Consider the following 70,649-nt stretch of genomic DNA (forward strand, 5'->3'; position numbering starts at 1 on the left):
TATCTATCATCCTCTCAAAGGTGCAGGAGCATTATAAAGCGAAAGGCATCACAGTGAATTCATATAGGCCGTCAGTGGTTACAAAAGACTGTTTTGGGGCGATCGGCCTCTTCCATGGGTATCTGCCAGTACCCGGAACGTAAATCTAAAGAAGAAAATATTTGAGCACCTTGCAAGCAGTCTAGCGCGTCATCGATGCGTGGCAGGGGGTAGACGCCCTTGCGCGTGATCTGGTTAAGGCGGTGGTAGTCTACACAGAAACGGATGGAGCCATCTTTCTTTTTGACGAGCACAACTGGCGAAGCCCAGGGACTGTTTGAGGGTTGAATGACGCCGCTCTTGAGCATTTGGTCGACTTGATCTTCAATAACTTGGCGCTCGGTTGCCGACACACGTAGGGGCGCTGCCGTAGAGGAGCGTGGGCACCTGTGTCGATGCGATGTGTGACAGTTGACGTTTGGCCAAGTGAGTTGTGATGACAGTCGAAGGAGGCGCAGAACTGGTGGAGCAAGTGGAGAAGCTGCGTGCGCAGCGGCGGAGGAAGATCTGAGTCGATGGAGTGGAGAAAGAGTTCAGTAGAGGAAGGAGTTTGTGTAGAAGATGGTGCACTGGGTGCAGTGAGATTGATGTGCGATGCATCGGCAGTCTCCTCACGGGTTAGAATAGATGCGATGGGTTGGACACTGCCGACACATTCGCCACGGCGCAAAGCACTATAGGGCAGCTAAACGGGTTACAGACCCAGAGTGCGGAGAGGCCAGCAGAAATAGTCAATACGGCGTAAGGCAGGGGAAGACACTTGCGGTGGAGGAAAGTATGGGCTGGCGTGAAAAGGACAGTCTCATCCCGAAAAGGGTCACAAGAGAGGCGCACAAGGACGGAAGAGCATGGAAGCAAGTCGATATTGCCAGCCAGGTGGCGCACACGAAGGCGACGACGACGAAGTAGGGCTCGCGCCGTGAGGAATCTGTCGCCTTTGCTGCTCTAGCTTGCCTGGCCTTCTCTGTCTTCGTGTCTGCTATTAAAGCCCCCTTCGTCAGCAAGTATTCTACAGTCTGGCGGAGGTGCTGGCTACCGTGAGCCCATGCAAGAGACCCCTCCAGGCAGCCGTCGCGCCAGCCCTGTACCGCTTGACACCCCGGTACATCGCTTCAGTCGGAGGATCAGGGACTGCCTTTAGAGGTTGGACCATTAGAGAGCGGCGCCATGGCGACAGCCGCTCCTCCTCCTCTGCAAACCACCGCTGCCGCGCCATCCCACTACACCTTGCAGACTCCGCGGATTCGCAAGACGTTCCGTGGGGAACTTTTTGAGGATGTGGAGGACTGGCTCCTTCACTTTGAACGCGTAGCTGCATTTAACCTATGGGACGACGCAGCCAAACTCCGGAACGTTTACTTCAGCCTCGAGGATGGTGCTCGCACCTTGTTTGAAAACCTAGAGGGCGTTTTAATCTCGTGGCATGAGTTTCGTCGTCGGGTGCTGGAGGCCTACACAAGCGTGGATCGTCGCAAACGAGCTGAGTGTGCGCTACAATCCCGCATCCAGCTGCCGAAAGAAAGCGTTCAGATGTACGTCGAGGACATGACGCGTCTCTTTAGAAGAGCTGATCCGGCCATGCCCGAAGAAAATAAACTCCGGCATTTGATGCGTGGCGTCAAAGAACAGCTCTTCGCAGACCTCGTGCGCAGCCCACCATCGACCGTCGCTGCATTCCTTGCCGAGGCCGCGACGATGGAAAGGTTCTTCAACAACGTTCTGTGACTTACGACCGGCCCGTGCATGCTGCTGCAGTCACCGAACCGTTTGCCACCGCCGGGAGCCACCCTGACGATTTGCGCGAACTGATTCGCACCATCGTGAGTGAAGAGGTCCTCAAATTTTGCAGCCCTTCGCAGTCTGCGCTTGGCTCGATTTCCGCTCTTGTTCGCGAGGAGGTGCAACAGGCGTTCAAGGGTTCTACCGTCGAAACACCACCTCTGCTGGGAGACTACAGCCGCCTCACCTATGCCGAAGTTGCGAGGCGCCCGGCTGCCGATTCGCCACTGCCGATTCCAGTAACGCCTCCTGTACCGCTGTCCCCAGTTCCACCAGTCCCGTATGTCGACGATCGCCGAGCGCACTTGCGGAAGGCCGATGTCTGGCGCACACCTGACAACCGGCCACTCTGCTTTCACTGCGGAGAACCAGGCCATATCTACCGCAATTGCTCTTATCGGCGCCTCGGTCTGCAGGGCTTTCGAGCCGATTCGCCCAGACCCGGGTTTGGCCACCGGCCCCCTACCATTGAAGACTTCCTCGCAGAACAGCGAATTTCAGCCCGTGCGCCGCATCAGCCGCGCTCATTTTCCGAGGCGCTCTTCCCCGAACCCGCACAGCTCCTCGTGAGCTGCACAGGGTCGCTCGCCCAGCCCTCGCCGGGAAAACTGAGACCAGCGACCTTCGGGGGCGAGGTCGCTGGGAGTCGCTGCGCTGAAGACGTCCCGCCGCCGCCGACACGTTCCGACCATGAACAGATAGCACCGTCATCCGACCTAGACCTAGACAGCTCCGTTTCTTTCGACATACATGTTCTTCTCGACGGTCACAGAGTCAGTGCATTAGTGGACACCGGGGCCGACTGTTCAATTATGAGTGATAAATTGGCGACTCTTCTAAAAAAAAGTGCTTACGCCTTGTTCTGTAGTGCATCTCCGTACGCCGGTGGTCATCTCGTTACTCCAAAGGGTATTTGGACGGCTCGCGTTCAGATTCACGGATCTACGTTCGTAGTCAGTTGTGTAGTTCTGTGCAATTTCTCCCGCGATCTCATTATCGGCATTGACTTTCTGCGGGAGTATGATGCTGTCATCGACCTCCGCCAACGAATCATCACCTTTTCGACCAGTAAAGCGATCCACCTCGCCGAATCTTGCCACCGCAGTGCCATCTTCGGCGACGAGCGCTTTAACACATGGCGGTGAAGGAGCAGCGTCCGGCAGGGGACGCTGGGCAGAGGCAGCGCTGAGAACCCGACTTCAGCGCGAGCGCAATCGATGACAGCAGCATGACGAGACAGGAAATCCCAGCCTGCAAACCTGCCTGCAGCCTGCAGCCTCCTGCAAACCCGAAGCCGCGGTACCCCTGAGCTGTTTGAAATCCGCGCGCGCCTAGAGCGACTAGCGCAGCACGGCTGCGCCATACGTGCACAGTGGGTGCCCGGCCACTGCGAAATTGCGGGCAATGAGCAAGCCGACGAACACGCGACTACCGCACATCATTTACCTCCTAGCGATCTCCCTCTGGAGGACGTGAGAGCGGTCGTCTACGACCACCTCCGACAGCAGCACCCCGACCAGCGCATCGCACGAGGGCAGCGCTTCAGTGGCCGCTCCCTGACTAGAGATGTGAAGGCCTGAAAAAAACACTGCAATTTTGGAAAAAAAACCGGTTCTTTCCGTTTTTTTCAGACGAGGAAAAATGGAAAAAAACATTGAAAATTTCACAATGCAATTTCAAGGTTTTACGATTGCTTGCTTTTAGTTTAGGTTTTTGTTTTTGCTTTGAAAACAATTACAGCGTGCATCTTTGAACGACTGGAGGGCAGTCGTCATCGCCGGTGCAGGTAGTGCCTTTTAAAAACGTTCGTGCTACGAGTACGTGGGTTGAATGCCAGGTCACATATAAGATCCAGGCTTGACTTAAAAACACACTAATACTTGAACTCACGGCTGAAGTAGAACAAAACGGCTGCAAATTCTATAGCACTACACACACGGCATAAATAACATAGTTCAACAGAATGGAAAGCTGGGCTAGTTGTAGGTTGTTCATGATGAAAATTTCTGGGCGCGAACAAACAAAGGACAGCGAAGAAACCACAGGACAAGCGCCTTTTTCACAACTAGTTTAATGGGAAAGCAACAAACACTTAAATACGAAAAGATATCAAAGATAGGTACAGAAGAAAACAGTTAAGATTCTATGTCATGACTGAACAAACTCAAAATTTTCGCAGATAACCTATTTCCTTTTTTGTGAGCGATACTGACGGCTTACTCACGCAGTTACCGTGCGAGGCAATGTGGAAAGCTTCCATCACCTCCCTGATTCTTTGTTCAGGGTGACGGAATAGGACCTCTGTTTCCACGAAAATAGGCCGGCAATTATTGCATTCTTGGAGGTGTTCCCTCACCCCTGAGGCACTGCCATTGTTGTGCTCTTTAAGGCGAATGTTTAAGCAACGCCCAGTCTGCCCTATATACACCAGACCACAGAGAAAAGGGATTTTGTACACGACCCCTGTTTCACAGCGCACATGCGGAGCCCGGTGTTTGACTGTGCATGCACGGGAAATACGGTAAACCTTTTCCGCCTTTTTTTGTACAAGGGGGCATAGTCTGCCTAATTTCAAAGGGGCGGATAAGGCTACTTTGACATCATATCTTTTTGCCACGTGTCTTAGGCCATGTGATAAGCGGTGGATGTAGGGAATGACTGCATACTTCTTCACGTTCCCTTCAGCGGGGGGGTGAACTGCCTTTGACCTGTTTTATTAACTTTATGCATGACTGGACAATAACATTATCAGGGTAGCCGGCGCTTATTAATCTGGAAACTTGGGCTTTGAAACTATCCTTGAGAACATGTAGACAAGATTTCGCCAGGCTGGATCTGAGACATGAAATAGCTATTCCATTCTTCACCAGTTTAGAATGTTCAGAGCTGTAACTGAGTAGGGGTTTTTTGGACCTAGGGCAATATTGCCAGCAGATATGTTCGGGGTTGAATTGCAAACTGAGGTCCAGGAACTGCAATGAATTATCTTTGGGAACCTCTAGAGTGAACTTAAGGCCTGATCCACACTCTTCGAAAGTTTTCAAAATGTTTACCATACGATTATTAAAATCCCCCTTGTCAACTATGACCAAAAAATCGTCTACATACCTGAAGATCCCTTTGTGCAAACCTTCTAATCTCTGGCTAAGAACGCGATCCACTTCACTCAAAAAAATGCTACTCAAAACGGGCGCTACAGGTGATCCGATGCAAATGCCCGACTTTTGTAGGTATATCTTATCACCCCATCCTACAATAGTGGACCGCAGGTGCACCGTCAAAAGTTCCAAAAACCCTTCTAAGGACACACCCGATTAATTCACAAACATCATTTCATCGTTGTCTTCAGAGATACACGACTTCAGAGCAGACAAAAGCCGGTCATGTGGTAAAGAGTAATACATATCTTCAATGTCTATGCTGAAGGCGTACGCCGTGCCGGGGTTGGGGTTACTGAGAAAGGTGACCACCGCATCGGAGTTAGGAACACCAAAAGAATCTTTGTAGACCAACGTGGAAAGATGCCTGATACACTGATACATTCTTCTGCCAAGTACCTCGTTCAGACACAATTGCTCGGAACGGAATGTCAGGCTTATGCGTCTTGGCAGAGAAGAAGACTTGAAGTCTGTCGAGTTTTGCCGTGTTTACCGCCCTGTGCAACTGCTCCAGGTTCAGGTCCAGAAGGGTTTCTAGGGCTCGTTCTTTAACTTGCGCGGGCTCAACACATACTTCCTTGAAGTTTTTCTGAATAGCGGCGAGTGCCTTCAGGTTATACGTGTGATTTGGCACTATGGTGAAAACCCCTTCTTTATCTGACACGAGAATCCTTTGTTCATTTTGCACTAACCATTTTGCCACGGGTTCCACTTGGTCCCTCCTTTTCTTGTTTCCTGAGGTGCGCTCCAACACATCCATGCACTCGAAAACGCAGCGAGCTCTGTAGTCCGGGGCGGTAAGCCGCGCGATGGACCTGGCCATCACGACTTTCTCAACAGGCTCGGGTGACGGCTGGAAACTGAACTTCGGGCCTAAGCGCAGAATTCTCTGATGTTCTTCCGGGATGTCTTCTTTTCCGACATTGACGAAGGTTCCTGTCGGAGCAGGTCTCTTCTTCCTAGTCGGGAGAGTTGGTCGTACTGTATTCCACACGAATTCATTCAGCCTGACATTCAGCCTGACATTCCGTTCCGAGCAATTGTGTCTGAACGAGGTACTTAGCAGAAGAATGTATCAGTGTTTTTACAGAGGCATCTTTCCACGTTGGTCTACAAAGATCCTTTTGGTGTTCCTAACTCCGATGCGGTGGTCACCTTTCTCAGTAACCACAACCCCGGCACGGCGTACGCCTTCAGCATAGACATTGAAGATATGTATTACTCTTTACCACATGACCGGCTTTTGTCTGCTCTGAAGTCGTGTATCTCTGAAGACAACGATGAAATGATGTTTGTGAATTAATCGGGTGTGTCCTTAGAAGGGTTTTTGGAACTTTTGACGGTGCACCTGCGGTCCACTATTGTAGGATGGGGTGATAAGATATACCTACAAAAGTCGGGCATTTGCATCGGATCACCTGTAGCGCCCGTTTTGAGTAGCATTTTTTTGAGTGAAGTGGATCGCGTTCTTAGCCAGAGATTAGAAGGTTTGCACAAAGGGATCTTCAGGTATGTAGACGATTTTTTGGTCATAGTTGACAAGGGGGATTTTAATAATCGTATGGTAAACATTTTGAAAACTTTCGAAGAGTGTGGATCAGGCCTTAAGTTCACTCTAGAGGTTCCCAAAGATAATTCATTGCAGTTCCTGGACCTCAGTTTGCAATTCAACCCCGAACATATCTGCTGGCAATATTGCCCTAGGTCCAAAAAACCCCTACTCAGTTACAGCTCTGAACATTCTAAACTGGTGAAGAATGGAATAGCTATTTCATGTCTCAGATCCAGCCTGGCGAAATCTTGTCTACATGTTCTCAAGGATAGTTTCAAAGCCCAAGTTTCCAGATTAATAAGCGCCGGCTACCCTGATAATGTTATTGTCCAGTCATGCATAAAGTTAATAAAACAGGTCAAAGGCAGTTTACCCCCCGCTGAAGGGAACGTGAAGAAGTATGCAGTCATTCCCTACATCCACCGCTTATCACATGGCCTAAGACACGTGGCAAAAAGATATGATGTCAAAGTAGCCTTATCCGCCCCTTTGAAATTAGGCAGACTATGCCCCCTTGTACAAAAAAAGGCGGAAAAGGTTTACCGTATTTCCCGTGCATGCACAGTCAAACACCGGGCTCCGTATGTGCGCTGTGAAACAGGGGTCGTGTACAAAATCCCTTTTCTCTGTGGTCTGGTGTATATAGGGCAGACTGGGCGTTGCTTAAACATTCGCCTTAAAGAGCACAACAATGGCAGTGCCTCAGGGGTGAGGGAACACCTCCAAGAATGCAATAATTGCCGGCCTATTTTCGTGGAAACAGAGGTCCTATTCCGTCACCCTGAACAAAGAATCAGGGAGGTGATGGAAGCTTTCCACATTGCCTCGCACGGTAACTGCGTGAGTAAGCCGTCAGTATCGCTCACAAAAAAGGAAATAGGTTATCTGCTAAAATTTTGAGTTTGTTCAGTCATGACATAGAATCTTAACTGTTTTCTTCTGTACCTATCTTTGATATCTTTTCGTATTTAAGTGTTTGTTGCTTTCCCATTAAACTAGTGGTGAAAAAGGCGCTCGTCCTGTGGTTTCTTCGCTGTCCTTTGTTTGTTCGCGCCCAGAAATTTTCATCATAAATAACATAGGCTGCTGTGCATGTAAGCGGTTTTAGCCACATACAAGCCTAGCTTCTTGATTTCCAACATAGCAGAGTACAGAACATTCGCAGGAATTTGGTACAGGACAGGGGTCTTCAGCGAAGCACGTGAGCCCATCTACCTGGTGGCAAGGCCTTTACCCCAACCAGTCGCTAACTTGTCTGGCTTGCCGACTGCTGCAGATACCACCATCATCCGCCAGCTGCGAACAAACTGGTCACGTTTCGGGAATGTCCATACAAGGATTCGCAACAGGCTTTCAGGGGAACGCGTTCGAAAGCTTGTGTATGTGCAGTCGAACCCAGCTGTGGACACGGCTTCAATCCATGCTGCTGCGCGTAGTGCCGCATCCAGCGACAGTGATTCTGAGTCCCATATGGAGTGACTTATAGATCAGTTTTCATGTTCCCTTTCTCGGTGCAATAGAACAAGAAGTTCGTTCCACAAATATGATATTTATACCTCCATATTCGCATGAAGTGCAAATCATTATTTATCTTCTCGGTGCAATAGAACCAGAAGTTCGTTTCACAATATGACATCTATAACTGCATATTCGACTGAACTTCGGAGCATTATTATTGATTGCAAATAAATCTGTTTTGTGATGTTTTGCAAAATTTCCAATTTTTCATGAAAAAAACCCGGAAAAGAACGGTTTTTTTCACGCCATTCAAATTTTCCTGAAATTTTACATCTCTATCCCTGACACGGCAGCAGCGCGTGTAGGATACGTGTGGCCCGGGAACAGACGGGTGCGCCACGGACTAGCTAAAAGCGACGTGTGTGGCGATTGTGGTGCAGTTGAAGCACTAGAGCACTTGCTCCTCAGCTGTACCGCGTCGCGACAGGCTTGCGGTTTGCAGGGCGCAGGGACTCATCCCGGACAGTGTATCGGCGCTCCTGTGACCGCAGGGCAGTGCGCGCACCCGTCAGCGAACTCTGGTGAGCCTCTGTGTATATACTTCGAACAGACGGGCTGGACGTCCCGTCTGTTCCGCTCCAGGTAGTTATCCGCAGTGACAAAACGCTCCGCTTGTGCGATCTTCGGAAGCCTTACAGCTGGGCGTCCCCCTCACCACCTTATTTTTACAGTGAGCCGCGAGCGTATGTTTCTGTCCTGTTTCTTTCCCTGAGCGGCCGGCCTGCGACGACCGAGTGAGTGTGCGCGTGCTCTGATGCTCCCCCACGAACAATGGCCCCGCGCGATGCTCTCACCGGCGCAAGGCATCCCATTTGTGCCGGCGTGAAAGTCATCGCGTGGGCTGCGATCGGCCGCTCCCCCTCCACCACGCATTTTGCACGCCCGCGCACCGCGTACTCTCGGCAACTTTGCGCGGCGCAGCACTGCACATTTCTTTCTATTTTAGTATCGGGTATTTGTACATAGTGTATACTGCCGCCCTACCCCTATCCTTTCTTCTATCGCTCCCACCTTTCTTTCCTTCTCCCTGTCCTTTTATTCCCGCTAGCCGCAGCTCAGGCCCTTCTAGTTTCGATGGCAGATGCCGCGGCTAGCGACACCTGTTCCGTAAATTTTTATTTTTATTACCAATAAATAGCCACTAACATCATAACAACATATTGGGGGCGTGCCTACTACCTGTCAGGAATCCACCCTTCGATTTCCGTCGATTTTGACCAAGGTCACTTCAAGGTCAAGTTTCGAAAAGTCCATGCAATATTTGAACATGTACCATGTCCGGGAATGCCATAATCACATCCCTAACCTTCAGGGCCATTGCCAAATCTGTTAACAGCTGTTTTTACAGTCGCTGCAAATTGAGTCACTTGACTCGCCAGAAGGCTTCGCTCATCCCACGGATTTCCCCGAGAATGCAGCTAGAAGTGCTCTCGCACTAAAAAAAATGGTTTCTTACCTGACCGTCAAACAAACTATGGCACATTTATCGGAATTATTCATTCTTTCAACACAAACATTGACCGTAAGCTCAGTGAAGCGCTTCCTGTGCTGAGACCCTATTCCCACGCAACGACACTCCATACGCTACTGTAGTGGATGAAAGGCTCGGAGTATGCAGCGCTGGCGGGTGACAGAGAAGGAAAGGCTACCCAAAGTACATGTACGCACACTACTGTCGTAACTTGGAGCCGCCAATGCACTTGTTTCAACCAGCCCGCATTTGTGTTCACTTCGGCACAGCGAATAGACCATACGAAGGGAGGTGCCCGTCTAGGCACGCGCAGGCAGAGGAGAGCACGTCCAGAGGCCACGTCGCACGAACGGAGGAGCGCACTGGTGGCGAAAAGTACTTTTGGGGACCTCCGCAGAAGCGGTGGCGTGAAGAGGAATATCAAGATGGCGACTGGTCAGCGCGGAAGCCGGCAGGGTCATGATCAAATGCACTGTCGAACCGAGGCTTGCGGCCGACGACGCTGGGGCATGTATCTGCAGAGAAGCGATCAACACCAGGTTGAAGGCAGTCCGCGCATTGATATTCCAGGGCACAGCACTTTATGAGAACTTTAAGGTATCTAAGTGCAAAAAGCTTAGTGCGAACGTAGGCCGGACCGTCGCCGCCAGCTGAGGCGAAGAGAGCAGCGACCCCGTTTCGGTGACAACTTTCAGCCATTGGCCGCCAGTTATCACGCGCCTTCTGGTCGCGTGCCCAACGCTGGAAGAAAAAATGGCTCGGGTTCAGCGTGGTTTGAAGCTAGTTATACGAGCGAAAGCTCTGTTAAGCATGGTATCCACTGTATCAAATCAAATGCCAAGGTCAAAGGTCAATGTCATCTACCCAAATGTCACACTCATATGAACACATGGTCATACTACCGTGGCTTGGGCCATACCACCACGCAGTTAAAGGTGCACTGAAGAGGATTCTGAACATGTCTTTTTGCCGCGGGAACTTGATGTACACGTTCCCAGCATTCTTAGGAGCTGCGACTTATTGCCCTGTGTGGCCGATTTCCTCAATTAAATCTAATTAACGTCCGGCTCCCGCCTTTTTTTTTTTTAATTCTGCCTCACACGATGGGCGGAGTCTACCAACGCGTCGAGTGCCTTTCAGTCAGCTCTGTGGAGGCTTTGCTTTGGCTTTATTTTGTTTTTTAAGTTTCCGTGAATAAGTAGTTGCATTCGTAGATAATATAGCCGCAAAATAAGCCAACAGAAATAAAATTACGCGCGGAATATTTGCTTTCGCCAATGACTTGACTGAAGTGAAATGAAAACCGCGAAAATAATCGAACTAATTTCTATTACTCTTTCTGGACACGCAGGATACAATATTTTAATAAATCCGCGACATAGTTGTGGTTCATAGAGCGTATCACTAAAAAAAAACAAGCCCGAAGCAGCCGGACTATGTTTTCTCCTCGTCTGCTGCCGTAGGAGTGATGCGCCCTACCGCGGTGGCTTCGGCCTGCTCCGAGGAAGCGCTCGCCTCGCTTCTTTTACTTGTCGGTTGTTGGTGCACGCGGTTCTTATTCCCAGAAGGTCCTGTGTGCCCCACTTCCTACTTTTGCTATCCTGCGACATCCTTGGATCTACACTTTTTCGTGTGATCTGTGGGACGCCATCGCGTTTTGTTGCGAGTGTTGTTCGGTTCGCGAGTGATATTTTCGCGATGCCGGACGTTTGTGCGGTGAGGTTGTGCCCTCATCGGACTAAAAAAAATTGGCACAAGGGCCTACGTTTGTTCGCCTTGCCGAAGGACGAACCGCGCCGTAGTGCATGGCTACGTTGCGCGGGGCTCGATAACACCGAGACGCTACCAAAGTGTGTCCGCTTCTGCTCTGAACACTTCGAGATAAGCGCTTTCCATCGGCCCGACGTGAGTCACTCTCGCCTGCGTTGGAACGCTATGCCCACGCTTCGACTTCCCGTCGTCGATGGAATTTTCTTAGCATGGCTCGACAGTGTCGTTCTGTAGGATCGCTGGCTCGTACATGCGTCAGGCTGAAGATATAGTTTGTTCTAAAAGTTACGTGGCTGTATCATGACGCGAATGGTCAACATTTGCAGAAGCGAAAGAAGTAACAGTGTTCCGTGCTTCGTGTTCGTAAGTGTGGGAACATTTGCAGAAGCGAAAGAAGTAACAGTGTTCCGTGCTTCGTGTTCGTAAGTGTGGGGTCGGCTAGATAAGCTTAGAAACTTTGATATACAGCTTGTTCGGCAATTTTACGCGCGCCGTACAATGCTTCCGCCGGCTAAAACGGTGCATTGTTCGCGCTCAACTTTCGCGCAGACATGGCATTTGGTTGTAAATGCTGTTTGTTTGGGGTGCTTGTCAGAATCGATCGCAAGGTGAGAGGTATTCGCATCGTGTGCCGTGACGGCTAAGCAAAGCAGGCCGCTCTCCCAGCGATGGCGCCATTCCATTTAGTCTGTAAGAACTCTGCCGTGGAGATTGGGTTTTTTTGTTTCTAGCCAAATAATAAGGGAAGGAGAAGTTGTTGCTAGCCGCGACATATGCCATCTAAACCTGAGCTGCGGCTAGTAGGAACAAAAGGAAAGGCAGAGGGTAGCGAGGGGAGGCGGCCTACGCGATGTTTTTGTCGCCGGCCCCGACTTATTACCTTGCGCGTGGGGGCACAGACGTACACCTCGCCTTCGCGCACCGCACGGTCCAGCTAAATGTTTATATTCCGTGCGCGTGCCGTGTTCTGTCACGGAAGGAAAACTAAACGCGCGTGGCTCTGTACACAACAAAGTTACCACACGCGGAGCGTTCTTTCACTGCGCGCAACTACCTGGTGCGGAACAGACGGGACGTCAAGTATTCACAAGTTCGTAGTATTCACAGAGGCTCACCAGAGACTGCTCAGGGGTGTGCGCGCTGCCCTGCCTGATCCAGTGTTTCAGCTGCGCCACACTCGCCACAAACGTCGCTTGTAGCTAGTCTGTGGTGCACCCGTATGTCCCCGAGCCACACACATCTTGCAGCCGCACGGATGATCATCGCGCACTACAGCTGTGTCAGGGAGCGGCCACTGACGCTGTTGATGCGCTCACCTCGTGCGATTCACAGGTCGGAGTGCTTGTGTCGGAGGTAATCGTAGATAACTGCTCACACGTCCTCCAGTGTGAGAGGCAGATCACTGGGAAGCAGCTGGTGTGCGGCGGTCATGAGTTAGCCAGCTTGCGCACAATTACGCAGTGGCCGGGCGCTCACTGTGCACGAGGAGCGGAGCCGCGCCGGGCTAGGCGCGCACAGATTTCGCACAGTGATTCACGATGCCGTGCACCCGATAGAAACTAATCAAGTTCCCAAATCGGTGTATTTATAGTGAAGGCATGGAATGTAGAGCAATCCTGAAATGCTATGTTGCACCACCTCCAGCTTTTTAAACCGAAGTGACTGATCTGCCTTTGTACAACCATCTTTCAGAGCTAGGATCTTCAACCAGATCCTTCTGAGGCAAGGCTTTCAACAGCTGCAGCCAGCAGTTGTCCGTACCAGGACAATGGTTCAGTCGAACACAGCACTAGATCTGAAGCTGTCTGTAAGTCCTTATTGCATTTCGTCCATTCTGTGTGGATAAATATTTGTTTCCCTACAGTGACGCCAGCTGCGACTTCTCCTGGCCGTGTCACAGAGGAGCCCTTGCTGCTTCCACCCTTCGTCCCGGCCACATGCAGCAGTGATCCACTTGACTGCACATCTCCACAGGGTGACAGGCTAGACTCTGACTCCAGCTACTCTCCAACCTACCATGACGATACCGAAAGGTGGGCTCTTCACAGCTGCATGGGTTTTGGGCCTAACAGTTGGCACTATTCTGACTCAAGTGAGTCATCCGCAGAGAGTACACCAGCCCCCCCCCCCCCCCCAGAAGAAGAACGGCAGTTCTTGGTCTTTGAGAGCTGTCTGAGGGAGCTGTTCCAGACATGCCCAGAGTGCTCGAGGCCTTGTGAAACCACCATTACCACCAAAGGCAGCTTCATCAATGTCATCAGCATCTGTCCTCTGGAGCATGTCCGGACGTGGAACAGCCAGCCTGTCATCAATGGAAGGGCAGCAGGAAACCTTCTGCTGTCCAGCCACCTCCTCTTTTCAGGAGCAAATGTAGCTTCCACACTGAGGATGCTGCGCCACATGAATGCGCAGGTCCCAAGTGACCGGACCTTCTACAACTATCAGGATGCCCTCCTTTTTCCTGCGATAGAAAAGGTGACCAACAAACCATACTGATATATTTACCCCAGCTTGACCAGATGTTTTCAAAAAAGTTCAATTCTCGCTAGCCAGAAGGCAGAAATGAAGTTCAGATTAAACGAACACACTTCTCCTGACATCACTTTTTTGTTGTTTTGTAGTAACTACCGCTGCAGTAGTGCACAATCAAACTAAGTTGTAATTTTACACTGGGCTAGTCAAGAAATGGAATAACATTTGAACAGATCTGGCTACAAGAACAAGCTGAACTCATGGACCAGTTGAACAACCAAGAGGTTGATGTCACCGGTGATGGACGATTTGACTCCCCTGGGTTTTCTGCCAAGTTCCTGACATACACCACGCATGTTGAGCAGATCAACAGAATTCTTCACTCGGTCCAGGTCCAGCTGGGGGAGGTCAGTAGACACGTCTGTGCAAAGTTGTTGCAGTAATTCAGTGATAAATATTTATGTAAGCCGTTGGTAAGTAGAGTGGAAATACAGGAATGTAATGTTTGAAACCCGTCTTCATGCAGTCGGGGCAGGCAATGGCCAGCGTGAACATGGAGAAGGAAGGCCTAATCAAGCAGCTGGAATTCTTCAAGGAGAAATGTATGGCATGCCACAAAGGTTTATATGGTAGACAATTTATCGTTATCCCACCGACAATGCATAACACAGGTATCAAGATCCGGTCTCTCACAACTGACCGTCACCCTGCCATACGAAAGCACATGTAGACCCGTGAACCCAAGATCAAGCACTACTTTGACATTTGGCACATCTCAAAAGGTAAGAAAGTTGAGAGCATGATTGAAAAGATGCTTGCTTGCACAGAATGTGCTGCAGGCTTCCCTGATATGCCTTTTTAAAATTAAGGTGTCAAGAAAAAGCTAGCTGCGGCAAGCAAGCGGGCTGGATGCCAGGAGCTGGACATCTGGATTCAGTCAACTACCAACCACATGTACTGGGCAGCCCACGCTGGAGGGGGTAATGCAGAGCTGGTCGTCGACATCTGGCGGAGTATGCAAAATCACGTCATCAACCAGCACTCTGGACATGGCGGACTGTACCCAAGGTGTCTCCACAGCGACATGCCAGAGGAGACAAGAGTTTGGATGGACCCCAGTGAGTTGTTTTTGCCCTTGTCTAAAGAACTTGTTTTAAAGCATACCTTTTCCTCAAGAGTCCCAGGCATACGAGCAATTCAAGCACATCACTGAGGACAAGCGTCTCCTCAAGGATATCACACAGATGTCCCCCCATGGCCAAACGTTTGCTCTGGAGGCATTCCACAGCGTCTTGATTGACTTCGCGCCAAAGTCTATGGCATTTTCTCCAGCAGGGATGCTCGCAAGGTAATATTATATTGTAGTTCTGTCCTGTATCTAGAGGCAGTTGGTTTATTCCAAGAGCCAGCACGTAACCACATCCACGTACTCCAGATCATTAGGCAGCATTGCCATCCGATGCGATATCCTCAACTTACAGGACGCAGCTTGCCATCCTCCACTTCAATGAAAATGCAGACCGGTCCCAGGCGAAGACAAAGGAAGGCAATTCACGCTGGATGATGAAGACTACCAAGGCGCGAAAGGGCCATCACACAGTGTGCCCCATCAAAACAGCTACCACTTACAGTAAGTATTATGCTTCATCCCAAACGAATGACTTGAGGGGAGCCTTTTGGAATGAAGTAATGTGAAGATTTCATTTCCAGAGTATGTCGGAAAGCTTGTAAAAGAAGTTATCAGCAGCAGCGAGCTCTGGCAATCTCTCTCTGATGCATCAGAGGCCAACACAAGCACTTTCCCAGCACCAATGACCTCGGCCTTCACAAGGCCTTCTCTTCAGGAGCTTGTGGAAGCAAGGAGGTCCCGCTTCAGCCAGGGTCCCCAGTGAGGCTAGACCAAACAAGGTGAGGGCGACAACATCCAGCGTGTTTGAAAGTCTGAACTGTCTGACGAGCAGCAAGATGTGTGTTCCCCCTTCTGCTGCACCAGAGGCCGACTAAGCATCTTCGTGGCAGGGCTCGGAATCCTACTTTGCAACTGTAATGAGGACCAATGGCTGCCAATGACATCACTCACACTGTGTCCCATGCAAACACTTCCAACTTTCAGTGAGTAACATGTGTAACTTCTGCATGAATGACATTCGGGGCGTATTTTCGAACAATATCATGCGCCGATTTCCTTTCCAGAGCGCACCTGAAAGTTTGAGAAGGAAGTTATGAGCAGCGCCAAGAGTCAGCGATCCTTCTCTGATGCAACAGAAGCCAGCATAAGTGCTTTCCCAGCACCAACGATCGGCTTTCGCCAAGGTGAGGGCGACAACATCCAGCGTGTTTGAAAGTCTGAACTGTCTGACGAGCAGCAAGATGTGTGTTCCCCCTTCTGCTGCACCAGAGGCCGACTAAGCATCTTCGTGGCAGGGCTCGGAATCCTACTTTGCAACTGTAATGAGGACCAATGGCTGCCAATGACATCACTCACACTGTGTCCCATGCAAACACTTCCAACTTTCAGTGAGTAACATGTGTAACTTCTGCATGAATGACATTCGGGGCGTATTTTCGAACAATATCATTCGCCGATTTCCTTTCCAGAGCGCACCTGAAAGTTTGAGAAGGAAGTTATGAGCAGCGCCAAGAGTCAACGATCCTTCTCTGATGCATCAGAAGCCAGCATAAGTGCTTTCCCAGCACCAACGATCGGCTTTCGCCAAGGTGAGGGCGACAACATCCAGCGTGTTTGAAAGTCTGAACAACACCGTGGTCTGAACTGTCTGACGAGCAGCAAGATGTGTGTTCCCCCTTCTGCTGCACCAGAGGCCGACTAAGCATCTTCGTGGCAGGGCTCGGAATCCTACTTTGCAACTGTAATGAGGACCAATGACATCACTCACACTGTGTCCCATGCAAACACTTCCAACTTTCAGTGAGTAACATGTGTAACTTCTGCATGAATGACATTCGGGGCGTATTTTCGAACAATATCATGCGCCGATTTCCTTTCCAGAGCGCACCTGAAAGTTTGAGAAGGAAGTTATGAGCAGCGCCAAGAGTCAACGATCCTTCTCTGATGCATCAGAAGCCAGCATAAGTGCTTTCCCAGCACCAACGATCGGCTTTCGCCAAGGTGAGGGCGACAACATCCAGCGTGTTTGAAAGTCTGAACAACACCGTGGTCTGAACTGTCTGACGAGCAGCAAGATGTGTGTTCCCCCTTCTGCTGCACCAGAGGCCGACTAAGCATCTTCGTGGCAGGGCTCGGAATCCTACTTTGCAACTGTAATGAGGACCAATGACATCACTCACACTGTGTCCCATGCAAACACTTCCAACTTTCAGTGAGTAACATGTGTAACTTCTGCATGAATGACATTCGGGGCGTATTTTCGAACAATATCATGCGCCGATTTCCTTTCCAGAGCGCACCTGAAAGTTTGAGAAGGAAGTTATGAGCAGCGCCAAGAGTCAGTGATCCTTCTCTGATGCATCAGAAGCCAGCATAAGTGTTTTCCCAGCACCAACGATCGGCTTTCGCCAAGGTGAGGGGGACAACATCCAGCGTGTTTGAAAATCTGAACTGTCTGACGAGCAGCAAGATGTGCGTTTCCCCTTTACTGTAACGGAGGTCGACATGAACGTCTTGTCAGCACATACTTTTACAAGTTTCTTGCATGCAGGTCCAACCAGCTACAGATTCCCAGGTTCCTGTCTACCCGGCCGCAGATTGTATGGACATGCCAAGACACGTATCCTTTGTTGAATGGTCACCTTGGCAACCAACATCTTGTGCAGAAAAATGACTGGTTCAGCCAGATCACACAGATTTTTCTCTCGGCAGAACCTGCCTTCTAGAGAGCGCGTATCCCAGTTGGCGGATAGGGATGCTCTTATCACAGTCTGGCCATTCTCCTCTGCAATTTGTGCAGTCACTTGCAAGACACTGTTAGCAGGAATAAACTTTGATTCAGTGCACCTGCAGTTACATTCCCCTTGACTGGCAGAGGAGCAATTGAGGCAAGTGTGATAAGAGTGGTGCTTGCACCCGCGGACCAACAGGCATTCAGATTTGAGCAGGATCCCGACCACCTACCAAGTGCCGGAAGGATTCTGCAGATACATCTAAGCAAGTCAATAAACTATTTTACAACTGCTATTCTGAGTGGCTTTGTGCATCTTTTCGTACTTTACCGCATGGCTGAAATACAGAGCTATACATTATGCTGCAAAAGAGCAATGGAGCCACCTAACTTACTGATTTTGAAACGCTGCTAGGCAAATACATTTCCTGCGATTCAGTTGTGTATGGCAGTTTGATGAGCTGCAGAACAAAATTTTGTGAAGATGTGGAAGGTTCACACCTTGTTGGTTCATGTATCAGCAGGTTAGTTGAATTCTGAAAGTTTTGGTCCACCACCACAGTTCTGTAAGCCTTTTAAACCAACTCTTATAGAGCAGTTGAATTACAAATAAGTCTTTGCTACACAGAGACTGAATAAGCTTAGTACATTCCAAAAAAAAGTGGTCTGGATGAATTACAATGTGCAAAAGCTCTGATGCACTGCAAGCAAAAATGTGGTATGAGGTGATCCAGTTCTTTATCCTGCCAGTGAAAAGCTGAAATCCCATGTTCGGGTGCGTAGGATGCCTACCTTTGGACGATTTACAAGGACCGTGGGTCGGCACACTCACTCGTGAGTGCACTCTTATCACCTCACTCGCGTCTGTGAGCGTGAGTGGTCATGATTGGAGGCAAATGCCGCGTGACAGTGAAGTTTGTTGCATGTGCTTATTTTTTTTTCTGTTGATAGCTGAGGGAATTACATATTCACTGCCGAAGGCGCTCGAGGTAGCATAAGGCACCATACCGGTGTCTATTTACAAATCACGCAGAGGATTACGCTGGCGCGAGAATGGAAATATTTCGTTGTTGTTCACCTTACTAGTTCACCGTTGGCATGGGCGCAGGTTCGCGGGTGCAGTGAACCGATACGAGTTGTGTCCGATCCTTTTATCGAATTTCGCATTACCACAGCTAGAAAGGCAGATGTCTGTTGACATGCCTCCTACACGGCTCGAGCTCTGTACACAGAGTTCCAATGCTTGCTGCTGAAACCACGACTGTCAACTTCTCGGCGATAACTAGCATAAGGTGGGATCTCGAGTACTGCAGTGGACGCTTCGTTTTTTTTTTCTATGGCCGGCCGTGTGCACTGTAGAGCTCTGCTCGGGCCATAATTTTTTTTATTGGGCCAGACCCATGCAATGAGCCTGATCTACTTGGCCTAGCTCTTCAACCACACAAGCGAAGCTTGTGCGGTTGAGTGAGTGGTCATGAGTTTGGGTGACGGGTTGTGAATGTGAGTGAACATTAGTGCGAGTGTGTGAGAGGACGTGAATGAGTGCTTGTGAATGCGAGTGGACATGAGTGTAAGTGAGTGCAAGTGGCCGTGAGTGTGAGTGTAGTTGAGCAACTTCTCATGGTGCTGAGGTATGACAAGGACGAGCTTGTCCTTGCCTGTCAGGCAGAGACTTTGTCTATACTACTACACAGACACTGAATAAGCTAAGCACATTCCCAAAAATGGTCTGCATGCAATCTGTAAATGCTGTGACGCATTGGAAGCAAAAATGAGGTGCGAAATGGTTCACTATTTTTCAATATATTTCAATGGTTCAATATATTTACAAATACTTACAAATAGGAAAGAACAGCTGCGAGCGGCACCGAGAACACAGTCCGAACTTCGTTGTCGTCTTCTACTCTTCCCACGCTCTTGGTCGTCGTCTACCCACTTCAGGACCCCCGGCTGCTGAAACGCCGTCTCGGCGTTAGGGCGGCGACGTATGAGCGTCGTGATAAGGTTTAAGGCGACAGACGTGGACGATGTCGGTGGTGGCGCCAGAGGACGATGGCGAGGTTTCAAGGGGAGCAATTTCATAGTTGTAACACGGCGCACGACACGGTAGGGCCACGGTAGTGCGAAAGGAGCTTCTCGGAGAGACCGACGCTGCGAGAGGGCGTCCAGAGAAGGACGAGTGATCCTGGGGTAAATTCGACGGCCAGGTGACGGCGGTCGTAGGCTGACTTCTGGGAAACTTGAGAGGCTTGGAGCCTACTACGTGCTATTTGGTGCGCCAGCGTGGCCTGGGAGATGGCGTCCCGAGCGTAAGCAGTGGTGGGGGCTGAAGAAGGCGGCATGAGTGTGTCCAAAGGCAAGGTGGGATGCCTACCAAACAAAAGGTAGAAAGGAGAATAGCCTGTTCTGTCATGAAGGGAAGAGTTATATGCAAATGTCACATAAGGCAAGGCTGCGTCCCAATCTCGGTGGTCTGGCGATATGTACACGGCTAACATGTCGGTGAGCGTGCGGTTGAACCTTTCCGTAAGCCCATTGGTAAGCTGTCGCGAGCTGGTGCTGCGTGTCACACGAACGAAGAATGTCGTGAACTACTCTGGATAGAAAATGACCGCGGTCAGTGAGCAGTTGACGAGGGGCGCCGTGGTGAAGGGTGACGTCTTGCAGAAGAAAATCGGCGACATCGGTAGCGCAGCTGGACGGCAAAGCACGCGTGATGGCGTACCGAGTCGTATAATCAGTTGCGACAGCGATCCACTTGTTGCCGGAGAGGGACGTCGGAAAAGGGCCAACAAGGTCGAGGCCAACACGGTGAAAAGGTTCCGGAGGTATGTCGATGGGTTGCAGAAGACCGGCAGGCAAAGTGGAGGGCCTTTTCCGACGTTGACACAGGTCGCAAGTGGCCACGTAACGCTTGACGGAACGATAGAGACCAGGCCAAAAGAAGCGATGCCGCACCCGAGCGTACGTGTGGGACACGCCAAGGTGACCGGCTGTCGGCAGATCGTGCAGTTCTTCCAGGACAGAAGAGCGTAGACGTTGGGGTATCACGAGCAGGAGCGGAGGGCCATCGGAGCGTAGGTTTCGGCGATACAAAATTCCGTTCTGGAGCACATAAAGGTTCAGAGACGGAGATCGGTTTGCAGAACGGATGCCATCAAAGATAGGTCGTAAAGATGAGTCGTGGCGCTGTTCGTTGGCAATATCGGCAAGATCAGAGATAGCTAAGAGGCAGGGCAGGGTCTCAGCGTCCTCTAGGTCAGGTGGTTCCACAGGGTATCGGGATAAACATTCAGCGTCCTGGTGATGGCGCCCTGACTTGTACACGACGGAGTATGAGTATTCTTGGAGGCGCAATGCCCAGCGACCAAGGCGACCGGTGGGATCTTTTAGTGAAGACAGCCAACAGAGAGCGTGGCGATCAGTGACAGCAGCGAATGAACGGCCGAACAGGTAGGGTCTGAATTTAGCTACTGCCCAGACAAGGGCAAGACACTCACGCTCAGTAATGGTGTAATTTTGCTCTGCGGCTGAAAGTAGGCGGCTGGCATAAGCGATGACTCGATCTTGACCCTGTTGACGTTGGGCTAGGACGGCGCCGATGCCATATCCGGAGGCGTCGGTGCGAACCTCTGTGGGAGATGACGGGTCAAAATGTGCTAAGATGGGCGGAGTGGTCAGCAAATGGACGAGGGATGAAAATGAGTTCTCTTGAGCAGGGCCCCAGGTAAAGGGGGTGTCGTTCTTCAGAAGATCGGTGAGGGGACAAGCGATGCCGGCGAAATCTTTGATAAAACGGCGAAAATACGAGCACAAGCCGACAAAGCTGCGCACATCTTTCGACGACCTTGGAAGAGGAAAGTCCTTCACAGCTTGAATTTTGATGGGATCTGGGCGTACACCAGAAGCGTCAACGAGGTGTCCGAGAATAGTGAGTTGGCGACGACCGAACTTGCATTTCGATGAGTTCAGCTGAAATCTGGCGTTACGAAACACTGTCAGAATATTGGAGAGGCGCTCGAGGTGCGTGGAAAAAGTAGGCGAGAAAACCACAACATCGTCTAGGTAACAGAGGCAGGTGGACCATTTACAGCCATGAAGAAGGGAGTCCATCATTCGTTCGAAGGTAGCCGGGGCGTTACAGAGGCCGAGCGGCATGACTTTAAACTGGTATAAGCCATCAGGCATCACGAAGGCGGTCTTCTCGCGGTCCTTTTCATCAACGGCAATTTGCCAGTACCCCGATCGAAGATCAATTGAAGAGAAATATTTGGCGCCGTGGAGGCAATCTAAGGCATCATCGATCCTTGGGAGTGGATATACGTCTTTTTTTTGTGATGCGGTTGAGGCGCCGATAATCAACGCAGAAGCGCCATCTGCCGTCCTTCTTTTTCACCAGGACGACTGGTGAAGCCCAAGGACTTGACGAGGGCTCGATGATGTCTTTTGCGAGCATCTTGTCCACCTCTTGATTTATGACGGTGCGTTCGGCGCTGGACACTCGGTACGGACGTCTGCGGAGAGGAGCGGAATCACCGGTGTTTATGTGATGCGTCACCACAGAGGTCCGAGCCAAAACACGGCTATCAAAGTCGAAGATGTCGCGGAAAGATGATAAGAGGCACCTAATATCGCGAGCTTGCATCGGCGGTAGGTCAGAAGCGATCATGTCGGGGTAGTCGTCCGTTGGGTTCGCTGTTGATGGGGCCGCAGGCAACCGGCATTGCTGAGTGGAAGGTAAGCAGCTGTCCACCACTGATATCACACATTCGGCAGCAGGGCACAGCGTGGCGAGTGAGATGCCTTGCGGGAGCGGTTGGATGGATGAACCAAAGTTCAGGACAGGAAGGTACGCGCGGTTGGCCGACATTGTAAGTACAATGTGTGGAAGCGCAATGCTGCGCGTCAGGGCGACGTCAAGTTCCGCAGTGACTACGTAGTGACCATCAGGTACAGGGGGAACAGATGAGAAAGAAATGTAAGTTGCGGCTTGAGGCGGTAGACGGACAAAGTCGACAGCACAAAGACTGTGTATAACTGGGGACGGCGACTCAGCAGAAAGAGGAAGGTCAAGCTGAACAACATTAGTGGCGCAGTCAATGAGGGCTGAATGCTCAGACAGGAAGTCGAGGCCAAGAATGACTTCATGAGGGCACTGGTCTAGAACAGAGAACAGAATGGATGTATGGCGGCCGGATATGGTCACACGGGCTGTGCATAGTCCAACAACATGAGGCGTTCCGCCGTCGGCAACGCGGAGAACGGCTTTGGGTGCAGGGGTCAGTACTTTTCGGAGGCGGCGTCGTAGGGCTGAACTCATGACGGATACGTGCGCGCCTGTATCGATCAGGGCTCTCACAGGCACTCCATCGACATGAATGGCGAGCAAATTATGGTGTGCACGAAGGGCTAATCGAGGATTTTGGGACTGGGGCTGTACTGCAGCATAACCTCCAGACACTGCAGCGTCTAGTTTTCCGCTTGCGAGCGTCCGTAGGGGCCAGGAGAGGAGCGACGGCGTTGGGGCGAACGAGACTGTCGACGCAGGGGGGACGGGGAGCGGCTGGAGCGGGGAATCTGGCCGTCGACTGTAGCACCGTGCTGGGCTGGAGGGGGCGTGTAGTGGCTGGGCTGTTCGTCGTCGCGGTGGGAGCTGAGAGGACGGTATGTGCTGCGACGGGACCAATAATTTCGACAGTGGCGGGAGATGTGGCCAATGCGGTGGCAATGGAAACAAATGGGCCTGTCGTCGGTTGTCCGCCAGTCGTTAGGGTTTCGGCGACGTGGAGTGAAGTACGAAGGTCGTCCAGGGGCAATCGCAGTGATTTCGGGTGGTGGTGAAGACCGTACAGGGCTGACGGGCTGGAAACCAAGGTTTGCAAGCTCTTGGCGGACGACAGCTTGTACCAGAGAGATGGTAGGCAAGCGGTTGTCGCCATCATGTAGATGCAGGGGGGCAGGGGACATAGCTTCGAGCTCGCGTCGGATGATACGGGTCACATTTTCTGGGGGCGCTGGAGTTTCCCTGTGTCGCAGGTCTTCACATGAAGAAGTCGCAGCCGTGTTGGGGAGGCGTGTGTACGGCTGGCTAATACGCCTGCTTTTGGCTTCCTCGAAGCGTCGACATTCCTTAATAATTCCGTCGACTGTAGTGCAGTTCTTGTATACGAGCAAGTTGAAGGCATCGTCGGCGATTCCCTTCAACACGTGGCCGACTTTGTCAGACTCGGGCATGTTGGCGTCAACTTTGTGACAGAGGGCCAGCACATCTTGAATGTACGACACATAGGACTCCGTAGATGTTTGAGCTCGGGAGGCGAGGTCCTTCTTAGCAGCAAGTGTTCGGCCGAGCTGCGGTCCAAACAATTCGCGGAGTTTCTCTTTGCACACGTCCCAGCTGGTTAGATGGTCTTCGTGGGTCTCATACCAGACCCGGGCAGTGTATTTTAGGTAGAATATTACATTTGCGAGCATAAGGGTCGGATCCTAGCGGTTGTAGGTACTCACTCGCTCGTACATGTTGATCCAGTCGTCGACGTCAGTGTTGTCGGTACCAGAAAATGTCCCAGGGTCACAAGGGGGAGAAAGAACGAGTGATGTCATGGCCGGGGCTGAGGTTTGCTGGGAGGCGTCTTGGGTCATGATGAGGGAAGGCAACTGGCGGCCGCTGCGGAGCTCCGTCGTCGGTAGACGTAGGGGAAAGCCGCACCTCCACCAAATATGTTGCGGGAAAGAATATATTTACAAATAGGAAAGAACAGCTGCGAGCGGCACCGAGAACACAGTCCGAACTTCGTTGTCGTCTTCTACTCTTCCCACGCTCTTGGTCGTCGTCGTCGTCTACCCGCTTCACTATTTTATTTTTAAGGAGCAGGATATTTTGCCCTTATTGCCTTCACCATGCAGGCGGGCAGTGGCCTTCTGTTGTGGCGCCCAAGCCGCCCCCACAGCCAGAGCACACACTGCCTGTAGGCAGCAAACCGGTAGTGCCTGAAACAATGACAATGACTAGATGTAGCAAGCAGTACACAGGATGAAGTTGATCAGATGCGCATCCAAGTCGGGAGGGGACAGAATGTTCTGACCCCTAGCCGCCTCCTAATTTTTTTAATTCAGCCAGAAGAGTGCCTGTTCTGCATATTTACTCATTTGAACCAAAAACAATCATTCCTGTAACTACACTAAACAATGGTGACTTGAGTAAGCATGCACACCAAGGTTGAGGCCCAATGTTCACTCTTTTCTAGATGTCTCAAGCTGACCTCCCTTGTTGTTGCTAGTGGCTCTTTATTGATAATAAAAAAATAACAATGGAAGCTAACGATGTTGCTAGCCGCGGCATCTGCCATCCAAACCTGAGCTGCGGCTAGCGAGAATAAAAGGACAGGGAGAGGGAAAGAAAGGGGGGAGCGATAGCAAGAAAGGATAGGTGTTGGGCGGCAATATACACTATGTACAATTCCATATATGGGAACCAAGTTCTACAACTCTGCTAAATGCTCCAAAAGCACACTTTTCATCACACTTACTAGTATTTATGTTATCACTGCAACTAAGGAAATTTATATATATAGGTGCCAGAAGCCCACTTCTGATAGGACAATCTCCTTTGAAATTTCGAATTGGCTCAGCAGTTGCTGCCAACTGCAATAAAGATTAATTTAAACCAGCCAAAATCCCGACGTACCTGAACCCGGACATGTATTAGACTAGCAGTCAATAAGGTCTGCCTTATTTTCAGCCGTTCCTGAAACTGTAAAGAAGGTTCCTTTTTCTGAAAATGACAGCATGTAAGGTAAAAAAAGGTTCCATGCTTCTTATGCTATATAGCTTGTAATCTAATTCCTGAAAGGAGAATGAGTCTGTCTCCTGCACAGTAATGGGCTTTGTCAGTGCAAACTATCCTGATCCCATTTGTTTGCGCAGTGGACAGCTGCAGTCTTTTGCAGTGGTTATGGCCATAGCACACCGTGATTCCGCACTGTATACGAAGTTTTAGGCATTCTCTGTCGTTTTTTTTTAAATAGAACAGCACCGCATGCGTGTTCGCTTTAGATCGCACTGTGGACAATAAACGTAGTTGCAAGAGCTAGCACCGGTAGCGTTATTACGCAATCCGTGAAGCTTGCAGTTGTACTTACTCGTTCGCGGTGTCGCCCATGCCTGGCTGCCGGTAATGCCGCATGTTTAAATATGCAAGCTGCAGCACACCCTCGTTCAGGCAAAGATACCCGAACTCGGGGTGCGCTGTGATGCAGTTGTGACCCGGCTGCTTTTTAACGGCGGCCGGGCATTCCCGGCAGCAGACGTTCTCGATGGCTGTCGGCATGGCAGCGCAGCCGTCGCACTGGCACCTTCGCAGAAAACGGATGTCAGCGATGCGTGCCACCAGCATAATAGGGTTCATATTACTCACCAGTCCACGTTTCCCACTCGTTGCCAGCCGTCCTCGGAGTCATCGGCGTCTGAGTCTTCGTCCGTGGTACGGCCGGACGGATGGCCACTGCAGCTACCTTCGGCCGTATCGCGCAAAGGCGTACTATCGTAAGAGATGGCGCCTAAATCTGCCGTCCGCCGAAGAATCTCTGTTTCAAGCTCTGTGAGATCGTCGATGTCCATCCCATCGGCTTACAAAAACACAAATGGCTGAACGTAGTTCGGCCAACAACGTGCGCATTTTCAAAAGTCACTCCGCGTATTACTACGTATTACTCCGCCGATGACGGAACGGCAAGCCTCCACGGAACTGGCTGAAAGGCACTCCACGCGTTGGTAGACTCCGCCCATCGTATGAGGCAGAATTCAAAAAAAAAGGCGGGAGCCGGACGTTAATTAGATTTAATTGAGGAAATCGGCCACACAGGGCAATAAGTCGCAGCTCCTAAGAATGCTGGGAACGTGTACATCAAGTTCCCGCGGCAAAAAGACATGTTCAGAATCCTCTTCAGTGCACCTTTAAGTTCGGTTTCATCTAATGATGCATTGAAGGTCATTGCCTCCTCCACATCGAAATCGGAAGTTGTGCCCCGAGGAGTAGAGCTCTATCTCTAAAAAGAAGTCTCCCTTTGCAGCGGCCGCCACTTTTATTGCGAAAGAAATACTACGCCAGGTGTCGCCTCTTCGCGGTACCGCAGCCTACCCTTCACGGTCGGTGGTCAGTCATGTGACTACTGACGTCATACCAGAGCGAGAGATAGGGCACCAAGTCGGCTCTTCAGCGCGCCGCAGCTAGACTTCGCGGCCGAACGACAGTTGGCGGTCGGGCATGTGACTACTGACGTCATACCAGAGCGAGAGATGGGGCACCAAGTCGGCTCTTCAGCGCGCCGCAGCTAGAACTTCGCGGCCGGTCGACCACTTGCGAACGGCGGCAAGCGATTGACGTCATACAAGTTGCAAGAGCTTGAGGCCTTGCTGCGGTGATGGATGTGTGATGCAGCGTGTGGTATGACGTCATCCACAGACATCCAGGCGCTATCGGGGGTAGAGAAAAGTAGCGCCTGCTCGCCGGTTCTTCGGTATAGCTATGGAAAACTTCGGACGCGAGTCAGGATTTTTGTGTTGTGTTACCGCTTAACCTGATGGAGGCTATGGATATCGAAGAAGTTACAAGTTACACCACTTGCTTTCGCAATTACCTAGGCTTAACGAAAGCTAAGCCCCAGAAATTTTTTAATCTCGTGAGCAGTGACCTAGTTCTATCGGGAACACGCCATGAAGTAATTCGAAAGTGTTCCAGATAACTGTTTCGAGAAAAAACAGCTAGCTGGCTGTTCCAGTAATGTGAACGTGTTCCACATAGGTTCGTCTTATAAACGGGAGAGAAAGCTGCTGTAAAAGTATGGGTCACACTTAAAATAGCTGAAACGAACCTCGTTTCAGATAAAATAACTAGAACATGGCTTCAACCATAACTTATGTGGAAGCACGACAGTGTATGCGGAACCGAGATTAAGAGTGCACAAACAGCCCTTCGGCCGATGCTACAGGAAGTGATACTCTCACTCTTTGAAGTTCTTCAGGGGGTCACCAGCGCAAACATCCAGAATCGAGACAGCACTCAGGCCCTTTGCCGTAATGTTCACGGAGGCTCCTGGGAAAGCCAACGTGCTGACTCACAACATCGACACCGGCTGTGCCCGCCTTATCAGATTTAACCCGAGGCCCTTCAGCGTACACAAGCGAGCTCTTCTCGATGGTGCCCTCGACGAAATGGTGGCCACCGGTGTGGTAAGACCCTCAAACATCCCCTAGGCGTTTCCCGCTGTTCTTGACGGCACTGCTGAATGCTGTGACAGTGTGAAACTCGTACCCCTTTCCGTCAGTCCACTCTGTCATGTATTCACTCGGTCAGCAAAGTTTTTCACCGCTCTCGACTGTATAGGGGTTTTCTGCAAATTCCGATTGACCGCTGTGTCATCGAGAAAACTGGATTCACTTGCCATTGGGGACTGTTCGAATTTGTACGATTGGCCTTCGGTTTAAGCAATTCGCCGGCGTCCTTTCGGCGAGCAGTGGATATTGTGCTCGGAGCCGTTAAATTTAACTACGCTATGGCCTACATGCATTACGTGGTAATGTTCTCAGAAAGCCTGGCAGAGCATCTCGTTCATCTAACGAATGTCCTACAACGAATGCAGAATGCAGGCATAACCATTACCCCTGGAAAGATCCAGTTGGTTACAAGCTAGATCAACCTCCTTAGTTTCATTGTGCAGCAGGACACAGTTCTCCCAAACGAAGAGAAACTCCGGGCCATACTGCAGCTCCCACCACCGATGAACATCAAAAGTGTCCAGCGGATTTTGGGCATGGTGGGATTCTACCGCCACTTCATCCCAACTGCGCCGACCTAGCGCGACCCCTTCATCAGCTCCTCCGGAAAGGTGCCCGTTGGTCACGGACAGACACGGAGCTGGAATCACTTCGAACATTATCCGCAGCCATCGCGGATACTGCACGCCTGCGTCTCCCAGACCCAAACCTGCCATTCATGGTGCCACTCTTCATCAGTGGCGGCACTACTTCAAAAATATATAGCTGTCGGCTGTTTCCTTTTACGTCCCAGACGAGATGACTTTTTGTCGCTGGAGCCGCCGCGGTGGCTCAGTGGTTATGGTGCTCGACTGCTGACCCGAAAGACGCGGGTTCGATCCTGGCCGCGGCGGCCAGATTTCGATGGAGGTAAAATTCTAGAGGCCCGTGTACTGTGCGATGCCAGTGCACGTTAAAGAACCCCAGGTGGTCGAAATTTCCGGAGCCCTTCACTACGGCGTCCCTCATAGCCTGAGTCGCTTTGGGACGTCCATAAACCCCTAAACCATATTTCCGCCAAGAAAAGTGCCTTAAACGTATTAGTTCCTGCATTAAACTGTGGCCGGTAAGCGAATGTGCGAAGCTATCATCGATCCTTATCAGGAGCAACACTACAGAGACATCATGCCGGCCAAAGCTTTCACTTTACGCTCCCATTCAGAACCTACGCCATTGCGAATATCCCGGCACTGTTGCTGATGTTTGCCAATTTATCTGCGCAACAGTACACACGCGTGTGACGCTGCTCGCGTCTCGCAAGCACGCCATCACTTCCCCTCCACTAGAAAGTCGTCTAGGCTGCGCCCTCACTCGCGCCGCCGCATCGAACTCTGACTCCTTTGACAACCGGCTCGCGAGTCTTCGCATCGAGTAACCCCGCTCAGTCTGTCCCTAGCTGCTGACGGACGTCCGACCGCACCTATGCCATGATACGCAAGAGACGGCAACACATTTCAACCCATTCGCACTGCGTTCAACGCGTATGCCCCGAAGATTTCAACGCAGAGGCTCAGCGCAGGCTCCTGGAGCGGCGTTCTTTTTCGTACTTGGCGCCAGCAGTAGAAGATGACAGTATTTATTTCTCTCACTTTTTTTTTCACTTTTTTTCACACTGCGCAAACAGATTCTGTGGTTACGTAACCTGGCGCCACCTTGATGTACACGTCACGCGTAAGCCACAATTTTTACAAAATGGCTAATAGTCGAGAATAGGGCCCCTGGTCAGCGTTCGCCGCATCGTTTCTTAAAATGCCAGTTTGCAGACCCAAACATGAAAATCAATTCGCAATATCAACTGCAATCGGTCAGTGACGAAAGAAAGCCGGACATTTGTTTCACAAGTTGGAACTTGCGAGACATTTCCCAAAAATAGTAAAAACATAAGAATCTGACTTCCAACGCGGCTAATTTTTATCGATTTGAAGCCCTGATTTAGGGCTGCGCTTACTGCGTGGCCTTCTGCCAAAGGTGAATTGCAAGGCGGCATAAAAATGATGACTGTGTGACTAGCAAGAAAGTAACCAAAAAAGAATGGGAGAGCGAACGCCGAACTTTGCTTTCTGCTGTGCCACCTACGCGAAAGTCCAGTATAAAAGCAAACGCGCTCAGAGTGAGTCGCAGGCGCGTAAGAATTTCAGCGACGTTGTTTTAGTGTGCACGCTTTGCTGTCGGGAGATGGCCCTGATTTTTTTTTTAAACGTTTCAAAGTGTGTGTCTGCGTGGACAGTGTAAGCTTGCCTGAGAATACCGGCGCTGTAGGAACACGTGATTAGCCGCGGCGGTTTCGCAGCTTAGCCTCACGTCTGGTCTGGCGTCTTGGCGGTCTGCTGTAGCAGGAGCGCTTTTCTTTTCTTTGTATTGTTGCGAGGTAACTTTTCTAGGAAGGCTCGCACAGGGATGGAAGTAGTGATGCCACTTATGCCGGGTCTTCTGCGCTCCATTTGTGTATCGATCACTGCCATAATCGATGTGTTAATCCCAGTGGCTAGATTGTTGGCGCTGGCCGCAGCCAAAGCAGAGTCAGTTGCCTCCCCTCCACAGCGGCCGATGACTTCGCAGCACCAGAACACCCGCCAACTGCTTCGCTTGAACAGCGTGATTGACTGGTGCCTCTGCCTCTTCCTAGCGTGCGGGCTTTTCACTGTGGTCTGCGATTACATCTGCCTTCCAATAGCGAAGGCGCTTGTCTTCTTGCTATTCGGTGACCACCAAGTCTCGGGGATTGTATGGCTGTCGCTGCAGGCACTGCTGGACCACAGCTGTGAAGCGCTGTGGGTGCTGCCGGCTTTATTGGCGACCAAAGTGATGAGCTGGGCTAAGCTCCGAGAGATGGCCGACTTCGTCTGCCGCAAAAGTCCGGGTGACCGTAACATGACCCTGCCCACCGAGAGCGATATGCAGGCCAACGTCTGGTTCGACGTGATGGTTCCGGCACTGTTCCTTCTTCAGTCGCATCTCCTAGGCATCCTTGCACCAGGCGTGCTCGGAAGCGTCGTCGGCACACTGCACCTGAGCCTCCTGTTCTCCTTGTCTCTGTTCGAGTTCACCTGGTTCTGTCGCGGCTGGGAACCGCGTCGGAGAGTGTCGTTCGTCGAGGACAACTGGACCTTCTTCGCGGGCTTCGGGCTGCCGCTGGTCTTCACAACGTCGCTGTCGCCATCATTCTTCACCAGAGGCATGCTCTTCATGACCTTCTTCCCGCTATTCTTCATGAGCACTCTCGTATCGACACCCGTCACCACACGATTCAAGTAAGGAAACAGCATTGGTATGCTGGCTGTCCGTGTGTATACTATGCAGACTTCTCCACCTTGAGGGGTTTTACACCTCGGCGCAGAGAGTACTAGAGACAAGCGCACGAGCGGTCAGCATGAATACTTACCTCCTCACCGTGCTTCTAAGGTGTCACCCTTTTTGAAGAAGATTACTCGTGGCTGCAGGGACCTCAACGCGCCAGTTGCACTGGCGGACCTTACGTCATGTTTTTCAAGCAGATCGTAAGCAATCCGCCCTAAGCACTCCTGTTTTTGCGTGTTGCACGGCTTATGGGCTAAGAGAGGGCCGATGTGACACTGACCAATTACATCGCCGTAACAGGGTTATTATGTTAGCGCCTTGCGTACCGGTGGGCTTTTCGTCCTTGCTTTCTCCTTAACGGTGTATCATGTGTTGGACCATTTCTTGTTCAACAAAATGTTGCCAGTTCCCGCTCTTTTAACTGATCAGACATTAACCAGACTTTATTTGCTCTGTTGCTCGCATCCGAACCTCTCGCTGCTATTCGCCCATATTGTACGTGTATGTGCTAGATTCCCGTGCTCCCAACAGGCTATCTACCCACAGTATGTTGCATGTTATTGCCAACTGTTCATATATTTCTGGAAACTTCTGCGCGGTTGCCTTCATCGTTGAAGCGCGATGGTCGTCGAAGTTGTGCGAACGAAATGGTGTCAGACTAGCAAGATCTGTCCTGATATCAGGCCCCCATTAGGTACTATCGGAGTCAAATGAAACACGAACAGCGGAATGCGTGGCGATAGGCCCAATTGAGGCCACCTGGCTGTCGTTATCAGATAGAGGCGCGAATTTCCGGTTCGAGATAGTTTGCTTCTATTTTCTTTTACGTTCGTTTTCTTGCTTTGCCACTGCAGCACCACATTCATACCTAACACCGATCGCAACTGCCGCAGTGCGGTTTCTCTGGCGAGAGAGGTTGTCGCCTCTCGCATCACATCGCAACCAGATGCTGACAGCATGGCATCGGTGGAAGCAAAATCAAAGCGCTGCGCAAGGTGTAATCGGTGGCAAGTATGAATGTGGTGCTTCCAAAGCAAGAAAACGAACGCCAATGAAAATAGAAGTAAACTATCGCGAACCGGAAATTCCCGCCTCTCTCTGATAACGACAGGCAGGCGGCCTCAATTGGGCCTATCGCCACGCGTTCCGTTTTCGCGTTTCATTTTACGCCGATAGTTTGTACACTCGCCGTCAAAAGTAAATGGAACCCGACTTTGTCAAAAAAAAAATCAATTTCTTTAAATCTAAAGCATAATGGTCCATGCTTGTCGGTGCACAGTGCAATTCGCACAATCACAATTGGGCTGCACATATGTATTCAAGGATGCATGAATTGGGGGGCCAATGATTAAATTTTTTCGTGAATATTGCCTTCCATTTACTTTTGACGTCACCTGTACATGCCTCTTGGCTGAGTCACACTGTACTATTTTTGCCTATTTTCTTGTTATTTTCGTTTCAAGCTCTCATTCTCACTTTCTAGCTGTCATCGCACAGCATTAGCAGCGAGTCAAGTAACTGCTAGGGATGTTGCCACCGAGCTAACCTTTACAACCGTTCTCGTCCATTGCTTGCTTTGCTTCATCAGAATAAAGCTGCCGAGGGACGCATATCCGCAGTTCATTTAGCACCGTATTCGCTTTGGTGCTGAGGAAAGTTCGGTTGCCAGAGATCTTTATTCCGAAAGTGACCGAAAATGGGCCTCTGGTAGGGCGATATTAAAATAAGCGCCCCCGTTTTATTGCCGATGACATCGCTGACTACGTCGACATAAGCCAAGCTCGTTTCGCACCCACCATTATCGCGATTTTGCCCATTGCCTTCGAATTCGACAGTAATTTTTGGCACGAGGCCCATCTTCGCATCTGCAGTGGCATGCTGTCGGGGACGGAGCTTCCCAGGACGCTGCAGTCGCTGGCTTAAATGCATCGTCATCATCGCTTGGCGGTCCGAGAATGGCGCGTCCAGTTCGTGCACCAAGGGGTGGCTCGTCTGGAACCCCTTGCTGTGCCTCCCTTGGACATGGTGCGAGACACAGCGCACAGAATGAGTTGTCAAGCTGGCGCGGTCTGCTGGCATCGGCCGGCCCCCTCGTAAGGCGACTATTTTTCATTTCATCAGCAGCTTATTTGGGCGGGCTGCTTATTCCCGTATCAAGACGAAGTATTGCAACACCATTCCGGGCAAATTCTCAGCCGACCGCTCCTTCTAGCAGGAATGATCACAACGATGCGCAATAATAGCGCCGCCAGCAAAACCATTTTTGCCGGCGCTCGCGCGTACGCTTGTCTCGGTAGTACGTGTCGCTTTGCCACCATTGATAACGGAATCTGTCGCCCGTACTGCTTACGCCGTTCATATATGTGGTCTAATGCTCACCTAACTTTCTGCTTTCAGGTACCCTCTGAGGTTGTTTGCCCCGGCTGTTTGGGTCTTCGACAACCTGCCAAGGTTCGCGGCGGAGATCCATGCGAACCATCTCCACCGGTTCTGGCGCTAAGCATGGATTTTTACAAAAGCGTTTGTTAGGTGGCAATGGCGTTCGTTGCCGGGCCTACCACCACGCGGCACTGGTCCGTGGCGATGGGAACGTGCAAGCAACGATTCGATTTCAATGTGCCAAACAAGTGGGACCCTTTCGGCTAATCCAGCTCTTGCCTACAACTTTTTGTCGTATTGATCAACCTTCGTTCCATGCTCCGCACGTGTCGAGAGCAGGAGGGACTTCTTGCTGGGCGAGTTGGTGCATAGCTTTCTTGGGATGGCGTTGCGCACACGAATAAACATACACAGGAAGAGGCAGAAGACAGAAAGAGCGCAATGCTCTTTCAATGCTCTTGCGCTCTTTCTGTCTTCTGCCTCTTCCTGTGTATGTTCATTCGTGTGCGCAACGCCATCCCAAGAAAGCAGGAGGGAACCCCGTGGCTGGATGGATAATTCTTACCACCGTCGCTGCTGCTCCTTTAGTTACTATTTTAGATTTTTAATGTACCTTTTATTTTGTTTTGCCGCCGTATACGCGGTTTTATTCCTTTCTCACCCTTTTCTTTGCATTTACGTCTAATAGGCATGTTTTTTTCCTGTTATTGATATGTTTCAGCTGATGCGATTGTGCATTTTACAGAGTTTTATGAAACCTAGGCACGTGTTCATTCGATTCCCTTGCCTGAATGTTTTCGTTTTGCTTAGACATGTACTCTGCTCTTGTTGTTTGTTGGTTTAGTTCACACTCTCTCAAGCTGCCCTCATCTGGCTATCAGCGGCTGTGCAAGTGCGCCTGGCTTCACTTGGCTGTTATTAAAGTTCGAAGTTGCGCTTCTGTCCCGTCGTCTGTCCTTTATCCTGCGAATGCCAATTTGGCGCACAACATTTCTAAGACATCAAGCACTAGCCCGCCAGAAAGTCTTACCCCGTAAATAGTGGCAAAGCGCGGAAAAAGGCCCGAGCCTAATTTTGTTTTTGCGTTCGCAATCACTCTCCAGACGCGCGGGACGCTCTTGCTATGTTGTCACATACCCCTCCTCGTAACTGCGCTGCATCGTGACTGCTAAACTAACAGGGGCGTCCCTATGTCCGCATTGCGACGCGACCAATGTGACGCACTGAAACAGAGGTGGCGTAGCGTAGACCGAAATAGCTCCCGGCTGGAACACGCGGTGAATCGCGTGAGTGTTTAGCTTACGGTTGAAAGATCATTCCTTGGGCGTCGTTTGACTTGCGACCGGCTGCGAGTTTTAGCAGGTGCATCCGTCCTGCTTAGCCTCGTTTCTTGGAAAAGTCTTGGGGAAGCTTCCTTGTCATGCAGGGCCAGCCATTCTTGCCATGACGGCTGCCGCTGTCCTCCTCGAGAATCTACCGACATCTCATTCTGCTTGGGCCACTGCATGCGGAGTTCACTCAGCCGCCATTCCTGAATAATGTTTAGCCATCACGAGGGCTCCGAATTCGCGCGCTTCCTGATATACCGTATTGAATTTTAACGCTCGAATTGGCATTTAAATCAACGAAAAAAAAAGCGTGTGCACCGATTTGAATTCCCTTCACAAGGGCCGATTTTCTTTTTTTTTGTCTCATTCCTCGCACCCATCCGAGTCTTGAAAGCTTCCACAGACTAATCTCCTTCCATACGGCAGCTGTCGCCTACACAGTGAATACCAAGGATGCAGTGTGTTCACCGATTTGTTGAGCCACCTTAGCCTTTTTTCTCATTTTTTTACATTAGCGTTTTCCTTTTTCCGTGAGGCTGCTCATACTTGGCACTGTTTTTCTCCATTTTTGTGTTTTTTTATTTGTCTGCTGTTCGTAGGCAAGTTCCTTCCTCTTGCTGCCTCACAACGAACCGCTGCATTTCGGTCATCAAGCAATGCAGCGAGGATTATACAATTTCACTGCAAAACTCTCCTCATCTACTTGTACCATCTCATGAAATTTTGATCCCTGCAAAGGGGCGCGCAGTAACAGCACAACTTTCTTTAAAGCTCCTGTACAGAGTTTAGTTCTGACATTGCAATGCGTCTGTATTGGCAGAGCGTAACGGTTCTGAACTTCGGCAGTGGCAGCGGGTGGCGGTGCCTAACGCGCGCTCTTCAACTCTTTCAACAGTTCCCTCAGTCTACGTTTCCTGCTGGTGGTTCTACTGCGGATGCGTTCCCTCAGGCGTTTCCCCTGATTTGGGCGGCCTATCTGCTACTCGACGGTTTTTGTTTCTCGGCCCGTTTCGCCGCTGATGCACGCCTTCTAGCGTCACCAATCTGCCTTTGCCGCAGTTATCTCTGACGCAAATCATCTCTGCTGGCCGCCGACGCCCTCCCCGCATCAAACCAGCAGCGGCAGTGGCAAGGGGGGGCGGCGCCTAACGCGCGCTATTCAACTTTTTCAACAGTTCTTATGTCTACGTTTCCTGCTGGTGGTTCTACTGCGGATGCGTTCCCTCAGGCGTTTCCCCTGATTTGGGCGGCCTATCTGCTACTCGACGGTTTTTGTTTCTCGGCCCGTTTCGCCGCTGATGCAGGCCTTCTAGCGTCACCAATGTGCCTTTACTGCAGTTATCTCTGACGCGAATCATCTCTGCTGGCCGGCGACGCCCACCCCGCATCAAATCAACAGCGGCGGTGGCAGCGGGTGGCGGTGCCTAACGCGCGTTCTTCAATTGTTTTGCTCGTTGGTTCACCGAAACCCTCCGTCTTTACTCTCATCATTTGTTTCTGCGACCACTGCTGCCGAGGTCTTCTGTGCGAAGGTAATATTTGTCTCTTGATCTTCTGATACGAAATGTCTGGGAAACATTAGGAGTGTCCTGCGTGTCTCAAAGCGCTATACGTGGATGGTTCAGCCATGAAGTGCTCCGAATGTGCTGAATCATATGACCATGCAAAGTGCTCTGGCGTAACCGAAGTCAGGGCAAAATATTCAGGGGGCACTTTAACTGTCTAAAGTGCGTAGAGGCGAAAGCGTTTTCCGAACCACTTTCGCTGCTTCTGTGGCACTGGTGGCGTCACATATAATTGAGTACTAATTACTAAGTGAGGACAAATCACTAATTAATGGTTAATTAGTGATTAATGCCTGAATACTAATTAACTGCTAATTAATGACGCTTAAGCTTTGGCTTTAGGAGTGGAACACGACAGCGTGTTTTAGCGCTGCCAGGGAGTCTACGGAACGCCACCACCCGTTCGGCACGATGCCGTGCCCTTTGAACGCAACGCTTTTTGAGGAAAGGAAATGGCGCAGTAATTCTCTGTCATCTCGGCGGACACCTGAACCGCACCGTAGAGGAAGGGAGGAAGTGGGAGTGAAAGAAGACAAAGAGGGCCCATAATTAAGAAAATGAAAATTGTATTTGAGGAAAAGAAATTACGCAGTAACTGTCTCACATATATCGGTGAACACCCGTCGGGCACTTTTTTTACCTAAAGTGTGGTCACTGATGTGTGGTTAAGATGTTAAGCTTCGCCTCTTAGAGTGGAACGCGACAGCATTTTGCAACGCTGCCAGGGAGTCGATAGAACGCCATTGCCCATTCGGTTCTACGCCTCGCTCGTCGGTAAATTGGTTTTTGAGGAAAGGAAATGTATCTGTCTCTCATATCTCGGTGGACACCTAAACCTCGACGGAAGGGAAGGGAGGAGGATGGGAGTGAGCGAAGGCACCGTATTCACTAGACGCGCCTTTGTTCATTCCAAACCATCGAGCTGGCATGGCGGAGTGGATAGCATGCTCGTCTCACACGTGGAAGACCGGGGTTCGATTCCCGAGCTCGACCAATTTCCTACTCGGTTTTATTTATTTATATGACCTGACTAGAAATGTTAATTAGGCTAATTGGGTAATTAAGCAATTAACTAAGCTCAGTCCCACTTACTTGGAGCATTACTATACGAACCCTTCAATTGGTTGCATGGTGACTATTGATTGTAAAACATTTTATTCGCCGGGAAGAGCTTGGCAAGAGGTCGCGTTAAGTGGTCGAGAGTACATAGCCCTCGACGACTTTGTCAGCCCACTCCACCGCCAAAACTTGCGTTCTGGGGTCAGAGCTAGCCAGCACGGTCTCCCACCGCTCGAGAGAAGGAGCTGTAACTAGATCACCCGGAGGTGGCTCTATTTTGCAGTCCCACAGGATGTGATCGTAGGTAGCACGTTGGCCACAGTGTTTGCAGTTTGGGTTGTAAAGATCTGGATAAATGTGCGCGAGGAGTGATGGGGTGCGTATCGATCTCGTCTGTAGACGACGCCACGTAACCTCTTGTTCTTTAGTAAGTCTTTTGTCTGGAGGGGGGAAAATTCTCCTCTCTAATTTAAAATGATTGGTGAGATCATGATATGTGATCATTGAGTCCTTCGTGAAATTCAGGGAGCCAGACTCATCCACTGCCCGGTCGACGAAACCTCGGGCTTTATTGTGGGCTGCCTCGTTCCCCGGATTCCCCGAATGGGCTGGGACCCATATCAATTCGGAATAATTTGGTGAGAATTTGGTTGCGTTAAGGATTCTAAGGGAGGTGTTTGTAATTCGCCCTTTAGCGAAATTATTGATACCCATTTTGGAATCGCTGAGGATGATGCTCCCTTGGGTATGTGCTAGGGCGAGGGCTATAGCCGCCTCTTCTGCCGTTTCAGAGGATTTCGTTTTGATTGTCGCCGAGACGATGTGGTCACCATTCTCGTTCACAACCACAATTGCAAAGGCATTGGTATTTTTGTATTCTGCCGGGTGGCTAGCCAAAGTACAATTGGCCCCGTTTGAAATTCGCGCACTGTGACGTCACGGCCGTTTCGATCAATTGAAAAGCGTGACATTTCTGTCGACAACTCCTGCTTACAACGATGAGACATTAAAGGCTTTCGCCTTAAAACAAAGTAAATGGCATTTGCGCTGTTTGGTAATGCCAAAGCTGCTACTCATCTTGTTTGAGATGGTATAAAAATGCCAAGGATCAGCCAGAACTTGATATCTACGAAATCTTGAGCTCTATTAAGGAACGGTTGACGAAGTTAGACGGCCTTCCAGAGAAACTGGATAAAATCAAAGAAGATATTGTTACGTGGAGGGCAGCTGAAGAATGTGGCGTGATGAACGATAGATAAGAGATAATTTAATGACCACTGGCCTAGCGCGAGCGCTCCGTACCGCGCCACTGCCAGCTTCGTCTTATTCGTAACATTACCCGGGGCCACCGAGCGATCGTCCCGATCGTAAACTGAAGAAGACATGGACGAGGGGATGCGTGATTCAGCGATGGCTTTCAGGGCCGAAAAGGTGTGGCAAGGTGGTGAATTGCTGGCCGCCACGGTGAATGAGACGATTGAAGATTGAGTCCCGGTCCACGAAGCATCCGGGCCGTAGGGTGCCATTAGCTTTTGGCCGAGGTCCTTGAACGCACCGAACGGCAGGGGCAGGGGGGCGGTGTCCTCACGTGCGGGCAGGGTCTAGGGTAGGTCGGGTCATTCTGGTCTCGGCAACGTCGTCATTTCGTCGTGTCTTGTGGTCCGGATGATGACGGGGCTGGGGGGAGCGGCGAGGTCGGTTCAGGTCGGGCGGGCTGGGGCACGGCCATGCGGGGCGGACCAGGTACTCACGGTCGACGTCTACAGCAGGCGCAGGACGCCGAAGCTCCGTGACCAGGATGGCGATGAAGGGACCCCAGCACATCACACCAAATGTTGCATGGCGACCAGCCGAAGATTGAGGCGTGATGAACGATGGATAAGAGATGATTTTAATGACCGCTGGCCTAGGCGAGCACTCCGTCCTGCGCCACTGCCAGCTTCGTCTTCTTCGTAATAATATCAATAGATAGATAGATAGATAGATAGATAGATAGATAGATAGATAGATAGATAGATAGATAGATAGATAGATAGATAGATAGATAGATAGATAGATAGATAGATAGATAGATATAGATAGATAGATAGATAGATAGATAGATAGATAGATAGATAGATAGATAGATAGATAGATAGATAGATAGATAGATAGATATAGATAGATAGATATAGATAGATAGATAGATAGATAGATAGATAGATAGATAGATAGATAGATAGATAGATAGATAGATAGATAGATAGATAGATAGATAGATAGATAGATAGATAGATAGATAGATAGATAGATAGATAGATAGATAGATAGATAGATAGATAGATAGATAGATAGATAGATAGATAGATAGATAGATAGATAGATAGATAGATAGATAGATAGATAGATAGATAGATAGATAGATAGATAGATAGATAGATAGATAGATAGATAGATAGATAGATAGATAGATAGATAGATAGATAGATAGATAGATAGATAGATAGATAGATAGATAGATAGATAGATAGATAGATAGATAGATAGATAGATAGATAGATAGATAGATAGATAGATAGATAGATAGATAGATAGATAGATAGATAGATAGATAGATAGATAGATAGATAGATAGATAGATAGATAGATAGATAGATAGATAGATAGATAGATAGATAGATAGATAGATAGATAGATAGATAGATAGATAGATAGATAGATAGATAGATAGATAGATAGATAGATAGATAGATAGATAGATAGATAGATAGATAGATAGATAGATAGATAGATAGATAGATAGATAGATAGATAGATAGATAGATAGATAGATAGATAGATAGATAGATAGATAGATAGATAGATAGATAGATAGATAGATAGATAGATAGATAGATAGATAGATAGATAGATAGATAGATAGATAGATAGATAGATAGATAGATAGATAGATAGATAGATAGATAGATAGATAGATAGATAGATAGATAGATAGATAGATAGATAGATAGATAGATAGATAGATAGATAGATAGATAGATAGATAGATAGATAGATAGATAGATAGAACTTTTATTCACGTCAATTGCCAGACAACATAAAATCAGGCCTACCAAAGCCTCAAAGGGCTTGAGTGGCAGCGCCTGGCAGACAGCTAACATTGGCAAAACAAAGGAAAATAGAGACGTTGCAATGAACTTTGCAAAAAAAGAAAATGGTCACCAAACAGAATGAAACAAATATATAACTATTACAACATCAAGAAAGATTACAGTGATTTGAAATTAATACAGTAAATAGCTGAAATAACTACGGGGCAGGAAGCAACACGGAGACATACCGCAAAGTTTTTTTCAGGGTGTATTTAGTTTTCATGCGGAGTACAGTAGGAGGCAAGCTATTGAAACAGGCAGGTACATAGTAATGACGTGTGCGCTTACCGTACCGGGTTGAGGAGCGAGGAATGCAGTAGCGGTATTTTGGTCTTAAATCCCGAGCAGGGATTTAAGGTGTAAAATGTACGATAAACACGATGATTTTCTGAAGGCAGTGGCTTCTGCGCATTACCCACACTTTGGGCATTACCCGCATTCGTGATCTAGATAAGATAGTCTGAGCAAGTTTGCCTCTTTACGCGACAACTTTTTCACACCATGCCAAGTCGGTGCGGCACATGCTATGATGTAAACATAACCTTGATACAAGTGAATGGCCAGGCTGCCAGGAACAAAGAAGAGCAAATCTTTGCACTCTTCGCCGCCCTTGGTTTTGAACTTGATATCTTTATGGTAACGGAAACCTGGTACAGAACTGAAACAGATGTACTTAGACCGCCTGGCTACAAAGCCTTCTTTGTAAATCGCTTCACTAAAAATGAAGGAGGCGTTATGCTAATGGCAAAACATGCTATACCTTGTCATCTTGTGGATTCCCGCACTTGTACAACGTCTGACTATGAAGTACTGACTGTCCGCTACAACGACTTTCTTTTCTGTGTTTTATACCGATTTCCAAAAGGAAGTGTGCCGAATTTCTTGTCCTTTTTTGACGATTACCTTGGCTGGGTTAACGACAGCCATAGCAAATTGGTTCTAGCGGGAGATTTGAATATAAATTCTCTTAAAATATCTCCGCGACAGCAAGAATTCTGCAGGGTTTTGGAGTGCAGTGGCTTTTCTAACACAATAACGCTTCCAACACGCATTCAGAAGTAGTACATCAACATTGCTTCATATGTTCATTACTAACATTTATGATCCAGATTTGACGTCTGTTGTAATCTGTGCACCTATTAGTGATCATCTACCTATATTTCTTGTTACAACTCAACAAAACTCAATGCCACATATCGCACCTCAGAACTCCAGAACTTTCAGAGACATAAACAGCTTTAACCTGACGGCATTTAGAAACGAACTCTTGCAAACAGATTGGTCAGATACTTCGCGTGCCAACGCAGCCGAAACAGCGTATGAAATGTTTCTAAAGGGGTTCATCATTGCTTATGATAAACATTTCCCTTATCGAACATTAAATCTACCGCGCAAAGGCAGAAAGCCGTGGATTACCAAGAAATGCCTAAAAGAAATACATATTAAAAACAAACTGTATGCAATATTTATAAATAACAAAAATGATCAAAACTCCACTATAATTCAAAGCCCAAAGAAATAAGGTGAATACACTATTACGGTGCGAAAAAAAGATATACTTACACAATCTTTTTGACATTAATGCAATGAAAAATACAGATATTGGGTGGAGACGATTAAATATGCTTTTAGGGCATGAGAGTAGCGAGAAGACAGATATTGATGACATTACAGTAGACGGCACAGCCAATACAGGTATAGATTTAGCGACCTCTTTTAACGATTATTTTACATCTCTGTGTGGCACCAGCAACCATAACGAAGACTGCATGCTTTTCCTTAGGGCTCAGACGCTTGAAAGTGCGTTCTTAGCTCCTACCACTAGAGGAGAGGTAGAGAGTGTGTTTAGATCGCTAAAAAATACTTATTGCCGTGATGTCGATGGTTTGCAAATTAAACCAGTCAAACAAGTTATAGACGTAATTTCTCCTGTCTTAACATTCGTTTTTAACCTTGCTTTCATTGAAGGAGGTTTTCCGAAAAGAATGCAGGGGCGAAAGTGACTGTAATACATAAAGGTGGTGATACAAATACATTTTCCAATTACCGACCAATATCCATACTTCCCGTATTTTCAAAAGGTTTCGAAAAGCTGGTACATACACGCATGACTTTCTTTATCATTAAGCACCATATAATTACAAGCGCTCAGTTTGGATTCATGAAGGGCCTCTGTACAGAACATGCACTTTTGTTACAGAAAGAAGAAATATTAGAATCTTTCGAGCGTGAGGAGTGCACTCTGGGTGTGTTTGTGAACTATTCAAAAGCTTTTGACCGAATTAATCACACTACCTTGTCTAAAAAACTGAACCATTACGGTTTTAGAGGAGTTTTTCATGAATTATTACAATCTTATCTTAAACACCGCAAGCAGCAAGTATGCATTAACAAACATGTTTCCCATTTCCGCGACATAACCGCAGGTGTGCCACAAGAAAGCATACTGGGGCCGCTACTCTTCTGTTTTTATATAAATAATGTTAACATAGATAATGCTACTAAATTTATCATTTACGCGGATGACACCACATTGCTTTTCACTGGGCGAGATCCTACTGACGTGATTAACGATGCCAACCTTGTGTTAGCAAGTCTTTCCTTATGGAGCACTGCAAACTCTCTAGCAATTAATGCAACTAAAACGAAAGTCGTGCTGTTCCAGCCGGGAGCAGTGCGCTCCCGCTAGGCTGGTCTATGTTACAACATGTATATGTACAAAATAACAAACTGACAACCAAGTGCGCATGTTTCGCAGGTAAGATCACTGTCATCAGGCAGCTTTGTCCAGATTGGCTTTGTCCAGAGTGGGCTCGGCGATCTTGTCCAGCGGTGGCCGCTAACCATGCGTCTGTTCCTTGTGATGCAGATCCTGCTTTTGCCTCTTGGCAAAGCTACTTCGAGGCCGGATGACTCGCCGATTGTAACTGATTTCGACAAGCAGTGTGAGAGTGACGTCATCATTGGACCCGACCATTCAACCTTCTACGGCTTTATGACGTCCTCGGACACCAGGACTATAAATGCAGCACCGCATCCAGGCATCGGCAGTGGGCTCGGCGATCTTGTCCAGCGGCGGCCGCTAACCACGCGTCTGTTCCTTGTGATGCAGATCCTGCTTTTGCCTCTTGGCAAAGCTACTTCGACGCCGGATGACTCGCCGATTGTAACTGATTTCGACAAGCAGTGTGAGAGTGACGTCATCATTGGACCCGACCATTCAACCTTCTACGGCTTTATGACGTCCACGGACACCAGGACTATAAATGCAGCACCGCATCCAGGCATCGGCAGTGGGCTCGGCGATCTTGTCCAGCGGCGGCCGCTAACCATGCGTCTGTTCCTTGTGATGCAGATCCTGCTTTTGCCTCTTGGCAAAGCTACTTCGACGCCGGATGACTCGCCGATTGTAACTGATTTCGACAAGCAGTGTGAGAGTGACGTCATCATTGGACCCGACCATTCAACCTTCTACGGCTTTATGACGTCCTCGGACACCAGGACTATAAATGCAGCACCGCATCCAGGCATCGGCAGTGGGCTCGGCGATCTTGTCCAGCGGCGGCCGCTAACCATGCGTCTGTTCCTTCTGATGCAGATCCTGCTTTTGCCTCTTGGCAAAGCTACTTCGACGCCGGATGACTCGCCGATTGTAACTGATTTCGACAAGCAGTGTGAGAGTGACGTCATCATTGGACCCGACCATTCAACCTTCTACGGCTTTATGACGTCCTCGGACACCAGGACTATAAATGCAGCACCGCATCCAGGCATCGGCAGTGGGCTCGGCGATCTTGTCCAGCGGCGGCCGCTAACCATGCGTCTGTTCCTTGTGATGCAGATCCTGCTTTTGCCTCTTGGCAAAGCTACTTCGACGCCGGATGACTCGCCGATTGTAACTGATTTCGACAAGCAGTGTGAGAGTGACGTCATCATTGGACCCGACCATTCAACCTTCTACAGCTTTATGACGTCCTCGGACACCAGGACTATAAATGCAGCACCGCATCCAGGCATCGGCAGTGGGCTCGGCGATCTTGTCCAGCGGCGGCCGCTAACCACGCGTCTGTTCCTTGTGATGCAGATCCTGCTTTTGCCTCTTGGCAAAAGCCGCCGTGGTGGCTCAGCGGTTACGGTGCTCGGCTGCTGTCCCGAAAGACGCGGGTTCGATCCAGGCCGCGGCGGCTAGAATTTCTTTGGAGGAGAAATTCTAGAGGCCCGTGTACTGTGCGATGTCAGTGCACGTTAAAGAACCCCAGGTGGTCCAAATTTCCGGAGCCCTCCACTACGGCGTCTCTCATAGCCTTAGTCGCTTTGGGACGTTAAACCCCATAAACCTAAACCATAAACTTAAGCCTCTTGGCAAAGCTACTTCGACGCCGAATGACTCGCCGATTGTAACTGATTTCGACAAGCAGTGTGAGAGTGACGTCATCATTGGACCCGACCATTCAACCTTCTACGGCTTTATGACGTCCTCGGACACCAGGACTATAAATGCAGCACCGCATCCAGGCATCGGCAGTGGGCTCGGCGATCTTGTCCAGCGGCGGCCGCTAACCACGCGTCTGTTCCTTGTGATGCAGATCCTGCGTTTGCCTCTTGGCTAAGCTACTTCGACGCCGGATGACTCGCCGATTGTAACTGATTTCGACAAGCAGTGTGAGAGTGACGTCATCATTGGGCCCGACCATTCAACCTACGGCTTTGTGACGTCCTCGGACACCAGGACTATAAATGCAGCACCGCATCCAGGCATCGGCAGTGGGCTCGGCGATCTTGTCCAGCGGCGGCCGCTAACCACGCGTGTGTTCCTTGTGATGCAGATCCTGCTTTTGCCTCTTGGCAAAGCTACTTCGACGCCGGATGACTCGCCGATTGTAACTGATTTCGACAAGCAGTGTGAGAGTGACGTCATCATTGGACCCGACCATTCAACCTTCTACGGCTTTATGACGTCCTCGGACACCAGGACTATAAATGCAGCACCGCATCCAGGCATCGGCAGTGGGCTCGGCGATCTTGTCCAGCGGCGGCCGCTAACCACGCGTCTGTTCCTTGTGATGCAGATCCTGCGTTTGCCTCTTGGCTAAGCTACTTCGACGCCGGATGACTCGCCGATTGTAACTGATTTCGACAAGCAGTGTGAGAGTGACGTCATCATTGGGCCCGACCATTCAACCTACGGCTTTGTGACGTCCTCGGACACCAGGACTATAAATGCAGCACCGCATCCAGGCATCGGCAGTGGGCTCGGCGATCTTGTCCAGCGGCGGCCGCTAACCACGCGTGTGTTCCTTGTGATGCAGATCCTGCTTTTGCCTCTTGGCAAAGCTACTTCGACGCCGGATGACTCGCCGATTGTAACTGATTTCGACAAGCAGTGTGAGAGTGACGTCATCATTGGGCCCGACCATTCAACCTACGGCTTTATGACGTCCTCGGACACCAGGACTATAAATGCAGCACCGCATCCAGGCATCGGCAGTGGGCTCGGCGATCTTGTCCAGCGGCGGCCGCTAACCACGCGTCTGTTCCTTGTGATGCAGATCCTGCGTTTGCCTCTTGGCTAAGCTACTTCGACGCCGGATGACTTGCCGATTGTAACTGATTTCGACAAGCAGTGTGAGAGTGACGTCATCATTGGGCCCGACCATTCAACCTACGGCTTTGTGACGTCCTCGGACACCAGGACTATAAATGCAGCACCGCATCCAGGCATCGGCAGTGGGCTCGGCGATCTTGTCCAGCGGCGGCCGCTAACCACGCGTGTGTTCCTTGTGATGCAGATCCTGCTTTTGCCTCTTGGCAAAGCTACTTCGACGCCGGATGACTCGCCGATTGTAACTGATTTCGACAAGCAGTGTGAGAGTGACGTCATCATTGGGCCCGACCATTCAACCTACGGCTTTATGACGTCCTCGGACACCAGGACTATAAATGCAGCACCGCATCCAGGCATCGCCAGTGGGCTCGGCGATCTTGTCCAGCGGCGGCCGCTAACCACGCGTCTGTTCCTTGTGATGCAGATCCTGCGTTTGCCTCTTGGCTAAGCTACTTCGACGCCGGATGACTCGCCGATTGTAACTGATTTCGACAAGCAGTGTGAGAGTGACGTCATCATTGGGCCCGACCATTCAACCTACGGCTTTGTGACGTCCTCGGACACCAGGACTATAAATGCAGCACCGCATCCAGGCATCGGCAGTGGGCTCGGCGATCTTGTCCAGCGGCGGCCGCTAACCACGCGTGTGTTCCTTGTGATGCAGATCCTGCTTTTGCCTCTTGGCAAAGCTACTTCGACGCCGGATGACTCGCCGATTGTAACTGATTTCGACAAGCAGTGTGAGAGTGACGTCATCATTGGACCCGACCATTCAACCTTCTACGGCTTTGTGACGTCCTCGGACACCAGGACTATAAATGCAGCACCGCATCCAGGCATCGGCAGTGGGCTCGGCGATCTTGTCCAGCGGCGGCCGCTAGCCATGCGTCTGTTCCTTGTGATGCAGGTTAGTTACAACACCACAATAAGAAGTGATGATCGACTTTTAGTTCTTCTGCCGAGCCCATATGCATGTTTAAGTACTGCTTATGATTGTTTTCGCTCTACTCTGCTGCTTCTTTGTGGCGATATTGAAGAGAATCCAGGACCGTCGGTTGAGGATATGTTTCAGAAGCTCATAGATGGACAACAGGCGATACGTGCTGACATTTCTGAATTAAAAACTCGCATTGAAAAGACAGAAAAAACAGTTGCGAGCTTCGATATACGTTTGTCTAAACTGGAGATGACTTCAGATGATGTAAAAGCGATGGCTACAAACATTACGGACGTACAGGATACCGTGGCTCCAATACAAGATACACTGAAAAAGAATCAAGCCAAGATTGTCAATTTAGAAGATTACAGCAGAAAATCTAACCTAGTTGTGTTTGGTATTCCGAATATTCCTAACGAATCTGAGTCGGACTTAAGTGACAAGGTTCTTACAGAAATCTTTGAAGGCAAATTAGGCACCAGCTGCACGTCAGTTAGTCGTATACACAGGATCGGTAAACCTTCACCGAAACAACCTATAATTGTTCGCTTTCAAGACTCGAGAGAAAAAGAAGCTGCGTTAAGCAATGCTTACAAACTGAAAGGGACAATGTCTCTATGAAAACTTTCTATGAGCTTTCTATGAGCTTTCTATGAAAACTAGTTGCTGTGAGTCTCTATTTCTGACCCCCGCGTCTGAAGAAGAAATCGTAGTTATCATTAATTCCCTTAAAAATAAATGTTCTCCAGGTGATGACGACATAAGTACGGTACCAGTAAAAGCCGCTATCAGAAGCATTAGTCCACCTTTAACGCATATATGCAACAGGATGATCCTGACTGGTATTTTCCCTGATAAGATGAAATCAGCTCGAGTTACAGTAATCTACAAGGGAGGCGACAAAAATGATATGAGCAACTATCGCCCTATCTCGATATTGCCACTGTTTCCTAAAATCGCAGAACGTGTGGTACATAAAAGATTACAAAACTTCCTTGATAAAAAAAACATAATATGCAAAGAACAGTACGGATTCCAGGCTGGTAAATCCACGCAGACTGCTCTACTGGACATAAAAGATCGCCTTCTTTCTAACTTCGAACAAAAGCTTTTCACCATTGGAATATTTCTAGACTTTCGCAAAGCTTTCGATTCAATTAAACACGATATCTTATTACTAAAACTAGAAAAATCTGAAATTCGTGGTATTTCACACAAATTGTTGGAAAGCTATCTTACAGGACGGAGGCAGTCTACGTGGCTACAGGAGCTTAAATCCGACACAGGCATAATAAAATTCGGTGTACCACAAGGGTCTATCCTCGGCCCTCTACTTTTCATTTTATATATTAATGATATTGTAAATATACCCTCAACTTCAAATATGGTCATCTACGCTGATGACACTAATGTTTTCTTTTCTGGTGCCAACCTTAGCATGCTTGAATATCGATCCAATGCCTGGCTCAATAAACTGCGAACATGGCTTGATACCAATGAGCTTGAACTAAACATAAAAAAACTAAATATTTGCTTTTCCGTGCCAAAAATAAGCCTCTTGATCATAATATCCGACTATATTTTAATAACACAGAAATTGAACAGGTGAATTCTCATAAGTTCCTAGGAGTTCGTTTCCGCAGTGACTTGGGCTGGACTGATCACATCAACTGTCTGCGGATACGAATATCAAGATCAGTTGGGTTAATTCAACGACTTCGTTATCTTCTTCCATTCCATGTAAAAAAACAGTTATATTTTTCTCTTATTCATTCCTATATTGTGTATAGTATCTTAGTGTGGGGAACATGTAATAAAACTGACTCGGATAGGTTGTTCTCTCTGCAAAAAAGAGCCTTGCGCATTTTGGGTAGTTATCCTGCTAGTACTAATGACATGCTTACCTGTTGTAAGGTGTTACCGTTTTTTCTATGCTATAAGCACTATTTAGCACTCCTAATCTACCAAAAAATAAAACATGACTTTGAATCATTTTCACGTTCTTATTTGAATAGAGAAGTCCCACATAACTTGCGCACAATTTCTTTGATTGCTTCTAGGCCTCGCACTAATTACGGAACCCAGACTACGGATCACCAAATAACAGTTTTATGCAACACATATCCAACACTAATTGCTTGTGCCCAGGAGAGTGTCACCATTCACCAATTCAAGAAGAAAATGAGCAATCTTTTGAACACCCCCGTGTGAAATTTTGTTTTGCAGACGTGCTGCATTCATATTTACACCTACTGTTCTGTACTGTTTCCTTTTTGTTCTGTGCGAATGTGTTTTTCTTTTCTACTCCAATTATTATCGCTCATTGTTGATGACTTCTTGAGTATTATTTTCTGTCTGATCAGTGTTTGTGTAATTGCTTATGTTGGATTCCTGTCCCACTGTGTTTTATGTACTACTGTTCTCAAAGATATGTCACCCTGCACCATCTGCACCGACGTGTAAAGCGGGTGTTAGGCCTCGTCAGGAGACACTATAGTCTCCTTTAGCCTCTCCCCGCGGACACCATGTATTGTTGTCCGAAATAAAATGAATTGAAAAAAAAAATCCAAAATGATTACTGTGCTGACACTCTTAGAAGACGTAAGTTACTATGGGACAGTGAAAAAGACAAAAACGGGAAAAAAGTTCGGCTAATCCACGACACACTGTGCATTGATGGCCAGTTCTACAAGTGGGATGACGAAACTATGTCTCGCGTACTCTTACCTAAACGTACCAGTCATCCTTCTTCGTCCCAAAAGCTAGCAGTTAAATGCCAGTCTCCTACGCCTCCTTTCTTTTAACACTCAAAGTTTGGTAAGTAAAACAGATGCCTTAGATGCGCTTCTTTTTTCATGCGACCCACACTTTTGCGCGATCACTGAAACTTGGCTGCACGAATCTATACGGGATGATGAAATTGTACCTCCCGGGTACAAACTTTTCGGGCGTGATAGGGGTTCTCGAGGTGGCGGCGTAGCAGTTATTGTTAAAGCGTTTATTGATGTTATTTCCAGTGAAGAAATCCCTGGATGCGAATCCTTATTATTAAAAGCCAGATACGCAGAAATCACATTCTTTAGTAGAACTTTTTGACGGGTTAGTTGGCCTCTTTCCTGTTGTGTGTTTTTCCTTCCTGTTTCGTCCTTTTTTGGCGTACGACATTCTTTCATCACATTCTTTATTTGCGCAGTGTACTGCCCCCCAAATGCAGATGATACGTTCATGTCTAATCTATATGACAATCTTCTAAGGCTACGAGGTAAAAACGTTGTAGTAACCGGTGACTTGACATCGACATCTTGACATCGAGAAAATAAATATTGGGGAAATTTCAACTGCTGACGCTTGGGAGATAGCGGAACACTTTAACAAGTATTTCCAGAGCATTTTTTCAAAGCCTGAACAATACGAACTTCAGTACTCAATCTGTACAGAATCGCAAAGTATTACAGTAAATCGTGAAGGAGTCGTAGCCATGCTTCTAGAACTTGACGATAGCAAATCAGCAGGGCCGGATGAAATACCAAATGCTTTTCTAAAGCGTTACGCAGAACAGATATGGGCATTTCTGACTAACATTTTCCAGTTATCGCTAGATTCAGGTGAAATACCAGCACTATGGCGCACGGCACGTGTTGTCCCAGTTTACAAAAAAGGTGAACCGTTATCTGTCGCGAATTATCGACCAATCTCGATCACAAGTATGTGCTGTAAAATGCTGGAACACACTGTAGCATCATATATTCGGCAACACTTAGAAGGAAACAAGGTATTATCTGAATTCCAACATGGTTTTCAAAAAGGGCTCTCAACTGTCACACAACTGCTATCCACTGTGCATGAACTGGGATGTGTGTTAGACGGGAACGGTCAACTCGATGTATTGTTCCTAGGCTTCTCTAGAGCTTTTGACCTGGTTTCATATGCAAAACTGTTGTTTAAACTAGAATGTATCGGTATTCCTCAAAATATTGTCCACTGGATCAAGGCCTACCTCAGTGATAGGAAACAATACATCACCATTAGGAACTGTTCTTCTCGGATGTTAGATGTTACTTCTGGTGTGCCTCAGGGAAGTGTCTTGTGCCCGCTCCTTTTTTTAGTTTTTATCAATGACCTGTTAGATGTTATTCCTGCGCAGGTTTCTGCCCGATTATTTGCCGACGACTGTGTTGTGTTTAAAGAAATTACGTGCACAAAGGATCAAGAAATTTTACAGGATACTTTAGAAGCTATTTCCCACTGGTGTACAAATTGGGGTATGCAGTTAAACACTGATAAAACGGTACTTTTAAGAGTAACAAGGAAAATATACCCGTGTTCCTTTACATATCAGCTTAACAACAATAATATTTTAGAGGTGGACTCATATAAATACTTAGGGGTTACGATAAATTAACTTGGTCAAAACACATATCAGAAACTTCTGCTGCTGCACTTCGCAAACTGTGGTTTCTTAAGCGAAAACTTGGGAATGCTCCTGCCAGTACTAATTGTCTTGCCTATAACAACTGCGTAAGAGCTAAACTTGAGTACGCGGCGGTTGTATGGGACCCCCATAATAAAAAAGATATCATACAACTCGAGCGTGTGCAAAGAAAAGCTGTGCGATTTATATTTGGAAAATATAGAAGACACGATTCCCCATCTACGCTTATGAAGCAACACAACATTCACACCCTAGAATCCCGAAGGAAGGTTAGTCGCCTCATCTTGCTTCATCACTGCCTGCAAGGAAAAATAAAAATGAAGTTGCCTAATTGCGTCAAAGCTCATTGTACGAGAAGAACCAGACATACGCAGGAACACTCAATGGCACCAATTTTCGCCCGCACAAACACATTTAAAAATAGTTGCTTCCCTAGAACTGTATCCGAATGGAATGCATTACCTTCTCATATTTTTCTGTCCAGCAATTTTGTAGCAGAGTTGGAACGTCATCTCTTTATTTCATGAGTTTTGTTTGTTTTGTGTTGCGATGCCTGTCTATATATTCAATTCTGATTGATTGTCTGACTTATTTCTTTTTTTCTCTATGCATATGCTTGTCATTTTTTGTATTGAAAAATGTTTGAATGTGCCCCTCCTGCTAGGACCATGCATGTTCCGCAGTATTTCAAATAAATAAATAAAAAATATGCGATTTCGCGGGGATGAATGAATCCAGCTGCCATGCACCAAGTAGCTCAACTCTCCGTACTTCTTCAACTTCGTGCTGTCCGCGCTCTAGCCAGGCACGTGTGGAGGCCGACATACAGACGACGGCATTTGCAAAAGTTAGGCCCGGGACGTGCACGGCCTTCCACAGCTCACGCACCATCACATATCGACTACACCCCCCCAGACAACGTCTGCGCAGAATGCAGCAGGCACGCTGGGAGGAGAGTCGTGCACGTTCCTCGTGTGCACCGTACAGGCCTCCTTGGGCACTAATGGTGGCGCCCCAATAGCGGTATTTGTGGGTCTGCGGTATGGGCTCTCCACTTCGTAGATGCACCGTGGAGACGCTGGTCTTGTCGCCCGCAAAGTGCAACACAGCCGACTTCTTCACGTTGGAGCGTAGCCCCAGCTGTCCTAGATGGTCGACAGACAGTGAGACCAGCTGCTGTGCTGCGCCTCATCTTCGGCCAAGAGCACGATGTCGTCCGCGAACACAAGGCCCGGGAGAGTCCAGACCTCCGGGATGCCGTCCCGAGCGTATGGGAGGTTAAAGCCAACGCCGGACCGAGCCAAGCGGTGCTCCAGCTCTGCCGTGTAGAGCATGTAGAGGATCGGTGACGTCGGACATCCTTGTTTAAGCCCGATCTGCACCTTTACAGGCTCAGAGTGGGCATCGGCAAAGAAGGTCACCACGGTGCTGCTGCAGTATAGGCGGCGAAGCAGTCCGATTCACTCTGATGGCATTGCATTAGCTGCCATTCGATGAAGCAGTGGCTTGTGGGGGACGCTGTAGTAAGCCCTGCTTACCTCAAGGAAGCACGCCACCAGCCCCGTGACTCCTTGCGAGCGATGTCTACACACTGTGTTAGCGTGAAGATGTTGTCCTTGAGGCGACGCCCTTGTCGGAATCCACGAATTGCCAGAATTGCCACGAATCATTCCGAGAGCAGGTTCTTCGCCTCGGCCCACGCCACTATCCAGCCTTTGACAACCTGCGCAAACACATTGTCCAACACACTGGAGTGGTGAGGGGCCTGTAATCCTTAATAGAGCTTCAGTCCCCGCCCTTTTTGGGGAGGAGGCACACCTTGCCGCGAAGCCAGTCCTCAGGTATAGGGTCGCCGGCAATGATGCCATTAAAGAGCTCAGAAAGCTGCTCCCGTGCCTCCTGGCCGAGGCATTTCACCAGGCCAGCGGGAATGCCATCCAAGCCTCGTGCGGTGTTGGCTCCCACACGGGCTATGGCCCGCTTCAGCGCCTCTATTGTCAACGACCGCGAGTCGGAGGATGGGACACTGCTGCTACATGGTGTTGGTATTGCAGCGGTATCCGCTGGAGCACAGGCCTGCTCCTCCGGCCCGGCATGGTGCCCATATATTCCCTGGAGATGCTCCGTAAGGTTTTGTGCTAGGTCAGTGATGGCTGTGTCTGTGGCAGCGTCCCGTAGCACATGGGGTGGTGGTTTTCTGTCCAAGGACACATAGGCCCAGAACTTGCGTGGGGTGTTATGACCCGCTCTTCTGAGCTCGTATAACTGTTGGTTGCACGCCGCTATTCTCACCTGGATCAGCAATTGTGCCTCCCTCTTGCAACGGAGGTACTGCTGCCAGGCCAGGTGGCATTCTTCAGAGGATATTTCAGAGCTCTGCGATGGAGGCTGTTAGCCGTACGCCGTGCCTCGAGGGCAGTCTTGACTTCCCTGTCCCATCATTTTTTTCGCCGCTTTCCTCCTCTGGAGTGGACACAGACTTCGTGCTGGCGCATGATTTGTTGCAATTCTCCGATGTACTCGGCGTATGAGGTGGCCTTCATGCGCGCTGTACTCTACTCAAAAGCGTCGGCCACAGCTTCGTACGAAGTCACTGGGAGGTACCTTAGTACCGGATCGCGAGTCTGTTTCACAGAAGTGTGACGTACGGGACCTGAGAGCGACATACAGATGCGGTTATGGTCACTGCCGACACTGTACAATCCATCTTCGTCAATGTGCACCCTAGTGATGCTGGCTACCAATCTGGGCGACACAAGCGCATAGTCTATGGTGGACCGACTGTTCCGGGCACTCCACATGAGTTGTCCTTCGCAGTCGACCCGGAGGTTGGCTATTTCGAGGCTGTGTCCGTGAGCCCAGTTGAGCAGGAGGTCACCATTGTGGTCCTGGTAGCCATCAAGAGACAGAATATGTCCATTGAAGTCCCTCATGAGCACCACCTCCTTGTTCGATGCCCATCTCCGGATGTCCTCAGTGAGGCAGTACATAATCTGGGCATTCCCATCGTGCTGTCCGCGCGTCATGGCGAGGTATACCACGCCAACAACAGGCATGGCCAGGATTTGGCCGGCCATCCAAAGGTGTTCATCGCACGTGCCTGTCAACGGCTCCCACTTGGAGTCGCTTCGCCATAACATTCCGACTCCGCCTCCTTTTCGGATGTTCGCGATTTCTTCCAGCCAAGTGCCACTTGTCGTGGACAGGGGGCTCGTCTAGGTCCCGAAGGTGTATCTCGGCAACCGCAAACAGGGTGAAGGTCTCTTGGTCCAGTGTCCGGTATTGCTCTTCCCATTTTGCCTCCTTGCGTGCGCCATGGAGATTCAGGAAGCCTACGTTGACTGTAACGGTTCGGTGGCGGCGACGTGGGCGGCGCCGTCTATGTCCTAGTGGAGAATTCGGTGGGCTAGCGTCAGGTGGTGTCGAACCAGCTCTCCCAAGCTCCATACATACAAGGTAGGGTTGCTTGGGAGCCCCGTAGGGGGGGGGGGGGGCTGGAATGGTGCCCCAATGGGGGAAAGTTGGGACTGCGGCTGTCCCCCTTGCCTGCTGAAGTGGATGCTGTGCGTATGATGGTGCTTGTGTCGTGTTCGCCTCTGTCTGTATCGTACAGTCTGTTGACAGAGGCTGGTGGTGCTGAGGTTTTTGGACAGATGGTGCCCAGGAATTCCGTGGCGGTCTCGGTGCGTTTCTGTGGTCGCAGCGGGGGCGCTGGGCTAAAAATGAGTTCGTGGCTTCGCTCACCTTCGCTGCAACAAACTGGGCACCCTGAGCGGTATAGTCAATGTCGTCCTTATCCATCATTGGGTCCAGCCCTTGCTCAGGTCGAGGAAGCGATGTCGTTTGCGTTTGCACCACTTTTATTGCGAAAGCAATGCTGCTCACAGTTTGGGCCCTTCAGCGTAGCGCGGCGGTGGACACGTTTGACCTTTCGCGTGTCCTTAGACGTGACCTCATACTAGCTGCGAAAAACCAGGGCCCCAGCTCGGCTCGTCAGTGTAGAGCACGGTGTAGTGTAGAGCGGCGGTAGACACGGCGGGCGGTGGGCCTCTCGCTTCTCCCACTACAGGCACTACGGCAGGCGTGACGTCACACCATCTGTGGAAGAAAAGGGCCCCGGCTCGGCTCGTCAGCATAGAACGGCGGTAGACACGGCGGGCGGTAAGCCTCTCGCTTCTCCCACTAGAGGCGCTGCGGTAGGAGTGACGTCATACCATCTGTGGAAGAGAAGAGCTCCAATTCGTGCCGTCGGCGGAGAGCGGCGGCAGACACGGCGGGCGGTGAGCCTCTCGCTTCTCCCGCTAGGAGCGCTGCGGTCGGAGTGACGTCATACCAGTTGTATAAACGGAGCTCCAGCTCGTGAGGCGGTGATGAAGCGCGGCTACGGCCGCTTATCTGTTTTTATTGCGAAAGCAATACTGCTCGCAGTTTGAGCCTTCAGCGTAGCGCGGCGGTGGACACGTTTGACCTTTTCCTTGACCTCGGGTGTGAAGTCACACCGGCTGAGAAAACTAGGGCCCCAACTCGTGCCGTCGGCGGAGAACGGCGGTAGACACAGCGGGCGGTGAGCCACTCGCCTCTCCCGCTAGGAGCGCTGCGGTCGGAGTGACGTCATGCCAGTTGTATAAACAGAGCTCCAGCTGGTGCCGTCGGCGCAGCTGATCTGTTTTTTCAGCAGCGTCCGCTTCGGCGGACGCGGTTGTTGCTGCGACGCGCGTCTTTTCTTTTTCTCTTTCCTCTGACCTTTTAACTCTCCTCTATCTGCACGCGGCAGCGGTGGTGGCTCGGCGCGATCCAGTAGGCAGGCCCGTGCAATTTCCTTTTCATCCTTCTCCCACTAACAAGAACAACAACCGTCGGCGCAGAGCGGCAGTAAACACGGCGGATGCGGGCTGAAGAAACGGATGAAGTTGCTTTCGCAATTTCCGGGCTTAACCAAGCTGGGCCTCTGCCAATTTTTCTGAGCTGTGCATTGGCTATCAGCACGGCCGCATGGATCTCCCCTCCACGAGTAGTAACCTCGGGTATCGAGCATATGAGGCCCGCTGGGCGGCCCGTCCACGCAGTTTCCAGAGATTCAGTAATTAGCTCTGGCTTTCGTAGTAGTACTTCCGCGAGGCCTACATGTACCCCGTAGCGGCGTAGGATACGTCTGGCACGACCCTCATAGTGGTTGACAAGTCCCATTGCTTGTTCAGTTGATGTTCGCTTGCCGTACAGGAACCCAAGTGCCTGTGGCACAGCGACCGCTTCCCGCAGGGCTGTTGACAGTTTGCCCACGTTCTCATCGCCGACGAGGATGAGTTCTCCAGTCACGCCATACGTAGGGTGGCTCCTCTCCTTGACACTTTGGTTGTGACCTCGCGCTGCAGCGTCGCGTATTGAATTGTGCGGCCCATGGCGGTTGCGTGAGGTTCTTTCTCTGCTTCCTGCATGGGGACGGTTCACATTTTTGTGCTGGAGCGTAACGAGCGCATTGCCCAGCCCCGTGGTGGTGTCGGCGACCTCTGTCGGGGCTGCGCACACGTTGTTGGTGACCGGACTGTCTTCCGGAGTGTCCAGTACTGTAGCGTTCAGGTGGCTCGTTGAGGCCTCTGGTTGACATCGTACATCGCCATTCACCCCACGTTCGCCGTCCGCAAATTTTTGGCATGTCAGCTCGTTTTGATCATTTGGTGGATAAACTGGTTTCATCCCAAGCCTGCAGCATATCCTCCGTCCGAGCCGCGCGCAGCCATGGTCCTGTGCCCGCGTCCTGCAGCGCCGATCTTGAGGCGAGTTACCGTACGATTTTTTCCAAGGCATCTACCCTGCTTTGAAGTTGCTCGCGGGTTTGTTGGTCCTGTGCCGCCAGTCGGGATGAGACCTCCTCGATTTTGAGGCATATTTTGCAGATGAAGATTTTGTCCGCAGCAGCAGCAACGCCGTCGAAAGGCGTCTCTTCCAGATAGACCCATCGGTCGCAGCTGTCGCACGTAATGGTAAGGCCGTCCTCTTCATTTTTCGCGCGCTTGCCCATCCTCGCGCAAAGGGATGGGACGGGACGACAGGGGGGGGGGGGGGGGGGGGCACAGATGAAACGCTGGTTGACCTCGTTGGCCGGACTGCTGTCGCCACCTTCTGCGGGCTCGTCGAAGGCACTGCCGCAATGTCTGTTTGCTTTGATAACAGGGGGAGCCACAGAGTCAAGGTCGCTGGATCTGGTAGTGGGCTCGCCGGCGCCATGCATTGCGATGACGCCGTCTATGGTTTATGGTTTGGTTTATGGGATTTAACGTCCCAAAGCGACTGAGGCTATGAGAGACGCCGTAGTGAAGGGCTCCGGAAATTTTGGCCACCTGGGGTTCTTTTAACGTGCACTGAGATCGCACAGTACACGGGCCTCTAGAATTTCGCCTCCATAGAAATTCAACCGCCGCGACCGGGATCAAACCCGTGTCTTTCGGGTCAGCTGTCGAGCACAATAACCACTGAGTCACCGCGGCGGCTGACGCCGTCTATGTCAACAGATTCTACTTCTCCGCACCACCGCCGCCTTCAGTGTAGGAGCGTGCGCTGGCGCGCGTTTGAGCCGCTGCTGTTTGCCTTCGTGTTTTGCGAGTTACCGTGATCAGTACACTAGAACTCCTAGCCTATCTTACACAGAAAGTTGGATACAAATATTTGATGATGTCAAAAACCAGTCAGGATCTCCTCGAAAACCTAATTGGTATTATCCGGTAGTCATCGAAAGCAGTGACGAACCCACTCCAACACAGTTTTTGATAATCATTAGTTGTCTTCCATTCTGACAATATGCCAGGGGAACTGTGACAAGGGTGAGCTAGCCGCATTGCTAGATATAGAGACTTGTGCTGACACGCTGTCACATCAAGAAAGCACAAATGCAGCTACAAGTGTAAATACTGTAGGTCAGCCAGTTACTGCACAGACATCTGCTGACCACAGCCAGCATATAGCTATAGAAGTGATTCTAGGCTAATATTTTACATTGCTGGGTACGTTGCTAGGAAATGTGCAGTGTAAAAGAATTTCGAAGCCTGTACAAGCCTACTAACCATGGCACCACAGGGAGAAGGCTTTCAACTTGCTTGGCTTGCGACAATGGGAGACTGCTGTACCCATCAGGTGAGCTGTACAGCTACGTGAACAAACTAGAAAATATGTTCACGGAGTGTTTTTCCTGCAACAAGCTGCATTCGGACAGCATCACGGATGAACTCGGAGTTGTAAAAGAAAGGTTCTCTCAAGAAATCGGGTGCCCACAGCATGCCTTGCGTCTCTCGGCTATCGTTATCAGCTTTTATCTAACGACACGGCTGCATTTTTTTGTGAAAGGAAGAAATGCTGGCGGATCAGGGAAGCAAGAAAAAGCTAAACATTTAAGGTTGAGCTGCTGCTCATGAACCACACATGTCCAATAAATGTTCGCGAATAGCCAGTTCATTTTACAGTTATTTGAGATACTTGATCTACATTGAACAAGTTCGAGTAGTGGAGGGTGTGCTGCTGCAAGCTTTTAAGCTATGTTGAACACAACAATTTTAGGTAGCTCTGTTCCAGAAGCGGTGTCAGCAGCAGCGGTGTCAGCAGCGGTGTAAGCAGCAAATTCACGAGCCAAAAGAAATGCGCAACGAAACGGTGCTGACGGTTGTAGCCAAAGAAATGTCAAGAAAGTATGCATATCCTTGCACGCTTCGTATACTTGAAGCCGTGAATGATAGTCCTCAGTAAACGGGTGTAGTTGATGTAGTCGACACAACAAACGTCCAGATAAAACAAATAAATGGGCAGGTTTATTAGCCTGCGAAGGTTACATAAGAACACAGAAAAGACGGAGCACAGCACGCATGTCCTTTTCCGCAAGCGAGTTCGTACGGCACTGCCCGTGTCCCTCTTCCCGACCGGATGTCGAGGGGGCCGCGGTAACCGGCGAGCGGTGTCCAGATGTGGCTCCGCGCCTCTTGGGCCTCCCGCTGCTCTTCCCAGAAGGGGAGCGTGGTCGCCGGTGCTCGGAGAATGGCGGCCGCTGCAGGGCTCGAACGGCCGGCGTCGCCTGTGCACTTGTCTCAAGAAACCGGAGCGCCTCCGTCGACAACAGTCGGCCATCCTTTTCCTTTCCAGCCGCCCTCGGTTGGTGTGCATCTTCGCTTCATCTGCTTTCTTTTTTTCAAGCCTCAGTTTCCTCACCCTCGTCGTTGTCCGACGAATGATCCTCGCTTGCCACCATTCCCAGCTCAAAGCGCTTCATCCTGTCCGCCGCCACGACGCCTTCGTAGAACCGCTGCGTCCGCTGGACCTCTGGGAAGTCTTGCACTTTGTATCTGTCGTTGGGAAGTGTTTCCACGACGATATATGGGCCTCTGTACTTTTGGCACAATTTGCGCGACTCCCCCGTTGCAGCTGGTTCCCTCTCGAGCAACACCATGTCGCCTGGTTGGTAGCTCGGCGCGGTCTTTCTTCGTTTGTTGTAGTTACTTCTCTGCTTTTCTTGGTCCCGGCGTATGTTGTCGATGGCCTTCTCTCTTAGTTTCAGCATACTGGCGTCCAGCTCCAGTGCGATTTCGTCGTCAACTGAGTCCCCTGTCACGTTCCGGGGGCGAAAGTTGAAAAGCAGAGTGAATGGAGTCGTCTTCGTAGCTCGGTTTACCGTGTTGTTGATTCCCCATTGCACCTGCGTGAGCGTTTCGTCCCAGTCCTTCCCGTCGCTTCGTTCGGATAAGCTGGCAATCGCTGGGGTTATCATTCTGTTGTACCTCTCGACTTGTCCGTTGGCACGAGGCGTGCAAGTTGCGTTTTTCACGTGGAGTATGCTGAGAGTCTTACAGTAGTGCTCGAATTGTCGGCTGGTGTAGGCAGTTCCCTGATCGGTAACCAACCTTCGTGGGGCCCCGAATATGGAGACGATGTCCCTGAGAAAGCTTTTGGCGTAGCCCGACGCGGTGCTTCGCACGGCCCGAATGAGCACAAACTTAGTGAAGCCGTCCACTGCCACAATCACGTGTGTATTGCCACTCTTGCTGCGGATAAATGGGCCCAAGTGATCCATATGAATGGTGTCGAATGGCACGGCCACTTTTTCGATGCTGTGCAGCTTTCCAGGTTTTTTTTCCGGACAGAACCTTTCGATACAAACACTCTAAGCAGCACGAGATATGTCGCTTCACGTACCGGCGCATTCTTGGAAACCAGTATTTGCTTTCGAGCAAGGCCATGGTTTTGTCAACTGCAAAATGACCCACATCGTCGTGGCATCGTCTCACGACCTGCCAACGTGCCGCTCGTGGCTACCCATAGCAGACGCTCGTCGCCGTTGTTGCCACACGTTCTCCTGAAAAGCCTGCCTTCAACCAGGACATATTCTTTTCTGATGCGCTCTGCTTGTTTCGTCTCTGATGATCCCTTTAGGGAATCCATGATCGACTGTAATGTTGAGTCCGTCTTCTGTGCTAGCGTTAGCCAGTCTTCGTTGGAGAGCTCTGTTACAAAGACATTAATGCCACTTGCAACGTCAACTTCTTCGGCTTCCGACGCAGGAGCCCTGCTGAGGGCGTCGACGTGGCTCATTCTAGCTCCTGGACGATGCTCTACATCAAACGTATACTCTTGCAACTTTAGATACCACCTGCCGACACGTGGCACCAGATCTCGCTTTGACAAAGCAGTTCTCAATGAGTTGCAGTCCGTAACAACAAGAAACTCGGTTCCGTACAGGTATGTTCAGTTCAGTTCAGTTCAGTGCATTTATTTCAGTCATGTACAATGGCTGAGGAGAAAGGAAAAAAAGCCGCGCACGCGGCTTGACAAAGCTCCCATCTCCCGTAGCGGCTTGGCACGGCGATGACAGACAGCAGTAAAACAATAACAAGAGAATGCATGAAATAACAAATATGTACAATATCTTCATAACAGATCACCAGAATAGTCTCGGTACTGTTACACACACGCAAATGATAGTTTAATCACAGCACATGGACACTTTGTTTATTTTACAGTTGGATATGATTCATTCTTTTGTAAGAACATATTTCTGACAGCGTTATATGAAACGGAAAGAATGGATTGATTAGTGAAAGCGTTACTATTAAGGAAAGATGGCAACACATACCTGAGAGTTTGAAAACCGTAATTTGTGCGTGGACAAGGTACATACCAATATTCGTAGTGTCTTGTGTTGTGAACAGCGGTATTTTCCCGTAGATTCGCAAGGTCAGCAAAAAATGTGGTGTCACTATGTACCTGAGATTTGTACTGCTGAATTACACGGTACTGATGAATAACCCTTGCATCCATAATGCGGTATTTTGCAAATAGAGCACTCGTATGTGCTAAGTATGTGGCACCCGCAATTGCTCTGACTGCATTTTTTTGTAATGTCAAAACCTTCTGAATATTAGTTTGCGTCGTTGTACCCCAGACCAAGTGGCAATATTTAACATGAGAGTCAAAGAGGGCATGGTAAATAACAAGTTTTGTCCTAGTAGGTATCATGCACTTTAACCTTCTGAGTATGCCGACAACGCGAGCTAGCTTACTCTCCATTTGCTCGATGTGGTAGTCCCATAGCATAAATTCATTGAAGTGAACGCCAAGTGTTTTTACAACATTAGTTATTTCTATCATATTACCACCCAATACTAAATCTGTATGTACAGCCCATTTGACATTTTTAGCTCTAAAAAATATCGCCTTTGTTTTCCGTGTGTTTATTAGTAGGGAATTTTTTTCAGACCATGAGTTAAGTTTGCCCAACACGCTGTTAGCCTTTTCTACAATATCATTCGCGTTGGTGCCAGACAGAAATAAAGTAGTGTCGTCAGCGTAAATTACGTATTCTGTTTCGGAGTCAATCTGTACTAAGTCATTAATATATACATTAAATAATAAGGGACCAAGGATGCTTCCTTGAGGTACACCATGCTTTATTTTATTATAAGTAGAGCGATGATTATCTATAGAAACGTACTGATATCGGTCAGTTAAATAGCTGGTGATAAGAGATAGTGCCTTGTTCCGGACACCGTATGCAGAAAGTTTAAGAAGAAGAGTTTCGTGATGAATCCTATCGAAGGCTTTGGAGAAGTCTATGTATATTCCAAGGGTAATTTGTTTACATTCAATGTTATTTAAGATTATTTCTTTTTGCTTCAGGAGAGCCATTTCAGTAGAGGACTTAGGTCTAAATCCAAACTGTCTTGCAGTTATCACGTTGTATTTTTCAAGAAAATTGGAAAGTCGTAAATGTATTGTTTTTTCCAAGCCCTTAGAAAAAATAGGCAATATAGACACTGGTCTATAATTACCAAGATCGTTTTTCGAACCACCTTTATAAAGAACAACTACTTTTGCTATTTTCATGTCCGAAGGGAAAATGCCGGTAGTCAAAGACAAGTTATAAATATAAGTTAAAATTGGGCAGATAATGTCCAAGACGTACATAACAGGTTTCATTTTAAGTCCAAAAGCATCTTCACTGTTTGTATTGTTCATGCCTTTATATATATTAAGCACCTCATTTTCGTCACAACATGTTATAAAAATACTGTTACTTGTATGATTCGTAATGTAATCCAATGCCATATTATTGTGTTCACTATCAACAAGTCCACTGAAATAGCTATTAAACTTGTTTGCGAGTGCGAGTCCGCTATAACTAATGCCTTCCATTGTAATACTGTCAATTGTATTTGTAGAGTTAGGGTTCAAGACTCGATTCAACCTATTCCAAACTTTCTTTTGATCGGTCAAACCAGCGAACATGTTAAGGTGATATGCATTCCTCGCTTTTCTTAAAGTTAAGTTCAGGTTGTTTCGGTACCTCTTGAATGTTGCCCACGATTCTGGACTGCGACTTTGTAAGAACTTCTGATAGAGGGAATTTTTCCTGGCAATCATTCGAAGAATATGCGAGGTAATCCAGGGTTTACGAGCTCGTTTTGGTTTCTTTACATCTTTGTACGGAAAACTGTTACGATATATAGAAGCGAATATCTTCAGAAAACAACTAAACGCTATGTCAGCAGTCAATGCAGCAAAAACTGGTTCCCAATTGACGTTCATTATTTTGCGTCGAAATGTTTCTAACGTAGTTGAGGTGATCTGCTGTATTTTTACATTTGTTTGTTTACAGTTGGATTTTAATGCAGGCACACTATTACATACGATGTAAACAGGCAGGTGGTCACTAATAGCATAGTTAATAACCCCGGTTGAGAGCACATTTGTTGCGTTATTTGTAATCAGCAAATCAAGAAGTGTTGCCGTAGTGGGTGTTATGCGTGTAGGTAATGCCACAACGTTCACAAGACAGTATGATTCCATTAGTAATGATAGTCGTGACCTTCTGGGTGTATTTTCATGCATATCGACATTGAAATCACCACCTATATATACAGTGTAATTATATTCAGTGGCAAATTGAAAAACATGCTCCATATAGTGAAAAAAGTTCTCAACACAACCATTCGGGGGGCGATACACAACAGTGAAGAGGTTCTTATTGCTACAAACTGAGAGCACCTCATAATCAGGTGTAACCGAAGTAATCTCATCAACCCTTTCACACTGAACACTATCAAGCACAAACAAAGAAACGCCTCCGCCTCTTCTGCTTGTTCTGTTTAGGAAGTAAGACTGATAGTTGAGCAGCTCAGGACAATCAACTTTGTCTTTGACCCATGTCTCAGTAAGCATTACCACAGAGAACATGAATTTAAACTGTTCAAGGAATGCACGTAAAATGTCATGTTTATCACGAACAGACTGAATATTCAAACATAGCACTGAAAAATGGTTAGTCTGGCCCTGAACCTCATTGTTAATATCATTAGGAGAGAAGTAAGTATCACCCCTATAGAAGGAACTAATTACAACCAAGAGCAGTGACTCACTGCAACAACTTCCTCAAATCGTCATCGCATCGAATCACGTGTGCCAGTTCCCCGTTCGCCTTTCGTACAAGCACTTTGTTGTTCCGGTGCCAGGCATACTTGTAGGCATTCGCATCAGCCCATTTCTTCGCAGAATCGAGAAGCGTTCTGTTCAAACGAGTCAGGTTTTCTACGATTGAGACCTCTGAGTCAGACGTTCTGAGTGATTTGCCTTTCAAAAACCATTGATCTCTGAGCTTCTGGGAAGTGAAACGAACTAGCACACCTGGAACTTTGCCTTGTTTCGCGGGAAGCCTGTGTACGGCATCTACATCGCCTTCGCACAGCTCAGGAAGCTCAATTGAGTGGGCCACATCATTCACTTTTTCAAGCAAATTCTCACCATCTGACTCCGAAATGCCGTGGAATACCAAATTTTGCCGTCTACTCCTCCACTCCAAATCGTTCACAGTGACCTTCAGATGATTCACTTCCTCACTGTTACTACAACTTTCAAGGACAACAACTCGCTTTCGAAGTTCCTTAATCTCTGCCTCTTGTCTAGCCATTGTTTTTAACACTTCATCATATTTCTCTGACATCATATTGATCGACTTGTCAATATTGTCAACTTTTTCTGGAAGATGTTCAAGTTTCTCAAGTCTCGCAAGGATAGCACTGAGAATGACAGGTATATTGACTTCGTCCTCCTCCTTGCCGCCTCCCGCCCCTCTGAGGCGTGACGAATAGCATGTGCCACATTTCCAGACCTCGAAAAAAGCCTCAGCCTTTCCCTTCGCAGCAGCTTCAGACACCCCAGAGCATTTTCCTAGGTGGAACAAGTTGCTACATTCAGAGCATTCCATTACACGGCCTTTGGCTGGAATTGCTTTCGAACATGCCGCACATATTTTATCGCGGCCAGCCATGTCTTATCTAACACGGGCCAACAAGTCAAAAAGGCACAACACAAAGCAAGACACTTTCGGCAGCGGTGGCAGCAGGGTAAGACCAAGACTGAAAATGTAAAGGCGAAAGCACCAACCTTCAACCAGTTGTACGGAGCAATTAGGCTGCGAACCGCTGTCTGCCACCACCGCAGCCGAAGTGACGAGCAGTGGGCGTGACAGGAGCGGCACAAATCATTCCGGTGATAGCAGCCTGGTGACGCTAGCAGCGGTAGTTGCTTCAGGAAACGAAATGCCGTGCATCAACAGCCGGTCAGTTCAAAGAAGGTTACTGCAGGTCCCACAGTCTTGGGAATTCCAGGCGAAGGAGAAATCCGTCGCGCAGTCTGCAACCTGCAACCAGTTGTACGGAACAATTAGGCTGCGAACCGCTGTCTGCCACCACCGCAGCCGAAGTGACGAGCAGTGGGCGTGACAGGAGCGGCACAAATAATTCCGGTGATAGCAGCCTGGTGACGCTAGCAGCGGTAGTTGCTTCAGGAAACGAAATGCCGTGCATCCACAGCCGGTCAGTTCAAAGAAGGTTACTGCAGGTCCCACAGTCTTGGGAATTCCAGGCGAAGGAGAAATCCGTCGCGCAGTCTGCAACCTGCAACCAGTTGTACGGAGCAATTAGGCTGCGAACCGCTGTCTGCCACCACCGCAGCCGAAGTCTAAGCTTCTCAATTGTCCACACAACAGCTAAAGCTTCAAGTTCGTATGAGTGGTACCGTTCCTCGTCTCGCGTGGTGCTACGGCTCACATACATAACGGGGTGCATGAGGCCGTCTGGTTGCTCTTGCAACAACACTCCTCCGAGGCCGACCTTGCAAGCGTCGGTGTGCACTTCCGTTCTCGCTCCGTGTGCGTAAAGTGCCAGCGTTGGCTTGCTCATCAGCTGTCTTTGTAGCTGCCTGAATGCAGTCTCTTGACCGTCGTCCCAGCGCCATTCTTCTCCCTTGCAAAGCAGGATCGTAAGTGGCTTGGCTATCATGGCAAATCCAGCCACAAAACGTCGGAAATAGCTGCAGAGGCCCAGGAAGCGTCGGAGGTCGTGGACGTTTGCTGGTGTAGGAAAATTTGCAATTCCTCTCAACTTGAGGCTGTCGGGGTTGATGGTCGGTGCGGAAATTTCATAACCCAAGTAGCGGATTTTCTCTTGGAAGAAGGAGCACTTTTTCAAGCGCAGCGTGAGACCAGCCGAACGAAGGAGTTCGAGTACCTCGCCCAAGCTGTCTAATCCTTCCTCAAACGAAGCCGATGGAATCAGCAGGTCATCCATGTAGGCCATGACCTTCGTGTGCCTAAGGGAGCCGAGGACAGTGTTTATCATGCGCTGGAACACGCTCGGTGCGTTGACAAGTCCGAATGGCATGCGGGTGAATTCGTAGTGTCCATCCGGAGTGACGAACGCTGTCTTCCCTCGGCTCTCTTTATCGATTGGCACCTGATAATAGCCGCACGCAAGGTCTAGGCTAGTGAACAGCCGTTTATCATGTAGCCTGTCAAGTTGGTCATCAATCAACGGTAGCGGATACCTGTCCTTTTTCGTTATTTTGTTGAGGGCTCGAAAGTCTACGCAAAGCCGCTTCTCGCCATTCTTCTTTGAAACAAGTAGGATAGGGCTCGCGTAAGCAGAGTTAGAGTCCGTTACCACTCCAGCCTCCTTGAGTTCGTCAATCATTGTTCTCACAGCCTGCCTTTCGGAGTAGGCTAGGCGGTATGGGCGGTACGTTACAGGAGCGTCGGTGGTCACCTCAATCTTCATTTGCGCCGCGGCCGTGCACCCGATTTCTGAAAGGCACGTCGCAAAGCAGTCGCGGTACTGGTTAATCACTGCGACGAGTGCTTCTTTCTACGTGGCAGAAATCGGTGTGCCAACCGTCAAATCTTCACCCGATATCGCCTTTACCGGTTTTCTTTCGTTGCTGTTTGCGATCAGGGAGGGTTCGGTATTTTCTTCTTCCATGCACAACGTTCCTCTCGCGATCTTCTGGTTTTTAGCAACAATCAGAGGAGATTCGGATACGTTTGCCAAGGGCAGGCATATCTCGCCCTGTTCATCTTCTCTTAATACGCAGCTTGGCACATACTCGCCGCTCATCTCGTGCAGCCTGCCGCGAACGAAGATGTCGCTGTGCGTAACGTTGTCACTCCCAAGCGCAATGAACCCGACGTAATTAGGAGGTATGACAACGGCCTCCTTCGCCCACAAGTTCACACGTCGCGGAGGTAGGGCCGGTATAGCAAGATTGGTAAGAGTTCCGTTTTCGTCCTCCGACCCGTTACGCTCCTCGAAAATGCGCACGGTGTTCTTACGGCGCACCACCGTAATGTGAGGCTGCTCAGTAAAGGGTTGACCGACAAGCAATGGGACAGCCTGCACTTCGTCGCGGACAACGTGTACCTTGACGTCGGCCGTAGCCTGGTCCACCGTCAGCCTCGCTTCGAAGCTTCCCAGGGGCGTTGTTTTTCCCATTCCGAACCCTCTGATAGTGAATGGACGGCTGAGTGCTTCATAAGAGAGGCGTAACTTTTCCGCTTCGCTTTCTCGTATCGTTAAGCATTGGCTGCCCATGTCGATGTACGCTTTGATCGCCTTCCCATTCACGTCGGCATCCATGAAGTACTTCTGATTTAGCACCATGCTGCCACTTGTACTGCTGCTTTCTTGGGCTAGGATGGCTGTTTTAGCTGTGTCGCTGGCTGTCGAGCCTTTCCTCGAATAGCAGTCTTTGCTCTCATGGCCTGATTTTCCACAATTCGTGCAGCGCGGTCTACGCTGAGGTTTTGGACATGCTGCCGAGAAATGTCCATATGAAGAACAATTAAAACAAAGTGGCTCGCCTTTGTCGTTGAATTTTCGTCGGGGAGCCCTCGTCGATCCGTTGTCTCCAGCGCAGTGTTGAAGCTGATGCGCCGCTTGTGACGAAATATGTCCTCCTAGGACGCGTTGAGGGTGCCGAATAGCTGGTGGTTGATACAGCGTCTTGGCTCTAGTTTCCTTTACGACTTCTGTACGCTCGTAGAGCCGCTTCATGCACCTGAGCAACTCGTCGGGGCTGGCGTAGTCTCTGACGCTGAGGGACCGCACAAGATCTTCATTGTCGAGTCCAGTGATAAGGTATTCAATACAGGCCAGGTCGCCTACATTGCAGCGCCTTGCTTTCGCCAGCTTGTCGTAGAAGTACGCCTCTATACTTTCGTGGCGCTGTTTCTTGCGTGCTTCCATGTCCCGGAAGGTGTGCTGGAAACTGGATGCTGACGGAAATGCCTTCTTCAACTCGCGTTTTCACTCTGCCCAAGTGCGCTGGACATTCGTCAGGCCGTCGTACCACGTCTTGGCAACACCTTGCAGCTTTGTGAGTGCGAAGCACGTCGTTTGCTGGTCGCTCCAACCGTACGCTGCAGCCAGGTTGTCTACTTTGTTCAGCCACATTTCGACTGTTGGCTGGTCGTTAGATGACGGGTCATAACTTGGCACCAGTTGTGCACTTGCCATGGCCAGTCGTCCATCCACGACGCTTGATGTTCCCGTCGGTGGGTGATGTGGCGTTGAGCCGCCTGCAGAAGCTGGGCTGCTCCCTGCAAGGCCTCACGTACTGCCGTCTGCACCGCAGCCTGCATCAGCGCCTGGAAGTCGAAGGCCCCGGGGGCTCTTCCGTTGGGGTTGTCCAGTCCGTGGCCGTCTACCGTGTCGGCGTTCATGGATCCCCGCCCTGAATTAGACTGCGCCTCGTCGTTTCGTAGAGTATCGCTTTCGCTGAGTGCCGCCTCCCTTGCCCCCACATCGTTGGGCGCGTCGCTGTCCGTTGAAAGGCCCGGTCGTGGTGCCACCTTGCTCGCAGGACCTTCCGTCGTTGGCTTCGATCGGAGCATCATCGTGGCTTACGTGGTCGATGCTCTCGGTGAAGGCGCCAGTCTTGCAAGGCAGTCTCAATCCCACTTCTGAAGATGTAGTTGATGTAGTCGACACAACAAACGTCCAGATAAAACAAATAAATGGGCAGGTTTATTAGCCTGCGAAGGTTACATAAGAACACAGAAAAGACGGAGCACAGCACGCATGTCCTTTTCCGCAAGCGAGTTCGTACGGCACTGCCCGTGTCCCTCTCCCCGACCGGATGTCGAGGGGGGCCGCGGTAACCGGCGAGCGGTGTCCAGATGTGGCTCCGCGCCTCTTGGGCCTCCCGCTGCTCTTCCCAGAAGGGGAGCGTGGTCGCCGGTGCTCGGAGAATGGCGGCCGCTGCAGGGCTCGAACGGCCGGCGTCGCCTGTGCACTTGTCTCAAGAAACCGGAGCGCCTCCGTCGACAACACGGGGCTATTTGGCGCCGCAGACATTTTCATACAGGTGTGTATTCATGTTTCTGGGCTGCGCAGCTATAGGTATGCCGGAGAGGAGCCAAAAACGCGTTTGCGGTTCGAACACTGTAACCTGGTAGTCCATCGTGTGCTACCGGTAGCAACATTATTTATTATTATATTCGACGTCTGTCTACCGGCTCCATGCAAGTCTAAAAGATGTGAGTGAAGGAAGCGAGTTTTTCCAAGCCAGGCTGCCGCGAGAAAGCTGCTCAACCAGCAAAGCGCTACAGTGAAGTCGCCGGTGGCGCCACCCCATGCGTGTAACATATACTGCGTCAGGGAAAGAGCCCCGGCAAGTCCACTACCCTCCTCTAGCTCAGGTTAGCATGGTAGCGACGATAGGCCAGCCTCATCGACGATTGGGTGCACCGATCCTTCCGTTGCCACAGAACTGCGGTCGTCATTAGAGTTCTCCCCGTGCTCTAGCATCTAAGTCATCGATTTCAGACTATAGTGGCCACGCTACAAACTGATGCCATCGAGTGCACCCGCATCTGCGCATGCGCTGCTTTCATCGAGCCGCTGCGACTCTGCACCTCTACCTCTACTCTGCCTAAGCGTACGACTCAGCCTATAGTGGCGCCATCTAGTTCTAAGGACGGGAACCATTACTATGAACAAACCGACTCCCCTCTTACGCCTAGCAGCGGCAGAATCATGACTAAATAAAAAAAAAAAGCACATTTATCACTTATACGTTTTCTTAGAGGCGAGGTGAGACGAAGCGAAAGACCGGTGCTCCATTTCTGGCCAGTGAACGGACTGAAAAAGGCAGCAACAACGAGAATTCAGTCCGAACAT

General features: G+C 49.5%; 4 protein-coding genes and 1 long non-coding RNA gene across 7 annotated transcripts; 4 read left to right on the plus strand and 1 right to left on the minus strand.

The window, feature by feature from the left end:
• The first annotated feature begins 13,063 nt into the window (after positions 1-13,063).
• Positions 13,064-13,404, plus strand: LOC149325999 (uncharacterized). Its single transcript, XR_016285982.1, has 3 exons — positions 13,064-13,094; positions 13,152-13,320; positions 13,381-13,404. It is a non-coding gene; the product is annotated as an uncharacterized LOC149325999 (long non-coding RNA).
• Positions 13,405-13,420: 16 nt separating this feature from the next.
• LOC149326000 (uncharacterized) lies at positions 13,421-14,202 on the plus strand (the record flags this gene model as incomplete). Its single annotated transcript, XM_089564448.1, has 2 exons — positions 13,421-13,762; positions 13,993-14,202. Coding segments are annotated over 2 exons (552 nt in total), but the record flags the coding sequence as incomplete, so codon positions are not given.
• Positions 14,203-14,289: 87 nt separating this feature from the next.
• Positions 14,290-16,477, plus strand: LOC149326001 (uncharacterized). Of its 3 annotated transcripts, XM_089562527.1 has the most exons (10): positions 14,290-14,361; positions 14,431-14,541; positions 14,629-14,877; positions 14,936-15,107; positions 15,241-15,389; positions 15,470-15,667; positions 15,753-15,871; positions 15,953-16,072; positions 16,158-16,276; positions 16,358-16,477. In XM_089562527.1, the coding sequence occupies exons 3-6, from the start codon at positions 14,712-14,714 to the stop codon at positions 15,649-15,651; spliced, it is 669 nt and encodes a 222-aa protein (XP_089418653.1). In that variant the 5' UTR covers positions 14,290-14,361; positions 14,431-14,541; positions 14,629-14,711; the 3' UTR covers positions 15,652-15,667; positions 15,753-15,871; positions 15,953-16,072; positions 16,158-16,276; positions 16,358-16,477. The 3 variants fall into 3 exon arrangements, with proteins under 3 accessions (XP_089418653.1, XP_089418651.1, XP_089418652.1); XM_089562525.1 differs by having other exon boundaries at positions 15,470-16,072; XM_089562526.1 differs by having other exon boundaries at positions 15,470-15,871; positions 15,953-16,276.
• A 9,213-nt stretch (positions 16,478-25,690) lies between these two features.
• Positions 25,691-26,319, minus strand: LOC149326002 (uncharacterized). Its single transcript, XM_089562733.1, has 2 exons — positions 26,036-26,319; positions 25,691-25,973 (listed from the first exon to the last, which is right to left on the minus strand). The coding sequence occupies exons 1-2, from the start codon at positions 26,236-26,238 to the stop codon at positions 25,757-25,759; spliced, it is 420 nt and encodes a 139-aa protein (XP_089418859.1). The 5' UTR covers positions 26,239-26,319; the 3' UTR covers positions 25,691-25,756.
• Positions 26,320-30,480: 4,161 nt separating this feature from the next.
• LOC149326003 (etoposide-induced protein 2.4 homolog) lies at positions 30,481-31,188 on the plus strand. Its single transcript, XM_089564449.1, has one exon. The coding sequence runs from the start codon at positions 30,481-30,483 to the stop codon at positions 31,186-31,188; it is 708 nt and encodes a 235-aa protein (XP_089420575.1).
• Positions 31,189-70,649: the final 39,461 nt, after the last annotated feature.

The sequence above is a fragment of the Amblyomma mixtum genome, chromosome 10 (genome assembly GCF_055824585.1).
Source record: "Amblyomma mixtum isolate Tamu chromosome 10, ASM5582458v1, whole genome shotgun sequence".
NCBI classification, from domain to species: Eukaryota; Metazoa; Arthropoda; class Arachnida; order Ixodida; family Ixodidae; genus Amblyomma; species Amblyomma mixtum.

Bases quoted from the DNA above. Each gene is read 5' to 3' on its own strand.
- LOC149326001 (XM_089562525.1), top strand. From the start codon at position 14,712: ATGTACTGGGCAGCCCACGCTGGAGGGGGTAATGCAGAGCTGGTCGTC. The intron at 14,878-14,935 runs GTGAGTTGTTTT...CTTTTCCTCAAG, and splicing joins AAGAGTTTGGATGGACCCCA to AGTCCCAGGCATACGAGCAA. The intron at 15,390-15,469 runs GTAAGTATTATG...TTTCATTTCCAG, and splicing joins CAAAACAGCTACCACTTACA to AGTATGTCGGAAAGCTTGTA.
- LOC149326002 (XM_089562733.1), bottom strand. From the start codon at position 26,238: ATGGACATCGACGATCTCACAGAGCTTGAAACAGAGATTCTTCGGCGG. The intron at 25,974-26,035 runs GTGAGTAATATG...TTTTCTGCGAAG, and splicing joins CGAGTGGGAAACGTGGACTG to GTGCCAGTGCGACGGCTGCG.
- LOC149326003 (XM_089564449.1), top strand. From the start codon at position 30,481: ATGACTTCGCAGCACCAGAACACCCGCCAACTGCTTCGCTTGAACAGC.